Raw genomic sequence first — 72089 nt, forward strand, 5'->3', positions numbered from 1 at the left:
TTCACAGTGTTACATAGGTGAAAAAAGTTTTATGTGCAAATTAAAGGACACATCCTGATATGATATAACTCGCAGATTCCTTGCTGGAGGGCAAGCCGAGTCATTATACTGTAACATAATTTGTTTCTGAGGTGTTTGGGACCAAGTTCAATAAGTTCAGTTTTGCATGAGTTTAATAACAGAAAAATGTGGGTAATCCAGGTCTTTATGTCGGTTATGCATACCTGAATTTAATATAATTTATTGGTTTAGTCTGGCTTCATTGATTAACATAGTTCCGCATCATCTGCATAACAATGGAAGTTTATTGAGTGTTTCCTAATAACATTGCCTAAAGGAAGCATATATATCGTGAATAGAACCCTGCAAAGCTCTGTGACTAACTTTTGCGTGCATGGAGGATTCACAGTTTATGTGTACAAACTGAAAACGATCTGATAAATAGGACTTAAACCAGCTTAGTGCAGTTCCTTTAATGCCAATTAAATGTTCCAGTCTCTTTAATAGGATGTGATGGTCGGTGGTATCAAATGCAGCACTAAGATTTAAGAGGACAAGTGCAGAGACAAGTCCTTTGTCCGACACAATTAGGAGGTCATTTGTAACTTTCACCAATGCTGTCTCTGTGCTCTGATGCACCCTAAATCCTGGCTGATTGTTCTGTGAAAAGTAACACATCTGATTGGCCACTATTTTCTCAAGGATCTTAGATAGAAAGGGAAGGATAGATATAGGCCTATAGTTGGCTAAACCTCCTGGATCATTAATTGGCTTTTTAAGAGCAGGTTTAATTACAGCTACTTCAAAGGACTGTGGAACACAGCCTGTTAATAAAGACAGATTGATCAATCTTGTAAAGAGGTGCTAACTAAGGGTAAAACTTCCTTTAGCAGCCTTGTTATCATGGGGCCTAAGAGACAGCTTGAGGATTTAAATGAGGAAATCGTTGAAGTTAGTTCATGAAGGTCGATGGGAGAAAAACTGTCTAAATATATATCTGGTTTTACAGCTCTGTCTAAGGTTCCTGTGTTTGAAGATAAAACAGTGCCAGTTGAGAGCAGAATTTTGTCTCATAGAATTTTATCATTAAAGAAGCTCATTGAAGTCATTACTACTGTGAGCTATAGGAATACATGGAGCAATAGAGCTATCACTCTTTTTTCAGCCTGGCCAAAGTGCTGATAAGAAACTGAGGGCGATTTTTATTTTCGTCTATTAACGATGAGTAATACGCTGCTCTGGCAGTACAGAGGGGCTCCTTGTATGTTTTAAGACCATCTTTCGAGCCTGAGCAAGATTCTTCCAGTTTGGTGGAATTTGATTTTGTAAACAAACCCCTAACTCTTTCTATAAGATGACTCTTTACATAGCGTATGGTCATTTGCACACACATAGATGTAATGGCCAGTTTTTTTCCCCTACCGCACTGGAGCATGGACGGGCCCAAGCTCACTTTTCAAGAGGGGATGCTTTGAGTTCCAGAGGGGTGCACATGAAAGAGCAGCAGAATATAAAGGAGTGCCCAAGGATACACTGCAGCGCTCAATGTGAGGACAATTTAGCCCTGATGGAAAACCTGGATCAAAGGCCTGGCCTCCATAATTGCACATTCCCCAACAAACACTGTGCCATTTGAAGAGTGGGCCAGACCTCCGGACTCCTGAGACCTGTTCCTGTGCACAGACACAGGCAGCCCCATTCCTTTCACCTTGCTATGTTCTCTATCTCAATGTCTCGCTAAAAGATTAGAGAAATGCTTTCATTCCAAAAGTGCTCACGATTTCTCTTTGAATGTCAAGATATGGGCTGAAGCTGAGGCAAACAGCCCTCAAAGTTTCTCCCCCTTTTGTTCAAGGTCACAAAGTCATGGTTATCACCATGGTGAGTCAAACTTCGAAGACTCGTACTCACGGACTCGTCAGATGCACTTTATTTGTAGAATAATCTCTTTTCTCTTTCGTAAGGTGAACTTCAGGTTGGAATGTGCCAACATCAAAAAGTTGACAAGCATTTACATTACATAAGAAGCTCACAAATGAATTACTGCAGCGTCTCCTGAGACTCCGAAATAAGCTCCTCCTTTCTGGACTAATTCTAATGATATTAGGATGATCTGTTTAAACTCTGAGAGAATCCGTTGTGCGGAGGATACAGCTCTCCGTGCCCTCACCTGTAGGAGATGGTGGGACAGGAAATTATTTTAAAACCAAAGGTTTCTTTCTCCCTTGAGCCCTGCCTGCAGGTTTATTTTCCTCTGCATGCAGGTTCAGCCATGAAAATGCAGTTTCAGAACTTGTAAATCTAGCTTGGATAGCTTCACGGTGCTGCAGGTGGGAGACCTCTGGATATTGTGGAATGTCTTGGCTCTGCTGCGAGGTAAATTATCAGTAAAAAGCTATGCGTTAAGAGTTGTAAATAGCACAAGTCAACTTGGGCAATCTTCAAGAAAAGTTGTTTTATGCTTCCAAAGCAGCAGGAAAGCAACGTGGCTGAGCAGACACTGACAGTCCTGTCCATGAGAGCCTGTGAGTGCTTACTCCAAGACTTCTGATGGTTTTATGTTGCGTCTAGACTTTAATAAGTGGTTGTGTTTTCCTGAAAGCACACCCCAAATCTCCCCTGAAAGTCCTATGGCGATGCCTTAGTAATAAAATACTGTATGTATGTGTTGTTGAGCTGGACTCAAATAAACATGCTCCTAATACAGCTGAATGTGGGAAACCTACAGAAAGTGCCTTGTCATCAGAAATATCACTCAGTTTGTGTGAGTTTTTCTGTGGTCCTACATCTTTGCACATACTTTGACAAGGTTTTTATGGAGCAGACATCACATATGGTAATACTGCAATGCAGACAACATAAAAAACATGACATCTTTCTTCAAAAATGTGTGTTTTTAACTTTTGAAGTCACTTTGGTTACATGGGGCTGCATAAACAAATCTGTAATTAATATTGAGCCACTGAAATTTGACCATAGTAGCTCTGATCTATTGTTTAGCTTTTTAGCTTTAAAGTGAAACCATGTAAAATTTGAAAGAAGAAACAAAACATTCTTCCTCTTACAAATGAAAAGTTTAATTCATAAGTAATAAAACGCACCTTTGATCAATTTAATGAACTCATGGGTGCATCTACAGCCTTACATGGCCTTGTATGACTGTTAGCTAATGGTGGCAACTGTTAGCAAACTTTAGACAGATATTGCAGTGTAACTCTTCTCCACTTGTGCTACCGTTACTGTAGGTTTTAGCATTTAGCATTATCACATGATTGCCACTTGTTACTGTAGTGGCTGCTGTTCAGGAAAAGTTACATTCTTGCTTTAAGGACCATTTCAATGCGGCTTTGGAAGAAGAATGACAGATTTTTGTTGACTAGGGCAATGGTTTTAGTATCTCTTTTTCTCTCCAAGGCACCACAGATATCAGAGAGACTGAAAACCTTTCACCTTTGAGATCAGACAAATCAACTTCTCAGTTATGGGCTGTATGTCTGTGAGTTGTATGAATTCCATATAAGCATTTAAATCAGAATCTAAATCTGATTAGGGTTGTGTGTTATACTTTAAAATTAGCTGGAACTCTGCAATCATAAACAATGTATGGTCCATGTGGAAATTAAGAAAGTTAAGAACTGTCAGTCACCTGTTTCTGTGAAATATAAGCCTACAGAACTTCAACAGTAGTTTATGAATCACTGGGACCATTAAGATCTAGACACACTGATACACATGCATGTACCATCTGTGGCTCACCTGTGACCCAGTCCTATTATACCTGCTAACCAGATGAACCATCAGATAGCCCCTCTCTCGGGACTCTGTAAATGTATAGGCCTAAGTCCTTCATTCAGTGCGTACCTATAATTAACCTGGGAGGATTTTCTTCAGTTGTCAGTGAAAAGCATTTGAGTGGATAAGATTCAATTTCTCTTTTTTTGACAATTAAGTTCAAAGCAATCATGTCGAGTAGATAGAAAGGTCAAAAAAAATAACTGAATTTAAGAGCTGGTTTGAATGTTTTTCAAAAGAACCACAATGGGGTTATGATGAAGCATGATGATCATTTCCTTGCCGCTGTGAGCTTTGAGGAGAAATAGGGGGAAGAAAACACAGACGACTGAGCACGCCTAAGTTTTATTCCTTCTTGGCTTCAGTAAAACCTGTTGAGGTGCTAATAACAAGATGCAGACTGTCCACAGACTCGGTTTTGACAAGTCCGCAGTCTCCATTTCACTCAGAGGGTAGATGACTGTAGAGATGAAAGCAGGGAGGGGAAATGGAGAGGCCTTTGGTGTTAATCAGGTGCTGATTGGCAGCTTGGGAGCCTTTAAGAGATCTGAAAATCTGTAGAGAAAAGGGTCATTATCCCTGAAAAACAGTGTATTTCCTCCTCGTTGTGGTTAGGGTTGGCACTAAGATCAGGTCAAAGATGTAGTTTCATCCTTATCCTCTGTTGTTCAGCAACACCTGGGGGAGAAGGTGCATCTGTCATTTACTGTTTTGTTTCTTTAAAGTCAGACTGAAATTAAAATTCGCTTTTACAAACAAAAAGTAATATCTAGTGGGAATCAGCGATAATGTGCACTGAGGGGATGCTAGTTAGCCTAGATTGCTGGCTTCCACTTTGCCATGATATGCACGACGCCAATGCTTGCCATAAACCAGCTAGCGATTGCAACATGTTGTGTTACTCACACATCAACGAGGAGAATAGCCAGTTCCGGTTCAAGCTGAGTTCCCACACAGTGACTGGGAAAGAAATTCAGGTTTCGACTTATCCGCTGGGACCAGCCGCACAAGTGACACTGAAGGAGACAGTAAAGACACTGATGGAGTCAGTACTTGCAAAAACTTAATGGATGTTTTGACTGTCCACCAGCTCAGGAGGAAGGTAGTTCCCATGGCTAGTCTGCCTGTGCTCTGGTCTTATCTCTTGTGTGTGTTTAATGTTGTAGAGGGACAGACGTTTTAAATGGTAATGATTTTAAAAGGCTGATAGCCAATGCTATGTGTGCTTGTTGGAAAAACATCTTGTATCAGCAATCATAGGGTAGATATTATAGCATTGTCCAGTCAGTATAACACCATGAAAGTAGACAGTGTGTCTCCTAGCAACACCAACCTCCAGATGTAAAGCATAAATCTTAGAAGTTGTTTCCACAAATATGTCTTATAGTTTTATACTGTTTTGAAAAATGCAAAAAATATAGTTGTACTATCATTATTGTTTATATTGTCTTATTTAAAAAGTGATGACAATTAAGGGGTTAAGTTTTTCTTTTCTTTACTAACCCAAACCTGAAGATTGAAACCTAAACCCTACCCTACCCTAAACCATCCAGCTAAACACTGTGACTGAACCCAAATAAAGCCCCACTCCAATAAATATGTTCTCAAGATCCTTTAGGAAATGGGACACAAGTTGGTTCATTTGAGGGGTGGCAGGGGTTAAACACTTTCCTCAGCATTTCAATCTGTCACTCCACACTGCTGCATGCTGGGACTGAGGCCTGGACCTGAATGTGGGAGTCCAGCTGAGCCTTTCCAAGGACACTAGACCGTAGACACCCCAGAGAGGCTGCCGCTGCTGCCTTAGGAAACTCACCAACCAGCTGTGTGCCACACACACCCAATCCATCACCTCAGTCTACACTACACTAAAATCTTTAATAACAATGTGATTTCTTAATCCAAACACCTCTCAAACCGAAAACCCCACAAACTGTAACGAACACATTTTCTCAATAATTGCTGCTCCACGTCCGTCTAAACTAATGTCATTCACGAACGACTGCCAGCAGCGAATTCTCCTCTGTATCTTGATGGTGCCTCACAGTGACTGAAGTCTCCTTCATGTAGCTTAAGTCTGCCTGTTTAACTTGAGGCCCTCGCAGGATATGGCATGAATTACACGCACACACCGCACAGCTTAGATTGTAATCTTTTGATAATATACAGCCAATTTCCACCCAGTAACATACAGCCGATTGGTGCAGAGTTAGTGGAGTAGTTCACGCCTCCTTCAGTGTCCACCTACTTCATGAAAAATACAGTTTGTGACAAGTCCCAGTGGTACAGTATAAACAATCAAAGAAGCTTTTATCGAGATGCTCTGCATAGTTTGCTCCTCGCCCCTTCTTTGTGTCACACATTAATCACACTTCTTTGTATACACAATTGCGCATTTGTAAATTACAGCTTGATTAGTTTTCTCATTGAGATGTTGCAAGATAGCAATGAAGATGGGAGGGAGCTGTCACATATTTGCTGCTGACTTTCAACACTAAATGAGGGGTGTTCTAGGTCTTTGGCGGGTTGTTTAACCACGTATATGATTGGATTGCTCATTAATTCTCATGCTGACACATCCCAGCATTAATCATTTTTTAAGTGTGCTTTTAAACTGCCACCCTCAACATCTGTCTAATGATTTAATGTTGACATATTACACAGTGACTTGTTTTTCTGCCACTGATATATTCTGATGCTTTGATGCAATGAAGCGTTGTAATTCATTTTAACCAAATTAGTGCTCCATGTCGTATTAGATTTGATATGGTGGAGCTCGGGCACATTCTGTGTGGAGTGCCTCTGGAAAGTCAGTGCACTAAAATATGTTTGCAGTCACACTAATGGGGAGGTTGGTTTTTGTGTTTTAATTTACTAAAATGTGTAAAGTTATATGCAAAATCTTTGTAGCAAAGTACTTTTTATTTATATGAAACACAATGATAAACTGCTTAGTAAGACGTAAGAATGTCCAATTTTTAACTGTCCATCAGCAAGATCCTTATCATTATTATCATTAGTTCTCCTCCTCTTCTTTCCCACCCCAACGTCCCACTTATCTTGATAAGCTGTCAACCTTGAATTAGCATGAGGCATGAGGCCTCACGTTAAAGAAACGCCGGTCTTTGCTGTTTTTTGTTGTTTTTTCTTTTTTGCTTCACACTGCTTTCTGCATGTGTTACTGTGCTATGATTTCCCAACATTGCGGCCACTAGCCTCAACAGCCACAACCCATCTGTCTGCTGGTCACCACACCTATAGGAAATCCAGCCACAGGACATGGTTTATACCTCAAAATGTGAAAGCATTCTTCACATCCGTGTGTTGGGTAAGCAAATATTTCGCTGGCCAAAAAAAAATCCATCAACTTCCGTTAAACATTCAGAGGCTCTTGCAACAAAATTGACAAAATGAGCACCACTAGCTTTGCTGTGACTTTGGAATGAAGATCTTACATTCTGCAAATCTTTGTTTTTGCAAATGCATTTCTCTGTAGTATGCAGATTTCTTATCCTCGCAACCTGAATGGCATTTCCAGTTAAGTTTTCTTACACAAAATTTAAAAAGCTCATAAAACAGGTGGAAACTTGCTCATTCAAAAGCCATGTTGTGGCTGACAGGGGAATTAGAAATGTACACACAGAGGCACGAGGCATTAATGTCAAGTCTCCTTAAAATTTTGTTCATAACCATCTAATTTGCATTGGCGTTTTATACTGGCAACACTGCAATCACACGTTTTATTGTCATGCTGAATTCTCAGTGGTATATGAATGTTGCCTCCTCCTGCATGAGAACAAAACATTGCCAGTGAACATAAATCAGATGACAAAAACATGTTTTCTCGTATATATTTGGCAAGGGTTGAAGATGTATTGTAAATCTTGTTTATTTGTTCATGTATAACTACTTAACAAGTGAATGTTCCAGCTTTAACACTGGTGTATGAATGGTTTTACACAGTGGACGGACACAGGCCAGCTGTGGTTCTGATCCAGCCGTTCACTTGTGTGGGTCCAGACAGATCAGTGTGAGGGAGGGTTTGCTGCTGTGAGGCTGCTCCACCTAATCCCAGGCTGCATTACTCAACCAGTCCAGTCAAACAGCACACAGACGTGGGGACTTCCCCTTCCCTCCAAAGACGTAGAGGAATACTGTATTGCCTCATGCACCACTGAGGTAATACCATTACTTCAACCACATGCTCCAAGATCTAACCTGAATATCGTGTTAAGTGTGCAAACCACATTGTGTGCAAGTAAATGCAAAGACCAATTTGTCCTATGAAATTTCAAAGCAATAACATTCCCATAATTCTTTATCGTTGCATCTAAATACATCTCAACAGCATTTTCTCTGGTTGTAACATTAGTCTGCTGAGAGTTCTCCAGCAGAAAGCTTTACCTTGATTCCTGCCAAGAGTATTGAACAATGCTTTTAGTCATTTTCATGTTTTCCCCACTAATAGATACCAATCAAACCTTCTTGAGGGGAAATCCATCACATGGGTGAGCAGCAGCCCCACATGGTATTGTCTCTTGCACGCAACTCTAAAATTACTGCTTTCTACTGTTACTGGCACTTTTTCAACACCTTCAGGGCGTCAAGGGGTGTCATTTTTATACAGCGCAGAACACTGTAGGTTATATGATCATATCTTTGGAACATGGCTCATAAAATCCAGCACCTCTAATCATATGCAGTTCCCAGGGAGATAACTGTGTGTAATTGAGGTGCTTTTGCTCTGTTTTTACCTTAAATAATATGAAGAAAGATGTTTGAACAGAATGTGATATATAATCCTTTTCATTAAGAAGAATGGCACTTAGCTAAACCTTTGAATGTAATAAAGACACATGCAGGTTAATTCTTCTTTAGTAGCAGAATGAGGAGAAGAGGCTGTGTAAAAAGTACAAACTGGATCTGCACTGACATATTTCCCTCGATAGATAAATATAAACTTGAAGCAAAGCATTGGGTCTATCTCTGAAAACAAACAGGGCCATATATTTCACTTGGAATAACAGAGATCAGCTGTATCAACACTGATCCTCCTACTGCAGCCAGCCACCTCAAGTGAGAAACTATCGACTCTGCAAACCGTCCTCTGAGTGCATTTGAGCAGACATGAGGCAAAGCCATTGTCATTCAGCTGAGTGGGATATTCAACTAATCAGGGTTTGAGGACTACAATCTGGTTTAATGAACGATCTCAATCCAATACAACCGTCAACTCTTGAAAAATGCAGAAGAAGAATATAAATACCAAATCTACATAGAGACACAGCTGGAGAGCACTTTATGGCTGCTATGATTTGATGGCAGTATTATGTTAGCACAGCCTGCCTAACTTTTCACTCGCAAATAATCTGACTGTTGTTTGCACTGGCACAGCTGTTTGCATTGCCTTTGTTCAGCTGTCGGTGCACTCCCTCCCTTTTCCCAGTTTGATAACATAATACTCTTGAGCATGTTTCAAAAGGGTAATAAAATGAGAGGTAGCCGCTATCTGCTTTTTGACTGAGCAACAGCAGATTAACACACATCCCATGAACCTGGAACATTTTGTCATCCAGTGTTTTCTCTCTCTCTTACTTCCTGAGGACGTGAAGTTGAAAGTGTCATTCTCTTTTTTCTCTTTAACCATCAAAGAGATCCAGATTTGTTGAACCTTTGATATTGAACATTAGTCATTTAATAACAGGGCATATACTGCAACCATGTCAAAGAGCTACAATTCAAAAAAGTAAAATTCAGATTGGTGATGCCTTTGAGAAAAATTGTGTTGATTACATTTGTTTGCACAAACATCATGCTGCCCAGATGTTTCTTTATTTCACATAACAAGGAAGCATTTATATTGAAAACATCTGCAAACTGTTCACTTCCAACACTGAATTTTCAACCAAGTGACTGACTACCAACAGTCAACCTTTGCCTTAAGATAGGCAACGTTCTCAGTCCATTACTAACTTTAACTAAGTTGGGTTTTTTTTAAAGGAGATATTTGTAAGTTTTGCGATTGCTATAAAGCCAACGTTAGCATCAACAGCTGTTTATTTACTGGTCTAGAAGAAATGTTCAAGTTCAGCATCAAACTTCATTCCTTTACTCACCAAGAGCTGTCTCCATTGGTGGAAAGCAACACCGATGTTAACTCTTGTCTCTAGCGGGTCTTTTTCTTCTACAGAAGCTAACCAGCTAGCCACAGCCTGTCTCGTCACTTTCCGATAGCGACTCACTGCAGCCTCCAATCTGCCCTGAAGACAAAGTGCTGCTCAGAGGGCATATTATAACCTCTTGTATTATAAAGACAACGATGGCTGAAGCTCTTGTCAAGCCACCATCACCACCACTCCCGGCAGCAGAGAAAACGTACAATTAGCCCCTTTAAACTCAAAGCTCACCAAAGCTTAAATGTAATGATGGCAGATCATAAAACAGTCATATAAATAATCTCTGTAAAGATCAAATGCAATCTAGAGGTCTCAACACTGTTAGATTGTGTCTTTTTTCTACCTTACATGACCAAAAAGTGGACCAAAAAATGATAGTAAAAGTGTCTTTTTTCTGTAGGGAACACAACAATTTTTTGAGACTGCTCAACATAAAGAATATTCAACTTTTCACTGCGAGTCAGCAAGATCCTTATCACTATTACCATTATGCCTCCCCCCTCCCCCTTCCACCTATGTTGATAAGGTGTATACTTTGAATGAACATGCAGCATGAGTCAGAGGTAAAGACATGCAACACTGCTTTTTTTTTTTCTCGGTACTGCTTTTTCTTGGTACTGCTTTTATTATGGTGTTATGATTTCCAAACATTGCGGCCACTTGCCTCAACAGCCACAACCAGCTGACTACTGGTCGCCACACCTATGGGAAACACACCCACAAGGACATGGTTTATGGCTCAAAATATTGAAAACATTATTCACATCAGTGTGTTGGGTAAACAAATATTTCACTGGCCAAAAAAATGCATCAACTGTGGCTGTCATGAAGTAACTGAAACTGACAAATTATCATCCTGCTTTTAAGGGACCTGTTTTGTTGGACTGAAACTTTCACGCTAAGCTTGCAAATTGTGTTACATTCTTTTCCTAACTAAGGTTTTAATGACTTGGTTTAGGCACTTGGTTACGGTTAGGGAAAGATCATGGTCTTGGTTAAATAGAAAAAACATCAACACTGATTTGACGCATGACTAACCTTTTTAGCTTAAACTAAACTTAACAGCACGTGGCAACACAAGGCACCAACCCCGGCCACCTGTGTCATAGTGTTTTGCACCACCTCACTATGGATTCTATGGGTATAAGAACACCACACTCCCTGGATTGGAGAGGAGACAAGGAATGAATGGAGATGATGGAGCTGATTCACAAAAACAGCATTTTATTTCATAGAAGGTCAAAGAATTGTGACCCAGCAGATTCACCTTTGGCCTCGCAAAATCACTGTCATTGTCAAGACTGTCTGGTCTTCTCCTCGATGTCAATGAGGCAACTGCAGCTAATGTTGATTGATGATAGTGGACTCTATATTAGAGCCTGTCAAGTTTCCAGTTTTCTAGTTTCTATGTACACACATCTAGACTAAACACGCAGGGTAAGAAAAGGTGCACATACAGTATACTCAAACTTTGGAGGCTGCAACCCTCATGCAAGCATGACGGCGTGCTTAGTCACAGCCCTGCAGGCTATAGTCTGGGGGGACTCTGTGTTTTGTTTCAATCATCAAAGCTATTAGGTTTAGGGTCTGCTCTCTCTGCCTATCACTCAGCAACACTCATGGCCACTTGGACCCTGAAATTTTACTCCAGGCTGCTGAGGGGAGCGGGCGGTGGGGCTGAAGAAACGTCTTCCTGGCCTTGCTCTGCTCTGCCGGGGGTCACTTTGCCATTCTTCTGTTACACAAAAGACTTCTTCAAGTGCCTGTCTGACAATGGCCTTTAGATCATTGGAGCGTAATGATTGCTGGTTAACGTGAATGCACTCTGTATTAATTGAGCCAGAATTAATATGAAGTTTTTGTGTGTGTGTGTTTTTTTTTTTTTTTATAAGTTGGCAAGGAAACTCGCTAGTAGCGTCCAGTTACCATGACTAAATGCTCATGTTGTCCTTAATTCATTTATTTTTTGCATGGCAGACAGGATTGTGAAGGCTTAGTGTCAGGACTGGACAGACTGGTCCCAGAGCAGGACTCATTCTAAGCCTGCTAATGAGCACAACCTCTCACTTTCAACCCTAAGAGCTAACATCATGTCACTCGCAAGCTCCTCGTAATGAACGTGTACAAGCCACATGTCCACAATAGCGGTGAAGCATGATTTCACGAGACAAGCCTTTAAGTTAGCACAAAGGAGTGTCAGATGTGCTGACACAAAAGATCTCCTTTTTTTTCCCTCCTTGATTTACATAAAGCATAATGCACCGAGGGAGATTTGCACACCACATTAAAATGTATTCAGGGATTCTGATTGGGTCACAATGAAAAACATTATCAAATAAAAATAATTAAAACAAGATTTGGAGTCTATGGTTTCCAGACTGTTTTTGTTTAGCCGTCATCATAAACAGAGTTAGCTGTGTCTGTCAGTGAATCAAGAAAACACTGGGCCCCTTCTGCTGTGCTGACCTTGATTCACAGATCCAGCGAGACTTGCCAGCGGTCCGCTCTCTTTCAGCACAAGTCGACTCAGCCAGTGACAGACAGGCACCCTCATGTCAAAACACTGTCTGCCTCTGCCAGCCTGGCTATAGCCCCAGACATCATGCAGTAAGCCACAGCTACACTGTCACACTCGACATTGTTCACGTATATGTGTATGAAAACATATGCAATATATTAAAAGAGCAATATGTCTCATCAGTGTAGGGCATTACAGCAGCCAAGCCTTTTCAGCAGTCATATATTTACACTGTTAAATGGTTTGTGAAGCTCCTCCATGCACTGTCCTCTATGTGATCTACAGCCCCCATCTTTTAGCTTCTCTTTCCAAAACTACTTTCACTTAAAAGTTTAATGTGCGTAACCTGAAACTTTGAGTCATCCCATTAGTAGGTCCAGACTTGTCAGATTTTGAATGTGCTGATTGTTATCTCTGCTTATCAATAGTTTAATATAATTTTTTTTGCTGCCAATGGGAACACTTTGCTTTGTTGTTTTGGATCATTTAATGTGGAGTAACAGCAAGAGGACTGAACCAGGCAGAGATGCCAGTTTGTTGCAAACCGACACCTCTTCAAAGGGCCGCGGGTCTGCCAACCATGCAGAGGTATCCTCTTTCTGACCTGAGTTCAAAAGGCAAGACTTGTTCTCACACTTAAAGCTGATTGGATGTTTAGTCTGACAGTGCTATAAATAAAGAAATAGCAACATGTTTCAGGCTTTTAAACACATTCAAGTGTCTATATTTGGCCTAATTCAAGAGAGCAGGATATTGGCAAACTTTGCAGCTCTTCACCTTTTTTTTTTTTTTTTTTTTTTTTTTTTTTTTTGTACCTGTGTAGGCAGCCTAGCCTGTTTCTTTTCAGGGTGTCTATTTTATTCCCACCCACAACCACTGGAATGCCCTGAGGTATAAGAAGAAGGAAATTATGAGCCTGAACATTCCCATTTCTCACTTTTCATGATTTCTTGGAGGCAGTGCTGTTGTGCACAGAATTTCCCTGCCTTCACGTGATGTAGGAAACAAAATCATGACGCCAACATGTTCAGCTGCAGACAGCATGGAGGATTTCAAAATACTTCAAGAGTGAGAGTTAAACCCAAAGAAGAACTGGTAACAAGATAGGAGCGGGTGGATAATTTTTTTATTCTTCATTGTGCAGATTGTTTTTTTCCCAGTATCTTCTGTTTACCAAGTTATATTAACATCTAACTAGCTCTTTGAGCACATGCCTTTTGAACTCAACTTGTGTGTAACTGAATGACTAAAACCTTTGACTCTATTCAGGTTTAGCTCAGATAAACAAAAACAGGAAGACAACAGCAAGAAAACTGTAGAAGTGTACTCCTCCACACAGTCTAACGAGATAATTTGTTTATTTGTTACTTTTCTACATTTCCACACCAACAACACAAGCAGCCTTCACTTTTCAATCCAATGAGCCAAACTGATAATTAGAAAAAGTATTACACGTTACAGTATGTTGTCTGTATGACACCCACGCATACATTGCCTACATGCTATTTATCATCGTGCTGTGTGGAAAATATTTCTCCTACTGACAGCTTTATGACTACTTCACACAGCATATTGAGAGTCACGGCCAAGAAAAAAAAAAAGAGATGGCAATAAAACACTCCTGCTGCCTATTAAACCATAGTGAAATTTAACCATACTGAGGTTTACTATTGATCATGTGTCACTGCTCCTTTTGTACGGACTGAACAGAAGCGTAACATTTTCTTTGTCTTTACAAACTGTCTGAAAAACATGTAATTTGTCTACAATGCAGGATGAAGTTAAAGTCTATCAGCTCAAGCCAAAAAAATTAACAGTCACATGTTAGTATTGCAGCTTTCTAAAACTTGGCCGAGGCTGCATATTATTCAGCTGCAAGTTTGTTTAATAGCTCACCCTTGTGTGTGTGTGTGTGTGTGTGTGTGTGTGTGCAGACACAAAATAGAATGAAAAAAAAAAAATGTCTTACACATGGTGATTTATATCATGTGTTAGATCTTTTAAACTAGCAACACAGTCACAATGGGAATGAAAGTAGACTCATTAGTTCAACATTAACAGGTAGTTGACATGCTCCAGTGAAGTGGACCCGTCCAATATTCAGCTTTGCCGTGTGTCTTGTAAGTGAGCTGTTCCCACATATTTCCACTCTTTGTGCCTGTTCCCCTTCTCCTGCAGCGCAGTCACACACATGTCTATAAACAAACTGAATACTGTCCTTCCCTTGTTAGTTGACACTGTATAATCTAATTGTCAGTATATTGACTCACTAAATGTTGGCATTGGGTCTAAGCCCAGCACTAAATATGACAAGAAAAAAGGTTTATTGTCGTATAAAATTAACAAAGCACACTTGGACTATGTTTTAATTTATTACCGTGAGGAAAAGTGTAAAGTAAACATTCTGACAGGCCTCTTCTATTGAATTTAAAACTCATATTGTTCATCTTTTTTTTTTAAAAACTTCCTACCACCAAATACTAGTTTTTACTGTCATATCATGGAATTACATCCAGTTTCCTGAAATAACACTGTGGCCTACAATCTGCAAACTTACAAAAACCACATCAATTCAAACTGCCTCATTTAAGAGTGAGAAGATTGAACATGAAAACATATATCAGCGAGCAAATGCCTGTTCTATCTCAAGACTCATTCCTGGTGTGTGATCACACATTCTGTGTGTGTGTGTGTGTGTGTGTGTGTGTGGGAGAGCTGGTGGATTTTGTTTACTTTAGAGGAAAGTGAAATGCAGGGTCGCCTATATTAAAACTGACAGGCCCATTTGGAAGCAATCATCAAATGTGTCATGGAAAAACCGCTACGTCATGGTGCAAGGGACGTCAAGACTTTGCCAGCATCAATATTTTCCTTCAAGGCTGGCAATGGACATGGTTTTGACTGGGCTTATGGACTTGTTCTAGCTCCTCTCAACAAGTCTACAGGTCATTCTTCTGAGAGTTTGCAATAAGAGGAGTGATCATCTCTCTTTCTTTCCTCTGACACTCGCCTGCATGATCCGGTGTATGTATCCATGATACAGTGTAATGTGATCAACAAACAGGGACAAAAGAGAGGAAGAGTTTTATCAGTGTCACCTCCTCCACATAGGAAGTTCAGGTAATTAGCCACACTCACCTCAAGTGAGGGCCAATATCCTCTTTGAGGAGAGCACTGTTCTAACTCACTGATCCTGAGGCCCTCCTAACTTTGGGAGACCACCTCGGATGCTGTGATGGGCAAAGGATCTAATCTCCCTGCCTGAATAGTTTGTATCCTCCCACCTGAGAGATTGTCTCGTTGATCAATGATTTAAGCTGTAAACATTCCTCACCATTCCACTTTAGTCTCAGAGTACCTTTTCCACTGCGAGGACAAATCTAATCAAACACAGATCTGACTCTCCTGCGCTATGACATATTGTACACTTACACACAAATCACTTAATCACATGATCACAAGGGTCAGCTCAGCAGTATGAGACCTGGTATTGTTAGCTAGGTGGAAATGCTACGCTGATGAGTAGTAGGCTACTAGCCTAAGCAGGGATAATCTGATTTGTTTCACTGACTGCAACCCTCAGGCCTCCCCTCCCCTCGGAGGATCAAACACCTCCCTGGCCATTAAGGATGTGCGAGGACACACACAGACTGATGATCCATTCACAGCTTCTTAACCTGACACATGTGCGCTTTCTCAGAGTGCTGATCCAGTCGGTTCTTATGATGCTGTTGACGTGAAAAGTAACCGTGTACAAATCCCTGTAGCTCCTCGGTGTCACTGACATACACAGCACCACTTTGGGAAGAAAAAAAAGAAAGAAAGAAAGACAACTAGAATAAACATGACATCAATGAGTCACCCACAGCATCACCACAGCAATTAAGCACAGTTTGAACCAATGAAAATCAAAACCCATGCTCTCAACCTAACCCTCTATAATCCAATTTTTACTTAACCTCCACATAGCAGCTGGACTCCCTGTGCACTAACCACATTGAGGTACTTTCCACATCCACACTCAGACATCAAAATACCATCACCTCACAGTACAGGCTTTCGAATAAATGTTGAAAATAACAAAGCGGCCACCTTTAACAGCGGAAAATAATATTTATCCGAGTGACGATTGTTGATACCATCTGTAACACGTTCTGTAAAAGCAGGTCCCATAAACACACCGTGTAAACACTGTGATACTCTTAAATGGACTGTACACTGAAATCCTCCCTTTCTGCTCTGTAGTGGCTTGAACACTCATCTCCTCCTCACATGTGCTTTTTCATCCCACACGTCGTTCACTCACACACAGATAGACAAGCTTTACTTTGTAAATTCATTAACTCATCATATTTTTTTTTATGCTCACACATCTCTGGCTTTCCGGCTGTGTAGCGGTCGATCGCCGTGGCGCCACCAGAGCACCAGATAGATGAGTTGAACAGTACAGGGCCGAGTGCATTCACTGTAAAGCTTTACATGCTTTCATTCGCTTTGTGATTGAGAGATGCAAATGTGGTGAGGATGGAGCTTTCACTGGAAATGTCACAAAATCACAAAATATACTGTGTATTTGCTTCACTTCAGTAGAAGTACTAATTCTACATTGTAAAAAAATATGCTATTAAAAGTAAAGATGTTGTATTTAAAGTCCTGCTAAGTAAAAGTACATAAGTATTATCAGCTAAAGTGTTAAAAGTGAAACTACTCAGTAAATTTGCCCATGATGCATTGCAATAAATTACATTATTAATACCAATATATCAATGTGTAAGCAGCATTTTACTGTTGTAGTTGGTGGAGCTAGTTTTAAGTACTGTATACACAGAGTAGTTTAGTCCAGTGGTTCACAACTTGGGGGTTGGGCCCCTCCAAAGGGTCAAGATGAATCTGACATGAGATGATTAATGGGAGATGAAAGTAGAGAAAACAAGTGGAAAGTAACTGTAAGTAATCTGTTTTTATTTTTTGGACTTATCTCTAACCTTAGTTTTTTAAATGATATTTAGACTTTTACCCTTTAGGCCTCAAATAATAATTTAAATGAAACCATGTAGAGAGAAGTTTAGAGGGAAAATGTCTCCTAACTAACTTGAGAACTACTTGTTTACTTTTTAACAACACGTTGTATTTTATACATTATTTTAGCAATTTTTTGAATTTTTTAATGTTAGCATTAACAGCTGTTCACTTACCAGTTTTGCCAAGAGCTACAGCCATTGTTGCGTTTACAGGAGGTTATAACACGTCCTCAGAGCAGTGCTACTTCTTCGGGGCAGACTCGACACTATGATTGAAAAGTGATGAGACAGGCAGACCAGGCTGGAGCTAGCTGGTTAGCATGCTAACTTCAGTAGAAGAAAAGAAGTGATAGAAATAGAAGCAAAACAAGAGCAGTGGTAGAGGCAGCTCTTGGCAAGTAAAGGAATGAAGTTTGATAGAGAACTTGCAACAATTCTTCTAGACTGGTAAGAAAACAGTTGTTAACGCTAATGTTGGCTATGTTGTAACAGCAAAAACTTACTAATAGCTCCTTTAAGGTGAGCGCAGATAAACTTCAGCACATGCATGTGAAAACAGCCTTCTAGTGTCAAACTCTGCACACATTGTTGTGCACAGTGAAGGTCAAACATCCAGATGAAACAACAATAAGCAAACCACATTTCTGATTGGAGGCAGACTTTAAACTAGCTCCACATTGTCTTCACTATCAACAACCTCAACCGGAAGCAGAAACAAGTAGGAGAATACTCAAGTGGCTCCAGCTGACGGACCACAGCTCCTGTGGTTGCCCTGATGTGTGGGTACATTTTTGAAAAGGTGTGGCGGCTGGTACATACGTCACTTCCACCACGCCCTGACGCAGAAGAGTAAATCCATCTTTACTCTGTCACACGGTGCTTTCTAGTCTCTCACTGTTGACTGTCCACAATAGAAGTCCTTGTTGAAACAACACAACCACGTCACTTTTGGCCATACAAGAATGCAGTGGGAAATTTGTTCTGTTCTCTGTCTTTGGGAACCAGACAGTAATGACATTAAAACAAATGGGATAAGATTTTAAATAGATGGCTGGTAGTTCTAAATCTTTTTAGGGGAGAGTGTTCCACAGAGTTTAGTAAATGTAGGGGGGAAGGGAATGCTCTCACTAAGCACCTAATCCACCACATTCTTGTTAGGGGTCCGAGTCTGAATTCAGGCAGGCTTCAATGCCATGCACTGCGATAGCAGGGGTTGCAAAAGGCTGAGGTAATTGGATTGGAATACGGCATTGGGTGTCAGACAACAAAAGATATCCATCTCTCTCATGGCCGTTCAGCTCTTTTGTTGGCGGCTGGAATTTATTTGGTCATTCACTCCACTCTTCCAAGCCCAGCGAGGACAGAAGAACAGGAGCAGGCCACCAGGACTGGCTCAGTCTGGTGGTCTCGTATGCAGGCCAGTGGAGTCACAGTGCCTGTGCAGCCTGTGTGTGAGAATGTGTGAACCATGGATCCCCCAAAGCCCAGGGGTCATTTGTGTGATCATTACCATAATCACATTAAGGCTGCAGGAGATTAGCACCATGGCCTCAGAGGAGAAACCCTGTCTGTGCTCCATGACAACTATAGGTCATGCTTATAGGGAACAGGGAACACGCTGCTTAGATACCTATTAGCTGTACGATAGACAGGGAGAGTGGAATCAAGGGGAAGAGCTGCATAAAGCATGGAGGCATCCGTCCTTAGCCTATCCTAGATAACATGTTATCTGCAAATGCAAAATAAGGTTTTTCCAAAGATATAGACAGAGGATATCTGTTGTAAAACACATTTTAATTTGTGTGCATGTTATGGACATCATGTGTAAATGTATGAATATGAACAAGATGAGTAAAACACATTTTGGTGTTGAAACAACTTGCCATATCTGATATTTTCCCTCAGAAAAACATGACATCAAAATGATTTGTTCTCTCGATTAGAATAATCCATTTGGATCATATATCTATCTCATGGTTTCTTTTCATTGAACTTCAGTACCACAACTGCTCTCCCCCACCTCAGTCATCTTCTCAACACAAGCATCACCTCTGGGCAGGTCATGGGGGCAAAACAGACGGGATCCTTTCACATCCCCCCACCCCAAAGCATCCACAATCTCTAGACTCAATTTTAGCTTTTGCCATCAAGGCAACAAAAAAAAAATGCTCCCTTGGGTTAAAAAATTCTCCAATTAACCCTAATTACCCAGAGAGAGCATTTCAGTGAGGCCTGTAACCTGAGATCCCTATCAGTTCAGCGGCTGAGGCGGGCGGGGAGGAAGCGGTACCTTTCATCTTGAAGTTCAACCACAGGAAACGTGACGTCTGAATTTTGACAGCAGTGATTTAAGATGGTGGAAATAACACTCAGTAGCTTCCCTCTTTGAATATGAATACACTTTACCCTAATACTACACCTACTACTACATCTACTAAACAATCTGAACTATCCCTGCAGAAGTTACCATCCACATCTTGGTGTCACTGAGGCGTCTGAGCTAAAGATAAGATAAGCTTTGCTGCTTCAGTGAAAAAAAACGTACTGCACCTTAGTTGCTTATATGGCTTCTAACAAAAATAGTAAGAAAATACCAGAGCTTGCTGCTTATCCGATTCAAATGCATACAAGTGAGACATGTGACACCCCCATAAACGGCATTAAAGTGTGATGGTGAAACATTACATAGTTACTGATTGATACATTCCTCTTTCTACAGTGCAGCAGTTCCCGACTGTGTTTCCTTGATTGTGACCCATTGAATGACCTGTGTAATTGGTCCACACAAATCACTAACCACTGGGGCTGAGGGCGGTTCTCATCCTCTCCTATGAATGTGTGTGTGCAGTCACTGATCCACTTCACAGATTACCTTCTTGCAGAGATACACCTGGTCGCAATTGCCCTTCGACACCATAAGGATACTGGGGGAAATAATATCTTTCAGCAGTCTGTCAGTGTATTTTCTGTGGCCACATCAATAAAATAATCTGGTCTGCAGGGCTTTCACTCACACCAACATCAGACCTGGTACATCCATTATGTTTAACCATAAACTAGAGGTTGATTGTTGGAAACGGCAGTAGATTGCAAGTCATTTAAAATGCGTGACATTCCTCAAGCAGGCATAAAACCTGCAGGTCTGCCACTCTGGGGCACTGTTGTGTGCACTCCTGACACCATCATGTTGTTGGCTTTCACATTCAGAGTGTATTTAGATTGCAGATATTAAAAGAAAATAGATTAAAATAAAATAATAAACGTTTTTAAATCAGAAAAAATATGCAGACAATGTGTAGATATACTGAACATTCTTGACTCTGGAATTTAATGCTCTTTCTCCAAGGCTTGCACTACATGAAGAAAGATGTCTAACATACCATGCATTTAACTAAATGCCCTTGGCTCAGCTACTGGCCTTGATGCAAGCTCATTTTGTAATCTAGATGATTTAGAGCGTTACCCAATGGCACAAATGTAGAGGAGAGTAAAACCCGTTACACTTGGTCTATCAACCTTTTAAGCTGCCATAAATCTTTATGAGGTAAAATAATAGTATAAATTGTGGTGAGTATAGTATGCAACTAATGCAGGATGCAGGATGATGGGATCTCTTAAAGGAGGGGAGAGGTATAAATTGATGCTTGTCTGAAAATATAATTCATTTATGTTTGGGTTTGTGGTTGTGATGACTTATGATTATCAATATGACTGCAGGCCATAGTTTAGTTCCACTGTTATTTTCCAACACATCACTGCCAAAGAGTCTTTAGAAAGCAATCTTGAGAGTATGATGATTATCCTCATATCGTGAGAGGGGCGGGCTCACTGCGCTCTGCTCATGAATATGGAGGCACATGGCTCCGGAGACACTCCCCTCTCTGTTGAACTTGTGTAGCCAGCTCCTGCTCGGACCAACAGTCAGTCAGTCAGTCAGTCAGTCAGTCAGTCAGAGGTGGGCTCCGCTGCCGCATGGCTACTGTGTAAACTTTCTTCAGCAACAAGTGGAAACTGTCGGATAAGGAAGAAGAGCAGACGCTCGGAGAGGTTGCGGGACATACGAGGAAGAGGTCTCCTATGAATCGGGAACCTGTGCTCCGCTGATCAAAGTGTTGTTTCCCACTCGTGCATGTTTAAACCAGAGGAGAGCTCTGGTGCCGTGTGTCGGCCAGACGACTAGTACAAACGAGTGGCAACAGCAGTCCGGAGGCATGATTTTGAGACGGGGCTCAGTCGTTGCTGCCTTTTTACTCTGCTTTCTCGTGAAGGTACGTGGACTACACGGGGGGGAAGCGGCGGGAAGGGTCGCTCTCTTCAGCTGTCTGGATGTACTTTGATTACATGTGTGCCGCGTTGTATGTGCACGGCTATGCTAACGTTACATGTAACCCTGCCTCATGCAAAGTTGTGTCCACAGTTAGCCTGCTGCAAGTGCAAATAATGTAGAGTGACCAGCGGCAAAACAGCCCCTGTAATATTAAACATTATTTAAAAAAAAAATATATATATATAATAATATATATATATATATATATAATATAATGAGGTCAAAGTTGTTCATTGCATTCACTGTTCTTTCTCCAACAGGTGTCAGAGGGATCTGGACAATTCGAGCTGCAAATCTTATCGATGCACAATGTGAACGGAGGGTTGCTGAACGGCATGTGTTGTGACGGCTCACGGAACACGGCGGATAGAAAATGCACACAGGACGAGTGCGATACGTTTTTTAAAGTTTGCCTGAAGGAATACCAGTCGAGAGTTTCTGCTGCAGGGCCCTGCAGCTTCGGAATGGGATCTACGCCTGTCCTCGGAGGGAATACCTTTTCTTTCAAGAGCTCTGTCAGGAATGACAAATCCAGGATAGTTTTGCCCTTCAGTTTTGCCTGGCCGGTGAGTTGGAGAGTTAAAAAAACTTTCTGTTATTCCCGACGCGCTTCTCCAAATGGAAAAAAAAAATGAGAGAAAATGTCTGTTTGCAGGGCAATTCTGTGCAATTACTGTCCGTCAGTCATTCTCGCCCCCCAAAACGCGGATAGAAAGCACAACAAAGAAAGAATGCGTTTCTCTTTTGGTTGTTAGCTCTCTGTGAATTATCCTTTTGAGGGAGGACCCCCTGGTCTCCTCATTATCTGCGCCAATTAACCAGCTGCAGGTATTTTTCTCCATCAGACTCAGAGCTGTCTGTTCTGTCTAAATAATGTGCTGAAACTACTCTGCATACATATTTAATCATTGTAAAACCTCAGTTCTCAGAAATAGGCTTGTGTAACCATGCAATGGAAAAAAAAAAAAAAGTGGGTAAATTATGAGCTACATTTAATTTAAACCACCAGAAACCCATCAGTTTCAATAAAATCAAATATTTCGAGAGATACATTTTTAGTTCGTTCCCCTTTAAAAACTCCATTATCTTGTTTAAATTGGTTGGATACTGCTTTATACAAAGCCTTCTTGAAATGTTCCTCCATAAATATTTTCCCCTTGCCTGGCACGATTCAACAGATAAAAAGTTGGATGAGCTGCAGTCTCACAGACTTTCTCCTCCTCTGCCTCCCTGGCAGCTGCTCATGTTGCACAGTACAGTAACTCCAAAGTGAAACCCTACTTTCTGGTTTCCTCAAGTGTCAGCTCTTCTTCATAGAGTAAATAAATTGGCCGGACAGGCCTGTGGGAGTGTTGTAGCTCTGCAAGAGATATGATTTGTCGTGCTGGAGCACATTTCGATGGAGTGAAAAAAGTAGGACTGTGCACAGACTGACTGGCCCCACAGCTTGGCCCGCAAACTCCTCCACTGTGCCTGATGGGTGAAAGGCACAGTCTACTGGTATGTGTGTGTCCAATTACATCAAGGCTATTTTTACCTCAATCTTGATGGAAGTTCTTTTGCAGCGATGGCTTCAAACAGTCAGAATAAGTGAAAGAACTGGAAGATCATGATTTCCTTTCACATCATACATTTCTCTCTCTCTCTCTTTCTCTCTCTTTCTCTCTCTCTCTCTCTCTCTCTCTCTCTCTCTCTCTCTCTCTCTCTCTGTGTGTGTGTTACTTTTGTTACCTGTGGGGCAGAGCAGATCATTTGGATTTGTGTTTTCCCTATGATCTGATAGCCAGTAAAACAATGTTCTCAGCAGGGTAGCATGCAATTTGATATGGTCTGTATTTTTTATTTACCCTCCACTTAGACACTGGCGCCTCACACCTTTTTTAAAAGACAAAGGTTTCTGTTTATGTTCACACTATGGCAACACAAAGTTGGCATGAACGCTCGCAGCCAGATTAGTTTCATCTTACTGGGTTGAAAATCATTCCTACTTGAAAACAGCACTTGTTGACATTGAAATGAAAACTGGTGCCATTTCAAGTTTGAGGTCTGTTCTAGCTTCACTCAGATGTCTTTTCTTACACGCTGATAATTTGGATACTTCCCTCTAAAAATGGCCTTTAAACCAGTGAAGAATGTTATTGTCAACAGCAGATGCATTGAAACTAGCCAATGAAATAAAATGTAGTAAATGTAAAAGTTTTGCAGCATTACATTTTTTCTGTTCAACTTCTGTTTAGTTAGTGGATCAGCTAAGATATCTCAGGTTTAGATGAACTCATTTTAATACAAGTGCAGGGCCCAGGCTGGGATTTGGTAAAGGACAGAGCGGCTCGTTAAATTCTCTCATCCTTCACTCCAAGTGCTTTACTTCAGTGCACATTAACAATCGTCAGGTTAGGTATGATATCACTCTTTGTCCTTTTCATAAGTTGATTGGCTGTTGTGGACAGATGGCAGTGTGGTGCAACTGGGTTGTTGGGTACTCTGAGTTCATGAAGCCCCCCCCCCCCTCCATCCTCTCTTGTGAGCTGCATGAAGTTGGCCTCTTGTCCAGGCCAAGGGCTTTGTTTAAGTCACGCTCGGTTGGACCCCAGGCATTTCATCGCTTTAACCTTGCCACCCACAGTAACTGCTGCACTTAATGAGGCTACACACATGTGCTTAGATCAGGTAGGACAAGAGCCCGGCGTCCAGCCGAATGCCGTCGGCTGGGCATCTTTAACGTGAGCACATCTGCGTTTTAGAGCGCTGTATGGATTCAACCGATGTCTGCTTCGTGCTTTTATTCCACAGAGAAGTGAGGGCCCAGCTACCCAGGCTCACACAGTGTATCAAGCAGGGACAATAGTGTGCCCTCAGTGACTACAGTGAGGATTACAGAGCATAATAGAGGCAGTGCAGCTGTAATGCCAGTGCAGGGCAAGCAACAGGAAGCAGTTGTAGTAGACTCAGCACTGATGAAGTTGGCTCTCGGGCAAGCTGTGACCTAGCCTCTGTGGCCACCTCAGCATATTTACCCATGTCACACCGATACAAGAAAAGAGAAGACTTTTTTTTTTAATTGGATCGGGTTGATCCTTTATAAGCACTGATCTGCTCCCTTGACAACTATCCTCTTTCTTGGGCAATTCATCTCAAGCTTTAGTTGATCTGGCAGCCTAACTATCCCTATATCTGATTTAATTATGCCTCTGTTTTATAGCATTATTTTCCTCCATCTTTCCCTTAACACAATGCTGGCATGTCCTCTCTGACCCGGGATGTGTTGGAATGATTGATTTGTTGACAAGTCGGAGCTGTCTGAGAACTTGGATCAGGTGAGTCGCAGAACAATAGTCAGCTCAGCCTTGAGCGTAAGCGCTGCCGGCAGCTGCGGGAGTAATGACATGTTTGTTTTATATAGTCTGCTCTGATGTGGCAGTTAAGTGCAAATTACTTCAGTGAAAGGGAAAAGAAATGTGTTCTTTCTCTCTCTCTCTCTCTCTCTCTCTCTCTGTCTTCTGCTTTAACAAGGACTTTCTCAGTGTACTTGTTGTGTCAGTGTGACGTTACATAATGTTCTCATGCTTTGCTGCTTATCAGAGTTGTTTCAAGCTCTATGGAAACGTGACATGCATCGAAAATACATTTAATTGGGATCACCTGTGCCTTGTTTTTGTTTCCCTTAATGGCCAGTGACCCTTGCAAAGCACAGATGACTGGCTGCTTGTTTAGTTAAATGCTTGATATGACTTTCATTCCTGGTCCCGGGTTCATGTTTTGATCTTGTTTGCCTTGTGAGAGATCCAAAATCTGTTTGCTTTGTCTTTTGTTTTAGTTGGCAAAAGGTGAGATTCTTTCCTCGGGCTGAGGTTCTGTTGTATCACAGGCTGATGTACCTTTTACAGGATATTTAATAAGCTGTTGATTGTACAACAGTCTTTCTTCAGCTCGTGTTTAGATGGAAATCTCTTGGCAAACACTGCATTGCTTCCTTCCAGTCCATCATTGCATTAAGTGGGTTTGAAGGTGATTGTGTGAGTCGTCTTTTCATGACTGAGCCTTGGGTTTTATGGCAAACAGGGTGTGCTACTTAGCTGTCCCAATCATTGGATAGATCTCAGTTTGATACTATTGAAGTGATTGACTCAGGAAAACTGATACAGAAGGTCAACATCTCTTTGACTAGACTGTTTACATTTCCTCTGTGCTGAGTGGAGGCCTACACCGGTCTAATCTGTTGTGCCTTGCCTTTATTTAGACCTTTGGCTTTTGCCTGTTATTCTTCGAGACATACCTCTCCTTTTATTTTGTAAGATTTCCTTGTAATGATACATCAGAGGGCTCCATTTTCATTTGAGGGCAGGCTGAGAAGCCTGTGTGTGATTGTGTGTGTGTGTGTGTGTGTGTGTGTATTGGGAAAATTCCCCTACTGAGAAGATTCAGTAGTGTTTTTTGGCAAGTCATTGTGATTCGAACTGGAATGATCTTTATCGCTTATGTTGCTTGTCTGTTGGACAGTGTCTACTTGGCCAAGAAAGATAAGAAGACATATGGCCACACTTATTGCACTTGGACGTGTGTGTGTGTGTGTGTGTGTGTGTGTGTGTGTGTGTGCGTGCGCGTGGGAGAGTGTGAGAGAATGTGCTCTGTAGTTCAAAGAGAAGTTGTGAGTCAGCTGGGAGCCTGGGAAAAGTGAACCTGGCAGTGGCAGACGTTTCCAAGTTGATAACTGCAGAGGAGTTATGGAGTGTTAGTGAATGAGGAGTCGGGCAGTATCTCACTCTCTGGGAGCAGTTATTTGGTCTGGAACTAAACATCCCAATAATGGCGAGGCTACTTGTTAGATCAAGCCATTATGACATTTTACTTGATGTCCTATGATACAGGAACATTGAGTGTGCCAGTCTTTTTTATGTTCTTTGGTGTGGTCCTTTAATCATGAGAATATGGGACAAATGCATGATTAGTCAGTGGCAATGATGATCACAGTGCTGCAATAGCTTCCATGTTGAGGCAAGTCCAAATCATGCAAGAAATGGGTGTGTTGTTGTGTTTTTGTAGATCTACTTTTATAGGAATCGGCCAATAACTCATTAAACTTTATCCCTCTTGACAACAATCCACCACAAAGTGATTTAGTGATTGTTTTTTCCCCACCAGTCCTGGACACAGTGTGAAGTCTTGCTGTGTAGCAGGTGGACCGGACTTGTTGTCTTATTGTAGCCGCCTGTTAAATGATAATGTTCTGTTCAAAAATGTTCAGATTGTTCAAGAGGTCACTGAAGGGTGATTTAAGTTTTAAGAGTAGAGTACAAATTCTAGCAGTCATAAGTTGTTTTTTTTTGTGTTTTTTTTTTATTTTTTATTTTTTTACTTAGTTTCTCATATTAGTCACAACCATTTCAATGAAATGTTGCATTGATGACTAATTTAAGACATTTAAAGAGAAAGATAATACACTCAGTTCATGTGACCAGAGTGATGTTGCATTTGAGTTCCTATTTTTTTGGATTAGCTCGTGGCTGAAACCGCTCTGTGACATATATGTGGGGGTTGTTTTGGGTGGCCCTCTCAAATAGATTTGCCCCAAACGAAAATGTTTCAAAAGTCTAAGTGGACATGCAGTTGGGAGTGCAGATACTAGGGCGATGCATTCAAGTGCAGTTGTACAAGCTGGAAAAACACCACAGCATTAACATGATACTGCTTAATGGACTCTTGATCCTAGTATTAATATAACTAGCTGTAGGTTGGGTTGTAGTTATAGATGATTAGGTATCACATTACCACTGACTTAAGTTCCATGTCAAGTGATTGCAGCCATTTCTGAGTCAGAATCTACTGTCCTGCCTGTGTTGGTGATGAGCACTGCATTTCAAATAATAGCTTCCCTGATTGCAGTGAAATCCTGGCACAGGATGAGACAAATAGTTCCTGGGAAGATGGCTGACAAAACAAGGTAAAGCCATGAAAAAAAAGCTTCAGGAGTGAGTCATACCCTCCTCATTCTTTCTGTAGAAAGTGAACAGGGGTTTTCCTTTTGAGCAGATTTGTTTACCATGAAGCCATCGCAGTGAAGAGTGGCACAGGAGCAATGCAGAATTTCTGAAATGCCTCCAAGCAGTGCTGCTAGGTGTTTCTAGTGGATGCTCCAACACTGTAAGTGGATTACACTTTCTCACAATCGCATACTTTCCCTCTGAGTCCGTCGTTCGCGCTCGCAGACACATTGTTCGCTCCCTCATGACTGTGGCACAGGCCACTGTGAATGTGTAAGCTGATATTGGTGTGAGCGCTACCGACCCTGAATCAGACAAAGCGTTTTCGGGAGTGCTGAAATCAAGACAGGCCCTCCAGAGTGTAGCACTCATTCAGTCTCTCGCTGTCTCTCCTTTCCCGCAAATTTTATTCTGTCTCACCATCCGTCACATACACTCCTGTTCTTTTTCTTCTGCCCGTCTTCAGTTTGCCTAAAAGGCACTTGAGCCGCCTGGACTGTTCACAGCATTCATAGCACTCAGTTAGAGGTTTATAAATTAGCGTGAAATTGAAAATCCCATATACATTGCAAAACAAAAACCAACTATGTGCTTTCTCAGAACATTGGAAATCATCCACGGACTTCACTCGCCACATTTTCTAAACATGTGGAAAAACTGTATTGGGAGGGAAAGCTGTTTCTAAAGAGCGCAAGGTTACCATGGCTGAGATGAAGACACATTTTTGGCATTGTGGGGTGAAAGTATCCTTTTCTATGTGCTATTTTCTATTTTGACTTATTCCAGTCATTACTCGACAGTCTGTCCTGTGCAGGCCCGCTCTGCTGGCCTCGTTTTTTTCTGTGCATCAGACGCCCTCCTGCTGGGTGAGTGTCCAGCTAGACCACACCACTGCCCATGTCTGTCATCCTAATCGCTGCGATGCAGAGACCTCTGCCCCACCGCAAGCTTATCCCATCTTAATCAGATCAACGGGACCATTGTTATAGGTTAACAGTTAGCAGCTCCTATGCTAGGCCTCATTGTAAGCTAACTCAATGAGAGGGAGATGAAACCTCATTGGCAACGCTGGTGAAGTCACTGGAAAGGGGGGAAAGTCTTGGCTTTGTATTCTCTTTTTTTTCTTCTTCTTTTTCTGAGGCTTAAAGTATTGAAAACCAGGAAAATAAGCTCTTCCCATTACTCGTTAAACATCAAGTCTGACTGTTGATAAGGTGATTTATGTTTATGTGATATTTGTTAAAGGGGAAACATGTGCGAGAACCCCCTACAAGTTAGTTTGCATTGTTCCTAACAAACAATGGACTGTCAACTGTTGTGCAGTTCTCTGCACAGTCAATAAGTTTTACAGAATATTTATCACCTAATCATTGACTGTTAATGTTTGTAGTTTTGTTTTATGATGCAGTGATTGCTTGATGATCCTGCTCTTGGCTAACACTTCTGTCTTGTCTTCCTCAGAGATCCTACACGTTGATAGTGGAAGCCTTGGACTTCAACAATGAAACCAGTGGTGAGTATTGAGTGTGGCATCTTCACCTCTCTTTTCTCCTTCCCCCTTCTTCAAGGCAACGTCTGGGAGGAGTAGTGTTGAGGGTCAGAAAAGGAAGTTTATTCTTCCTGTTGACAGGTGCCTGTAAGGCGGGAGAGCAGGACAGGGAAGTGAAGGGGAGGAAGAAGCAGCAGAAGTGGGGACAGGGAAGACGGGTGGCGGGGCAGACAGAGAGAAGGAAGTCTGGCGAGGTGGAGGACTATGAAAATGTTTTCATTTGGCCGATGACTGATGGCAGGTGCTGCCAGCCGGGGTCAGGGTCACACCGTCTCACTGTCACTGAAGCGTGAAACACAGAGTTCATCCGGCCGCCCCGCCCGACCCTGCAACCAGCCTGCAGTCACAATGCGGGGTGCTGCGGCCTCTGAGCCATGCTGTCCCGTAGGTTAAAGCCACCTCTGGTACAGGTGGGCTGCAGTCTGAGCTCACAGTATGTGCAGTGGAAGACATTTTAGGTTACTGTTTTGAAGACTGGCCATGAATGTGGGGAGAACATGGTGGCAACGTGCTGAATCTAAATTCTGGTTGCCAGGTTTGGTTTCTACCCTTAACTATGCCGGGGTTCCTGCTGGTCGGCGCTCCGATTGGCGACAGCATGATGATTCCAGCTGAGGGAGGGCCTTATCCCATGCTTGTTTATGCAGGTCTGTTCGAGGTCAGCAAGGTTTCGGCCTTTTCTGCTGTATTTGCCGCTCCCCAGAGAGCTATTAGGGCATTGGTGTGAAAAGCCCCCTGAATGTACACAGTCAATGCTGGTTAAGCCCCTCTGAGCTCCACCAGGCTAGCTCACAGCTTTGCTACCTTTTATATGTTGTGACCATCCTGACTGACATTTGATTTACTTTGACTCCTCATCAAAGTAAAAAGCCTGGTTTTAGTTTTTTATGCTTTAGTTGTAAATTCGCAAGCCCCAACATTTTTGAAGTTCTGCTGCAGAATACTTTTTTATCAGTGTATGTCCAGTGTTCGAGAAAAGTAGTCCCTTTTGTGCAGCTTAAAAGTTTGGATTTTCTCTGTATAAAATTAATTTAATGCTTGACGATGACCTCTCTAATCTCTATAAAGCTCGTCTGATTTATGTTTAACCCCGAGCTCGGCAGCAGGTAGTAAGGATGTGCTACTCCTGACACTGCAGGCCAGCAGTTGGTAGAGAAATGTTACACAGTTCAGATCTGGATTCCAGACCACTGCGAAAAGTTACCAGGCACTGTGATTTCAGTGCACCCCCAACCCCTCTTTACACACCACAGCACAGTAAATAAATGACAGCGGGTCCATCCCGTACTGCATTGCATTGCATCATACTACACAGAGGAGCGATTCACCCAACGGTCAACCACCTCTGCTCGTGTCAGCACAGTAAATAATGGCTGTGACACATTTTTCATTCTCTCCCAGGTGGAAGATTTAGATATCAAGTAGCGAGTGCTACATGTGCGGGTGAATGAGTGGTGTTAAAGCGCAGGGCTTGCATGTATGTGAACAGTGTAGTGTCTGGAGATTGGGCTGAGCATGTTTGCTCAGTTCGAGTGTGTTTGCTCTGTGTGTGAAGCTCATTACAGGCCTCGGCTCCCAGGTCAGTCCTTGCCCATTTGACAGAGGCGTGACCTCTTCATGTTTGACATGAAAATAAGTCTGTTTCTGGGTCCAAGTCTGTGTGTTTGTAAGTGTAAGTGTTGCACAATCACGGCATCAGCTGGGCCTTTGCTCCCCTTCTGAAGTGTAGATAGATTCTTGTGAGTGTGTGACAAAGAGTTGACTTGCTGTTAGTACAAGAATGTATGTGAGAAAGGCAGCCCGAAAAATAAAGTGCTGATGGCACACTGGCAGGCTTCCCAGCAGTGACTGTGGCATCGGTGTCCACACAGTGTAATTTATGGTGGCTGCGGTTCTGTCCTCGCCTGAGCAGATGCGAAAGGCAGCATCTGAGACCAGTAATGTCCTCGAGCTGTAAACCTGAGAATCAGAAACCATCCAGGGAGAGTTGGAGAGGGAGCGTGAGAAAAAAAGCAGTTCAGAGTGCTCATTACAGGCAGTCTTATCCTTTTTTCTGCATTTCCTCCTTGTACTTTTCTTCCTCTCTTGCACACAAAGTTGATTTTAATTATATACAATGTGCTATCTCAGAGATCTTCTGCAATTTGTGTAAGCATTTTTGGGTTCCCACTGTATGATCATGGAGAACATCGCAACTCCCAAATGTGCAATGTAGGATGCTGCATTCCACTCTCCTCTCCCCAGCTCAAACTTTTGATGATGAAGTTAGCTGAGGAAAAAAATTCTAATTTCTTACAAGAATTTTTACAGAGAGGGTTGATCTTGTTCTTTGATCTCTGATGTTTCAGGTGCAGATGGGAAGTTGATAGAGAAAGCCTCTCATTCTGGCATGATCAACCCCAGCCCACACTGGCAGAAGCTGACTCACAACGGCCCCGTGGCCCAGTTTGAGTACCAGATCCGTGTCAGCTGTGACGAGCACTACTATGGCTTCGGCTGCAACAAGTTTTGCCGGCCCAGGGATGAGTTCTTTGGCCATTACACATGCGACTACAATGGAAACAAGACCTGTCTGGAAGGCTGGTCCGGACCTGACTGCAACACAGGTAAGCCCTGCTGAGACCACAGATCAGTTTGAGACAGTCTGAGTTTTTATGAGTACGAGTGAGTCTTCTAGCCAGACTGTAATCTGTGATTCATGCTGATACACTGTCTGTCGTGTGTTTTGCATTGAATGGAAGACTTTGTCTCTGAACTCTCATGTTTTCCTCTTTCCTTTTCCATTCAAATAAATCTCATTGCCTGTGTGACCTGGAAGAAACTATCATCAACAGGGCCTCAGCTTGGGCAATTGCTTCTTAAATATTTTACTGTGTTTTATGGCGGGGCCAGCTTCTTTGTTTGTCACCAGCTGTATTTATTCTCACAGGCTTAAATGTCATAGAGGGTAGTAATTATATCATTTACTGCTATAATTAAAATGTGCTAGAAAACTGAGCTAAGTTTGAATCTAGTTACCAGGCAGTAAAATTCTTCTTCTTCCTCTTCTAGCTATATGTCGACAAGGCTGCAGCACTGAACATGGTTCATGTAAGGAGCCAGGTGGATGCAAGTAAGTGAGGCTGCTCTGTATGATTTATTAGTCTGGTATCAATGGTTTTATTGTATTTTTATCCCGTGAAATGTCAAACATGCTTTATTCAAGTGCCTTTACTTACTATGGAGGCCAGTGCCAGAAGCCTGTGGTGTGGATCATTCAGATATGTAGTGTTTGTGTCCAAGCACCGTTTCTGTCATGGCACAGATCTTTCCCTGTACGTGCTTGGCTTTCTGGCCAAGAGACTTATCAGCACGCAGGCTTCAGCAGAGATGCAGTCTGAGCTGCTTGTAAATCTCTTGTGGGGCTTTTGACTGGAGCTGCCAGTCTGGAGAAAGGAGAGGCTCATACTGCCAAGGCTCCATGTTTGAAATGTAGCCTATGCGTTTCCCTCCAATGAGGCGAGCGTTATCAGTCAAATCGTGTGTAACATACGGATGAGCCTTAAAGTGTATTGTTTGTGCAGCTAATGGCTTCCTAATGCTGTTTATGCACACAGCCAGAGGAAAAGCCAGGCGTAGATGGATATCAGAGTTGGGGCATTGTGTGCAGTCACGGTTGTATCTCATCCTCATCCTGGAGCAGGTCCTGCACTGCCCGACTCTTCCCACAGCTCAGGCTTTGGTTGCTTTCTTAGTTGTCTGATTTGGCCATAAATCAAGCACAAGGACGATCAGGTTTGTTCATTTTGTGCACCAGCTTTGTTTTTTTTCCCAAGCTTTTGACATCATCAGGTTTCTTGTAAGTGCTTGTGTGGCCACTGGCAGAACAAGAGGTTGAATTGCTTTAGTCTCTGCACAGGTGTGGCTATATTTAAAGCTCTGGGTTTAACTGTTTATATGTTGTGTGCCAACAAACTCTCCAAGCAAGCTCTGCTACTGTTGTAGTCAGTGAGTACTTTCCCATCATTGGGCTGTTGTAGTGTTTTAAACAACAGCAGTACATGGCAACGTTGGCTGCATGCTAGGCCAGCCTAGCCGAGCCTCTGCTGACTTTATGGCAGCAGAACCACAGCTAATGATGCACCGTGGGATTTCCTTTTTTAGCTGCAGTTTTTAATGTTGGCCACAGCTTTCATTTTTACTAATAGAGTAATAACAGTGCACCTGTGGACCAGGATTGCCACAGTAGAGAACTGCATTGAAAAGCATTAACTGCACAGCCACAACATACAGATTTTTAAAAGAGGCCTGTTTTCATATTGAGGGTTAAAATCTTTATGTGCATCAGCAGTGCTGCACAATGTAATGTCACATTCCCCAGTAATTTGGCTGTGTAATAACTGTAAATGATTTGGGATCCTGCTGGGGAATCTTGCTCTGCTTCTCATGGAAGGGATTAGCACACTTTTAAGAATAGCCTCTTTAATCACAGACTGAGGTTTACTTAACCACCGCGTTTATTTTTACAGTCCATCCGTTTCTTGGGGCTAATCAGCCTGCTGCTCCCCCAGAGGGACACTATGTTTCCTGTCGCTCGGCTCCACAGCAGCAACTGTATCGCCACTTCACCACCTTTTAAAGAGCAGACTTATCAGTCAGGCTGGATTGCCGTCCTAATTATGGAGCCCAGGAAGAAAAGGGCAGCATTATCAGTGTAATTATGGACCTGGACATTTCGGTGGTCAGCAGGCTATGTTCCCCTCCTCGGCCTTGGGGCACAGGCCTGACTCTTGCCTCATGGGAACCAGGATGATCAGCAGTGTAATAGCTGAGAGGAGGGCTGAACACTCCTCTCTGCAAGGATGTTGCCAGTGCCAAGCCACAGGCAGAGTGTTGTTAAAGGGAGCGTCTGGCCGCATGCTAATGTTAGCCGTGCTAAAGGTCCCATTGGAACTGTAATTTAGTGTTTTGTTTTTTTCTGTTTGGTAAAATGCTAAATACTCCTCTGTTTCCCTGTCCCCGAGTATTGTTTAAAAGCTGTTGCATAAACACCCTGCTACTTAAGATTCATTTGTGGTCTTTTAAGATGCAGCCCAGTTGAGTGCAAGAATACTGCCTCTTTGTTTGTTTCATTTGTGCAGCACCATGCTGTATACACCGATGTGTACTTCATTAAGTTCAGATTATCGCTGTACTGCTTGTGAAGGAATTTGGAATAAACAGAAGATTAAGATATTAGCATTTTCAGATACCACGGGGATTATCAGACTTCAGTCTTTTTTTGTTGTGAATTATCCTGAATGTTGTGCACGTGTCACTGTGGAGTGTGTTTGTGTATTTGGGCTCAATTTTAATTAAAGACCCACTTCTGTGGCTGATGGCATGGCTCTCTCTGTGTCTTCCAGGTGTCTCTATGGCTGGCAGGGCCAGTACTGTGACAAGTGCATCCCCCACCCAGGCTGTGTACATGGCACCTGTGTAGAGCCCTGGCAGTGCCTGTGCGACACCAACTGGGGCGGCCACCTTTGTGATAAAGGTTCATTCCTTTCTCTTATTTCAGTTGCTGTCGGTGTAGGAGTGGCCCGTGTTGTGTCAAAACAAACTAAAGCTTTGTGAAACACTCCTTTCCCAGATCTGAACTACTGTGGCACTCACCAGCCATGCCTGAATGGAGGGACGTGTATCAACACAGGACCTGACAAATACCAGTGTACCTGCGCTGAAGGTTACTCTGGTGCCAACTGTGAGAGAGGTGAGTGGCAGTGATGCTCAGTAAGATAACTCCTAGCTCTCTTTTTCCATGCTAAGTTATTGCTATTGTTATTGCTCTTTAAAAAGGCACTTGATTTTACAGATGAAGTTCAGTTTACTCATCATGAGCAGCATGACTTGTTTAATATCTCGGATTGATCTTAAAGCTTTAAGTCTTTAATGAACTGGGATTTGGAGTTGAACTTTCCAACTCCAAATCCCAGCTGTGGAGGGTTTAGTACAAGATGCTATCGAGTTGCATTGTGGGAAGTGTAGGATCCAATGAGCTTGACTCATAAAACGGAATAAAAGTCAGGATATTTTGGTCACTGCTGCTTCACTTTTGACCATTCTTTGTATTAACTGCCCACCGCAAGTCCCCACATTTGTTGAAGTGCAACACTAAATTGTCTGTCTACCCCGTTAAGGCTACTTGAATTTTTAGGTCAGCGACCGGAGGAATTCAAGTGGCTAAGGCTGAATCTTAGTTTGAATAATTTTTGTCAAACAAAATGAAGCAAAGCAGCTCTAAGATTCCCAAACTCATGCTTGCAGTGAGGTTGAGGGCTCACTGAGGCAGCAGACAAAAGGTCAGAGGTGCCTCCAGTTTGTAATCAGAGGAGGTGGTAACTTGGCAATAATCGGTTTCCACTCCAGCATGAGTGGCCCCCAAGTCAGGTAATCCACCAATTTGATCTCCAGGGGCCGGTCATCCCTTCACTCCTCAGGCACTCCAGACATATGGGTGTGGTGCTAAGGTTCAGCTGCTGCGAACACTTGCCATGGAGATGATGGTTTTTTCCTCATTAAATCTGAGCCTCGCATGGTGCTGACAGCTTAACTGCAGAGATGTCAGGAAACCATGCCCTTCGTAACAGGAGGTCTGCAGACCAGGGGATACGCCGGGCTATTGTAACACAGAGGCCCCAGGGTGCAGCGCTGCATCCTCTCCGCTCCCCTCCTCCCCATGGCATACAAAGAGCTGTCCACCGATCACCTCCAACCGCCCACTTATTCCCAGTCAATCATTCATTTTTGATTCATTTGGGACCCACTCATCCTTGACTCATCCATAAAGGAGAAACTCCAATGCTGAGGCCCCCCCCCGCCCACTCCCCCTTTTCCCTCTCCCTCCCGCCACTCTCTCATCTTGTGCCGCCTCTCAGAAGAAGAATGGCGGGGAGTCAGAGGGAAGTCACGGTGCGTTGGTCAGGTCAACTTAGCATGAAAGATGATTTCCTGGTGGTGTGGTCTGCCGGGCGGGTAATGCGAGTGAGGCGGGGGGGGGGGATTTGGGGGGGCTTTTTGGGCAGATGAGAAGGAAGGGGAGGGGGGTGGGTGATGGGTGATGGGTGAGGGAAGGAGTTGAGGAGTTGACCCCTTGGTGTGTTCTGCTGACAGTGGTCCCGGGGAGAGGAGTGAGAGCTTCTTCCAGGGATGAGTCGGAAGCTGAAATGCATTCTTACATCTGATTTTGTTTTCCTGTGAAGAGTAAGGCAAATGTCAGGCAGTTTGTTCAACACAAGATATGTTTTGTAGTTAAGATTTAATCACGAAATAAGTGACAGCATTATCCAAGAGCGGTTTTTCCTTCTTAAAATGACTCTCGAGGTTGTGTGTGCATGATCTGTTTGTAAAACTGTCTTTCTCCTTCTAGCGGAACATGCCTGTCTGTCAAATCCATGCTCTAATGGAGGGAGCTGCTCAGAAACAAGTCAAGGCTACGAATGTCAGTGTGCGCTCGGGTGGAGCGGCCCGTCCTGCACTATCAGTAAGAATCGACTCAACCTGCACCCATTAAATGTCAGCACTCATAGAAAATATATTGAATAACCACGGGTGAATTCTCTCGCACAGATGTTGACGACTGCTCTCCAAACCCCTGTAACCACGGAGGCACCTGCCAGGATCAGGTCAACGGTTACCGGTGTCACTGTCCCTCGCAGTGGACGGGGAAGACATGTTTGATAGGTGAGCCACCCGACCATTTCCCACCACGTCCCGTCCATCAACCGCACATGCAAATGCCACTAACCCCCTTCTCTCCCTCTCTAGATGCCAATGAGTGTGATAGCAAGCCCTGTGTCAATGCCAACTCGTGCCGCAACCTGATTGGTGGATACTTCTGCGAGTGCGTCCTTGGTTGGACGGGGCAGAACTGCGACATCAGTGAGTTGAAGGCCATCAGCAGCAGCAGCTGTGGAGCGGGGACACCTGTCCAGCTCCAGCCTCCTTTATTTCGTTGCCTTCTTTGTGTCCTTTCAGTGCAGCCTGAATTAAAGCCTGTAACATGAAGACGTAAAGCAAACAAGTTGGACGAATCTGCTGTATCATTATTAGCCCTGTGTGTGGCCAAGTCTGTGGTGATTAGAGGCGGTTCAAAACAATCCCAGCACTAGTTTCACTTGGCAGCAGACAGGATTGCTCAATACTCTGTGTTGCACTGATTCTGCAGCCACGTTATCCAACTCTTGCAGGGCGCTCTCTAGCTCCGACAATGTTTTTAAAGGCCCCTAGCATGGGAAACATAAAGCACAGACTTGTTTTCAAAGACAGACTATTTAGTCAAGCTGTTCAGAATTAATCCTCAGATTTGTTTTCCCGTGCAGATATAAACGACTGCAAGGACCAGTGCCAGAATGGGGGAACTTGCAAGGTACGTGTCGGGTCAAAAACCGACCAGCTTTATCTGGTATCACTGCTTGTTTGTTTGCTTAATTGTGTTCTTTTTCTTTTGTTGTTGTTGAAGTCTGAGACATTTACAGCGGTTGTATAAATAGCTGCAGTAAACTGTTCCCTGCAAACTGACAGAGGAGTTGTTGTGGAATTCCTCTCTGAAATCAAATCTGAGGGGAGTGGGTTCAGAGGGGTTTCTAAGGGAGGGACACACAAGTTCTTTGACCACACCAGATTAAATTACCATAAACATTATTGTGTTGAGCCCGTGCCAGGAAAATGTGTTGAAATAAATGCAAAGCTGTGATAACTTGTCGCCACCCCCCCACCCCCCCTCTCGGCCTCACTCTTCGTTCTGTTCCCTGGTTTGACAGTTATTGTTTGGACCCCACCCTGTCAAAACCGTTAATTAAATTTGTGGCTGCATGAGGTTAACCCTGGTTCCTCTCTCTCTCTCTCTCTTTCTCTCCCTCCCTCCCTCCCTCCCTCCCAGGACTTGGTAAACGGCTACCGTTGCATGTGCCCCCCTGGCTTCTCCGGCGAGCACTGTGAAAGAGATATCGATGAGTGCGCGAGCTCGCCATGTCTGAACGGCGGCCGCTGTCAGGACGAAGTGAACGGCTTCCAGTGCCTGTGTCTTGCCGGCTTCTCAGGAAATCTCTGCCAGGTGAGACACGATCTCCCCCCACCCCACCCCACCATCCCACACATAATTAAGGACACATTCATGCATCCTCCCTGCTATCATTTAGCATCTTCAGCCTTTACCCCCACCCCACCACCGCCAGCTCCCTGTCTGCCAGCATTGCTGTATCTTTGGGTTCGTTGTAAAGTTTCCCTGCCCCACCCTCTTAAATCGCTGTTGTTCCACAGTCCTCCTTCTTAAAAGGGAGTGCTTTGTTGAAGCTGCTCCTGGCTACAGCGGGATACATTCCTCAGTGCTGAAGCCCAGACTCAGAGGACGGCTCCTATGTCTCTGCCTTGTTTTTCCCCTTCCTCCAAGCACTGTGCGTGTGTTATTTCCTGGCACAGCCTGTAGGGAGGATGCTGTGGGTTCTGCTCTGTTTAGTGTAGCTGAAACTATGTCAGCTATCAGGTTCACGCTCTCTATTCAATACCTTTCTGCCCTAGCTGGATATCGATTACTGCTCGCCCAACCCGTGTCAGAATGGCGCACCCTGCTTCAACCTGGCCACTGACTACTACTGCGCTTGCCCGGAGGACTACGAGGGCAAAAACTGCTCTCACCTCAAAGACCACTGTCGCACCACCACGTGTAAAGGTACGTCTCCTGCAGGCAATAACCACAAGCTTTTCACTCTTTTTCCAGAACATTTTCTGAAAGGTGATCTGTGCTGCGTGCTGTAGTGAAATGCTGAATAAGCCCAGGTCTTCACCGTTTCCCTGAGCATTTTGCCCACACTTTTCCCATGAGGGCAATACCTATATTTTAGTTTTGTGCGCTGAAGGTTCTTGGCCAAGGTGAACAGTTTTTTTTTTTTTTTTTTTTTTTTTTTTGAGTGTAGCTCTCTTGATGAATGCCCCCCTCCATCTCCTCAGCAAAGCTTTTCCAGTGATTCTCCCCTCCTCTGAGTTCGCTGAAAATCTGGCAAAAGGCTGATAGCACTGTGTGTGTTCTTGGTAATGACTTGGTGGGCTACCTCTTCTTTTTCCCCCTCAATGAGTGCGCACATTTTTCTGTGTGTGTGTGTGTGTGTGTGTGTGTGTGTGTGTGTGTGTAACTGAGTGAGTGGACCAACCACGGAGTCAGATATACCAGACGGTGAGATTCTCTCTGCTCTTGGCAAGAATTAAGTGATTACAGGGGAGAAAATTCACCCCGCGCTGTTAACCTGATCAGACAGGGGGAAAGGAAGGGATTTCAGTGCAGAGTGAAAAAGATCGCTCTGAATTGCTTATGAAAGCATAACAGCATATCACTGTTTATCCTATCATTCAATGTTTTTTCACATTCTTACACCGATACTGTTTTCCTCAGGGAATGGGAAGTTTTCACCACCTTGCTGGCATTATTATCTGTAAAGGCCTTTTACTCATCCTCTCTCTTGCTCACTGTTTGTCTATTATGCTCCTTAATTAGTATTGACAAGTAGATTGTTGCATAACTCTTAATTTGAATACAAGCAATGAGCTACATTCCCATTCCTACTTATCATCTGGAAGACATAGACCGCAGTTTATGATTTAGAACAAGTGTTTGTACAAACAGGCTTCACCAGTTGTTTGTAACTGCCTCTCATTTCCACAGTGATTGACAGCTGCACAGTTGCAGTGGCATCCAACAGCACGCCGGGAGGAGAGCGCTACATTTCGTCGAATGTGTGTGGACCTCACGGCCGGTGCCGGAGCCAGGCCGGAGGCCAGTTCAGCTGCGAATGCCAGGAGGGTTTCAGAGGCACCTACTGTCATGAGAGTAAGTATTTCACACACAGTACGGAACACAAGGCACAACTGATCACGATATATCAAGAAACATTCTCAATCTTACATCTTTCTCATCTTCCTCCCTCCTTTTTTTTATAAAAAATAAAAAATAAAAAATTTCAGACATCAACGACTGTGAGAGTAACCCATGCCACAATGGAGGCACCTGCATCGACAAAGTCAGTGTGTACCAGTGCATTTGCGGCGACGGCTGGGAGGGCGACCACTGCGAGATCAGTGAGTAGGACTGCTGCTTCACGGCTCTGTTCAATCCATGCTCCAACATAAGAAGTCATAAAAGTGTTTGATATGTGACTTGTAAATCACCCAACCATGTCTCCACCAGACATTGATGACTGCAGCACCAACCCCTGTCATAATGGAGGGACGTGTCGAGACCTGGTGACTGATTTCTTCTGCGAGTGCAAGAATGGCTGGAAGGGAAAGACGTGCCACTCCCGTAAGAGATTAATTTTTTCAGGTTTTTTTTTCACATGTGTAGTCTGTCTGTGCAGGCTGATGGTATGTGCTGTATATAATTACCCAATCCTCTATACAGTGTGTGTTTATTAAGACTCACGTGAGTGCACATTTGAGACAACCCTAAGATTTCAAATTGTCCCTCCAGGTGAAAGTCAGTGTGATGAAGCCACATGCAACAATGGAGGCACCTGCCACGATGAAGGCGACACATTCCAGTGCACATGTTCTCCAGGGTGGGAGGGTACAACGTGTAACATAGGTGAGTCACACACTGTCACTGTTTTGGTTCGATCTTTCATATATACACACAGAAAATAACTTTGTGGGAGAGCCCTCGTCTTGTCTCAGATATTAATCAGATCTGTCAGATCCATGAGGTCCATAAACAGTTTTTATCCCTTCAGTCTGTCAGCGCTCCCTCCTCACCCATTTCTCCCTCTCCTGTGAGCGCTGACAGATATCCACTTAAAATTACTGATTGCACTGACAATGCACTTGCAAGTCGTGGAATGCAGATCCTCCTCGGAGGAAGCGGAAACCCAAAAGCCAAACCGACAGCCGTCTCCTGTGGCTGTTTTTAAGGTTTCTTATTGCGCTGATAATTCTCTGCAATGCTGCAGAAAAGTCACTGACAAAAGCTATACTTTTCTGTTTCTCTCTGTCTCTCTCTCTCTCAGCCAAAAACTCCAGCTGTCTGCCCAACCCGTGTGAGAACGGCGGTACCTGTGTGGTGGCCGGGGAGTCGTTCACCTGTGTGTGCAAGGAAGGCTGGGAGGGTCCCACGTGCACCCAGAGTAAGTGCTCTTTAAGGGAGAGTGATGGAAAGGATAACAGTGGACAGTTATTGCTATTAAATGATGATAAACGTCTTGCTACCTAGTGCAGAGGTGAAGTCCTGCATCTGATTAAATCTGACTCTCATCCTTTCTTGAATCTGTACCTTTTTTTTTTTTTTTTTTTTTTTAATTTATTTTTTTTCTTTCCTTTCTCCCTGCCGGCCATGAGAGGAGAAGGAGGAGGGAGAAAGGGGCTCAGGAAAGTGGAGACAGATGTTTCTCCCCCCCACTCCTCCTCCTACTCCTCCTCCTTCGCCTCTTCATCCAACACACACCCCTCTCTCCCCTCTCGTCGTCACATTCCTGTCCAAACAGTGACATGTCGGCTTGTTCTACAGCCCTCCTCCATTTCCCTGGCTTCACTGGGATCCCTGCCCTGTACACATGTACTCCAAAACATAAATTCCCCCGACTTTTGTGAGGGAGAAACAGCCGAGGCCGGGAATGTGGGTGTGGAGGTGTTGTAGGTGGGGGCGGCAGGGGTGATGGTGGTTGTGGGGGGAGCTGGAACTCTTTTTTTTTTTTTTTTTTTTTTTTTTAAAAAGAGTGCGAGTTGACTCGGTTGTTTGCTCTGTGTTGTTAATAAGGCAGAGTAATCAGTCCAGGCCTGACCAGCCCAACACGCCTCTGCACACGCAAGCTCAGACGTGCTCTGTGCTGTCATCTGCACTAAACACTCATACATGAGAGAAAACACACACACTGACTACTCTCTGTCTCTGTTTTTTTTTTTCTCTTTCAGATACCAATGACTGCAGTCCCCACCCATGGTAAGTGGAAGCTTAACATTTCCTGTAGATTTAGTTAGATACATGTAAACAGGCTTCTCGTCCTGCGTCGTGGTTTCTCACCTGCAGGCTTTCTCTCTCAGCGGCTCTCTGCTGAGAACCAGGCACACGCCCTTCCATGTCATTCCTGGGATGCAATCAGCTAACCCTCTTTTGTGAACTCCCAGGCTTCACTCCTATTTAACCACACACCACTGGAGCTCACTCCCAACCCCATACACACTTGTCCAATAAAAAGAACAAGTCTGATTGCCTTAATTGCCTTTGAGAATGGTCATTATATGTTGACTGGTGAGAAAATTCCAGCCTGAAATGCCTCGATATAAAAAAAAAAAAAAAAAAAAAAAAAAAAAAAGCATGGATAGACGTCAGTCTGTAAGCCTGGGGGTATCCTGAGATATGAACTGAAGTCTCGCTCTCTCTTTTTTCTTTTTCTTTTTTTTCCTGCAGCTACAACAGCGGAACATGCGTGGATGGGGATAACTGGTACCGCTGCGAGTGCGCCCCAGGCTTCGCAGGTCCAGACTGTCGGATCAGTGAGTATTAACCCTGCCTCCCGCTCCTCCCTGATCCCTGTTTGAGCCGTCAGTTAGAGCAGGCCTGGGCCGCGGGACCGTCCCAGTCGCTCTAAATGGAAGGTCTAGTCGGCCAATTATCTGTGCACTGGGCTGCGGGCCAGGCCGAGCCATTTCGGTGTCACCTCACTGGGCCCTGCTGCTGTCCCCGGGGGAAACCGGCTTAGCAGGCCAACAGCTAATCAGCCATGCTCTCTGACACTGATTACACAGATTGTTTTCCCTCTTAAAGGCTTTCAGATGGCCACATTCTTTCCCATTGCAAACCCTTTGTTCTGCTAAGTCCAGCCTTTAGCTCCTGCATACCTGCTAATGATGCTGCTTTTAATAAAGCTGCATGGGGCAAAATGTCCAGGGCTGATTTAAAGCATGTTTGCTTGTTTTTTATTAACTGGTGCGTATGTGTACGCACTGTTCAAATGACACATGACCTCAGTGAATTTAGCCCAGGAATTAGATTTGTGTGCTGACTGCTTAACCCAATATTTGTGTGCTGTCTGGCTGTGCTCTTTATTTCATAAAGGAGCCATTTCTTACCTCTCGCTCTCCCCCTGACAGATATTAATGAGTGCCAGTCCTCTCCATGTGCCTTTGGCTCTACTTGTGTGGATGAGATCAACGGATATCGCTGCTTGTGTCCATCAGACAGGACGGGGCCCCACTGTCAAGAAGGTACAAGTCCTCAAGAGGCCATAAAAGACACCCTGATAACAAACACACCATTTCTGGTATATTTCTAACACTGTGGTTGTATTTAACAGTGACAAGAAGACCTTGCTCTGTCAACGGACAATTCAGGCTTGATGGAGTCAAATGGGACGAAGACTGCAACACTTGCCACTGTTCCAATGGGAAAGTTGTGTGCACAAAGGTTTGTCTAAACGAACTAACTAAATGTAGTACTGCAAAAGTGAAGTGTTTATGATGGCTCTGTACAGCTGTGAAGCACATGATGTCATTGTTTACTAATGGGAGTAGGGCTGTGGAGAATAACTGTAACAAACAGCGACAGACTCAATGGCTGCGTGGGTGGTTGCGTATTAGACTCCTAAATCCAGATCTCAGGTAGGGCCAGGTAGGGCCACAACACACGTCACAGGGTGGAGTCAAATTCTGTACTGACATGATAACATTTGTTTTGAAAAGAAACACAATGACACTGTGTGAAAATAGGTGTCAGAGGCCAGCTCAGAAGTCGCATTGAAGATGAGATAGAGTAGAGGACTGAAGTAGTGCTGTCATTATCATGCTTGTTTAACCCACCAGATGAACAATGGGGCCTCACTGATACAGCTCCCCCAGGAAGAAAAGGCTTCATGGGGTGAAAATGATCTAGTCCTGTAAGGTGTAGGCTGCCATGCTAAACATAGTCTGATATGGGAACAAACATATGTGGGTTTTGCCATACTTTTTTTGAACTGTAGCTCATGTGTTTCATGCAGATTATAGAAGCATGTCCCTTGACGTGCAATGGAGAAAAATGAATCTTTACAAAGCTTCTAATATCCTTGACTGGGAAAAACTGGTGTCACTGATTCCATTCCAGTCTACAGTCCTGGCTAGGGTAGTGAAACTCTGGTGCTCCGTGCTACAGACACATGTCAGTTGGTACCATAGAAGTGAACTATCAAATGCCAAAATCTGGTTTTAAACGTCTGGACAAATGAGTGTGTGTGTGAGAGTGTCGAAGATTTTAATGTGTTTGGCTGCAAATTTTCATGAGTTGACAGATAATAATCAACAACACACAACAGCTACTAACTCATTTGGGGAGGGAGCTTTCTTTTGTTTTTATTTATATATATATATATATATATATATATATATTTATATTAACTTTTATTTTTCAAAATCTTTTTTCTCACACATTCCATTTAGATTTTTGTATGTAGAGTAAATCGTTGTGTGGCTTCTTTATTTGTCAGAACATGACAAGTGTCCACAGCCATGCCAGTGGGACTGAGGGAATGTAATTAGACACTGGTGCTTTGAAGTAAATGCTAACGTCAGCAGTGACTTTGCTAACATGCTAGCGTTATTTAGTTTAGCATTTTAGTTTTAAAGGTATTTCATCATCAACCAAAGAATGGGGGCAAACAGAATCCCAATCCCAACAGTGGTCAAGGCATCACTAACAATCACCACTGTGAATTATCCTCTGGGAACCATGAATGTCTGCACAAAATTCTATGGAAATCAATTCCTTAGCTGTTCAGATATTTTAGTCTGGACCAAAGTGGCATCTCTAGAGCTGCGCTGTTAGAAGGCTTAAGAGAATCATCAGCCCCTAGTCCTGTTTGTTTTTGTTTTTCATTTAAAGAATGGTCTGTGACATTATCTCAACACTGTTATGTGTTTCTCTCCAGATGTGGTGTGGCCCTACGTCATGCAAACTGGGTGCCAAAGGTCGAGGCGGGTGTCCTTCAGGTCAGAGCTGCATCCCCATCAAGGAGAGCCACTGCTTTGTGAAGCCCTGCCCCGACTTTGGAGAGTGCTGGCGCTCCAACCCTCCCCCGACTCCCACCAAATGCCACCCTAGCTCCAGTTACCAGGACAACAGCTGCGCCAACATCACCTTCACCTTCAACAAGGAGATCATGCCTCGAGTGAGTTACCTAGGCACCAGGAAGGGGGAAGTTTGAATTAAAGGGGTCCTGGGGTCATTTTTCATACCTCTCCTCCACCACCACCCTGAAATGAATGGGAGCATCAAACTGTGAATGATCAGGTCCTCAGAATGGATGAAAAAATGGTGGATATTTCTGTCTGCATCCAAGTTTTGGTCTTCCTAAAAATCATGCATTCACAACTTCGCAGCTCATGCCAACCCCCTCTTAACCCCACCGCACTGCGAGATTAATTTGAAGATCATATGGATTTGAGCTAAACAGGACCACTGGCGACTCTGTCACCGCACAGGATCACCACTCGCCAGTTGCTTAACAAGCATGACAGCAGATAGTGACAAGCATATGAGCCTGTGGTCTTTAATCTAAATGAGGTGGATCCCAAACCAGATAGCATGTTAAACCTTCTGCCAAAATCCAGTCCTAGCTCTTCCTTTTTCTCCTTGATTGCTCTCCATTTTTCCATGTGCGCTAACATTTGCTTCATTTCTTCTTCCTGTCCAGGGCCTGACTGTGGAGGAAGTGTGCAAGCAGCTGAGGCACTTGTACGTAGTGAAGAATTTCTCCTTGGAGCATTCTGTGTCCATAGCCTGTGACCCCTCATTCTCAGCCAGCAACGAGATCCACGTCTGCATCGTAAGTGCCTCCTCCCTCTCTCAGTCTGCCATGTGTTTGTCTGCCGCTATTAATGCACACTCCAAAAAAATTCCTTGTTGATTTATAGCCTGCAGCGTGCATTCTTAGCAGCACTAAGACGTGCTCTAATATATGATATGTGGTGATTTAGGTTTGGATGTTTTGTGTCATCAGTTTGACAGCATGTAAACACAATCAGTGGCAGACGAGATGCAACTTGAACCAAATCTGATTTGACATTTCGAACCTCTCTTTCTTCCTGGCACTTCCAGTCCACTGACGACCGTCGCTTGGACCGGAGCCCCATTAAAGAGATCACAGACAGGATAATCGACCTTGTTAGCAAACGCAACGGGAACAACACCATCATCTCCGCCATTGCAGAAGTGCGCGTTCCAAGCCCCAGCAAAACTGGTATGAACCACCTCCAAACTCTGGTTGCTGCTTTTGAAGTTTTCCAGACTTGCACACACTTGCATGAGTAGAAATAGGTGGGAGGATTTGCTTTTTTTCCGCTTTTGAAAGGATCGGATGAGATAGAGCCAAGGCCTGAATATGACAGAAAAGCACCAAAGAAAAATATGCATGTATGAAAAATAATTCCTAACCCTCCCACACAAATCGGGCCGTCCAGGTCTGCCATCTCATGGCAGTTGCAATGGAGCTTAAAAAGAACCGAGCCAGGAATTCAATGGAAAAGAGCAGAGCTGCTTGGCTACGTGGCTTCAGATTGGCTCGTAGTGAGACTGGCTGGACTCTTAGTATGACTCCCGCATGTGTCCACCATTCATCAACACGGTGACAGCAGACTGCCGCCACGGCCAAATAGAAGCAGCCTCCTCCCTTGTTCAGGGCTCAGAGGTCAGGTTGCACTGGCAAAAGCATGCTAATGACTTAGCAAGCTTGACGTAGTGATATAATAAAACCTATTGTGAATTGTATAACTGGGGCCTAATTCTTTTCCATTTGAGGCATCTCTTTAACCTGTGACTGTCTTCTTCCATCAGACTACCTTGTGCCCCTCCTCAGCTCCGTCTTTATTGTCATCTGGGTCCTCGTGCTGGTCTCCATTTTGCTGTGGTGCATGCGCCGCCGGCGGAAACAGAGCAACCACAACGGGACGTCGCCCGCTGGCTCAGAGGACAACACGACCAACAACGTGCGGGAGCAGCTCAACCAGATCAAGAACCCTATAGAGAAGCACGTGGGTCTCACGGTGGCCATCAAAGACTACGAAAACAAGAACTCCATCATTGCCAAAATAAGGACAAATCATCCCGAGGGGGATGAGGACGACAAGGAGAGGCACTTGCAGAAGGGCCGCTTTGCCAAACAGCCAGCATACACACTGGTGGAGAGGGACGAGAAGACGCCCATCTCCAACCCCAACTCCACATCCAAACATCCTAATTGGACTAATAAACAGGACAACAGAGACTTGGAGACAGCAAACAGCATAAACAGGATGGACTACATTGTATAGCAGACAGCTGTGTTGCTGTGCAACCAAGCCTTACACCTTCACACCCCGGTGGTGGGTGAAACAGGGGAGCTTTGGCATGTGTAGTTAGTAAACTGTCATGTCAGTCGAGACCCCACAGTATTTTCAGATATTCCCCGTGTTAATTTAAGTTTTGACAAGCTGGCTTACACTGGCAGTGACAGTTGCTTTGGTTGGCTGGAAACACAAGGCACTGGTATACATTTCACTGTAGAACTAGCTGCAAAAGTGTCTTCCTATGCATTTCATTTCCCTTTTTCTTTTTTTTCTTTTTTTTTTTAATTAGTGGACACATGGAAGGGGCTCCTGGTGTAATTGTTGTACAATGACTAAAACTACCCGACGTGTTCAACACTAGAGCTAATTATTTTTAGTATGTGTTTGAATTCTTTCTAGTTCCGTTTGGAGAAAGTGCCTTTTCAGCTTTAGACTTCAGCAACTGTCAAATGAGAAAAAAAGATCAACTTTATTATTTATTTTTATTTTTTGGGTGGGGTGGGGGAGGGGGAGGGAAGGGTTCAATGTCAGCAGTTGCTGCCGATATGAAGAATTTATGTGTCGATTTAGAACATGTAGATATGTACATTTTTTTTATTAATCATTGTGTATATTTGATTTATTAACTTAATAATCAAGAGCCTTAAGATATCATTCCTTTTTATTTATGTCTAGTTTGAAGGTTTTGATAGCTGTGGAAGCCTACCATTTCTTTCAGTGACTTAATTCTTTTTTTTTTCCAACACATTTTATAAAAGCCAAATTTCAAAGAAGACAAAAGATAGGCACTTGGGGCCTGAAAGAAATCCTTTTTTTTTTTTTTTTTTTTTTTTTTTTTTTTTCCACACATTTGACATTTCATTACTTGTTGCCAGGACCTTGATTGAAGGCAAGTGAGGTTAGGACAACAAAAGATCACGGCTGCTGCGAGGGATGGACATGGTGGCAGACATATTGCTTGCCACTAATGGATAAACACGTAAGGGAACAAAAATCCTTCAGCAGCTTCAGTTTAACCCATTGACATTTCAAAGGCTGTCACAATCCACCAACTTGCAATGCAAGTCACATCAATACAGACACGCCAAAATTCCCATCTGCTTTAGTCAGCGTACTATCATAAGCTAGACCATGAGTACTTGAAACAGTAGGGGGGCAATGGGAACACTGTAGAATCAGACAATATACACTGCCTTGCTCTGCAAGAGTCTGCTCTGTTTCTGTGCACATTTGTTTCTTTAAAAAAAAAAAAAAAATGAGGCTCTTAAAGACAAACATGTTTTATCTCATTTGTTAACCCTTTGAGATCATGGCAACATTTTGTCCTATTTTTGACTTTGTGTTATGAACTTGAGAATTATGTGTTGATCTGGCAATATATTTTTGAAAGTCATATTTATTAAATATTTTGTATGAAAAGAGAATTAAAGTTGTCTTTGTTCTGGAGAGCGAGTGCAGAGTCTGTCTGTGACACATCAAGCCAAACATGTCTGAGCATTTGAAAGGTTTCTCATGCAGCTGGCGTGGGAACTGCTGCTGGAGAGGCATCATAGACTTGAGCAAGGTCTCTGTCCAAATGTGTTTACAGCTAATTACATTGTAGCAAGCCATCCTCGTATTAAGTCAATCCAGGAGACAAAAATACTGTTTCTCCTCATGATCCACAGACAATGTTTCCCTTGTTTGGTCTGGTTTAAGTAGCAGGCTTAACTAAAACCTTTCAAGTTGTGGAGTTGAACTGATTTTAAGATGTACTCTTCTGCAGAATCTGTTAAAAAGGATTAGAGTCAATGCAGGAGGTTATCAACACCTCTTGAGACTGACCTTGAACATATTAGGACTTAAAACATTGGGGTCAGTTTCAAGAATCCACCATATTGTCCCTGCCTTGATAAGAACAGAACTGGCTTCAGCGGGGACTCATCTCAGGTTACTATGACAGAGAAGCGCTGATTTATTAGAACCATCACTTGTTGGACAGACTTTTACTGTCATCAGCCAGTCTGGACTGTATGAGTAAAACAATGCTCGGGGATCTACATGTTACTTCATGCTGGCTGCTTCCAGAAAGTCTTCAGCCTGTTTTCATATTTCCACAAATATTCATAGAGATTCTTTTTTCCTGGGGAAAAAAAACATTTATTTATATGGTAAAATGTCTTCTCAGTAAAATAAAAATAAACTAGGAGTCATGTATTCAGGCAACATTATGTTATCATACATCATCCTACAAGTGACTGTTGGCCCCTAGTTGCCCCATGCTCTCTCCAGGCCTGGGCCAGCTGAGAGACGTGAACAGCCCCGTCAAGTGTTGGGGCGACGACAGCAGCTCCACTTTAACCTGTGATACTGTAGACGTCCCGGATAAAACCACTAATACTTCAATGCTGCTCATATACCCACACATATTTGGTTCAAGTTCAATATAAAAGCTGCATAATAGCCTCAAATTTAAATATACATTTCAGGTACTTAGCAACTAAGCATTGAGCAAATTGCATATGAATGAAATCTAACTACGAGAAGACATATTTGAGAACAGAGTGATGAAATAAATCTGGAAACAGCAATCAATCACACCAGAGCTTCAGCGGGGAAACTGGACAGTTTTCAGACACATAGGAGCCAGTATTTCAGACTGAAAGCCATGACGTACTGCATGGCTCCTGCCTGTCTGAAATCCCCAATCTTTAACACAAAACCAAATCTAAACTCCAATTAAAGGTTTTTGACTTTCATTTGCGAGCCTCTCTTGACCACCACTACTTATGGGTGGAGGCAAAGTCTGTTTCAAGTATTTGACAAAGCGTAACTCAAACGCTTGTGTATCAATTGCCATAATGTGTGTTCATTTGATCTGTGTGTGTGTGTGTGTTCATTTGATCTGTGTGTGTGTGTGCGTGCGTGCGTGCGTGCGTGCGTGTGTGTGCGTGCATGTGCGTGTGCGTGTGTGTGTGTACAACACATGTGAAAACACCAGATATTGTAGTAAAATGTGACATGTACAAATGCAAGTCATCTGAGGAGACTGCATGGGGTAAACGTGTAGCCTGACACAATATCATCTCTATCTCTGTGGCGTCAGGCATCTTTACTGTAGCTTGTCTCTCCCCCTCAGGACCTCTTCAGCCGTCGTAATCTAGAGGTTCTGGGCACATTTTCTCTCCCCTCCTCTCCGAGTGTGGATCTGGAACTAATAGAGGAGCCTGAGGATGCAGGGTTGACAGATAGGCCCCTCAGACTTGCGGCCAGCCTGTTTTGGTTTGTCTGTGCCGTGTTATTGCTTGTGAGGGGGAGCCTCTGGGCCCGTTTCCCTGGAGTAAGCAGCTCTACTTCCAGTGTGGTTTTCTTACACTTGGAGACTGGGAAAGCCTTGGACTCAGCCTTGGCTTCGACTGGAGGAAGGGGCGGCGGAGGAAGAAGGTCATGCTTGGATGTTTGTGTGGAGCACTCGGTGGAGTGAGTTTGCATTGTGGCTGGAGGTCTTCCAAGGCACGTCCCGTTGGCCCTCTGTGGGTGAGGGTCTTCCCCTGCGTTGCTCAGCTTGCACCTCTTGCTGGTCTCCTGACTGATTTCTTGTTGCCAGAAAACTGCTGAGGCCCCATTTGGGTTGATGTTGTCTGGAGGACTATTCTCAGTCTGCTGCTCCTGCGTCAGGCCATGCTTTCGAGTAGTCCCAATCTGAGTCATGGCTTCAGCTAAGGCACTGGGACAAGGCACCTCGTAGTCTGCCTCTGGGGCGGCCTTCTGTCCAGAACTGGACTCTGTTGGGGTTGATTCAGCTTTAAGTTCCCCTCTTTGGTCTTTGGGACAGGCTCTCTGGTCAATTTGCTGCTCCCCCATACTGGAACCACGGAGCTCTTGCTGGACACTAGCTTGTTTGGCTCTGAAAAAGTTAAAAGGAGAAGCGGATATGAACAGATACTTGAGTGTCCTCTCTGACTGGTGGGGCTGGAAAGTTCTGCATTAGATCATACTTACATCTTTTGAAGCACAGTCTTCTTTGTTTTTGTGGGGCTGTTTAAAGCCTCTTGGGTTTCTCCCACTCTGGAAAAATATTCTGATCTGCTTAGTTCACTCAGCTCAGTCTGGAGAGGACAAACAGAATCGGTGTAAACAAAAAATATTATTCCTGGCATCCGATGCAAAGGTTTGGATCCACAGCAGACTGCTGTCATCATCTAGCATTACTGAACATTAAAAAAACAATCCCCACACTGCTGTAAAAATCATACTATAATCTATACATTTAAAAGTGAAAATTTGATAGTGATATACATTTATTCTCTTCTGACTCTCCTGAATTCCATATAGTGATTGCCCCCCCTATTTGAACTATGAGATAGTACAAGAAGAATGCTTCTTATAATGCATTCAGAGACACTTAGTAACTCCCCAGATGGTGCACAGAATTAGTCCCCCACTTAATACTATCCAGAGCAACCACCTCAAAGGCTTCAGAAAATAATCACCGACTTGTCATAGTGTGATGTGTGTTTCATAGTCACTGCTGTCTGACGCTTGGAGTGATGCTTTCAGCCTGAGGCAGAATTACTAAACGGTGAAACCACGTTGACAAGTTAAAACAGCGATTAAAGAAGGCTCATTATTAAGATGATGGAGCAAAGCAGAGGAAAAATGCAGTGAAGGCATGGGAATGGAAACATGCAAAAATAGAGTAAGAAGCATCTCAGAGGACCACGGACAAGATATAAACAAGTTAGTGGAAGTAGCCTCAGGGTTCGTAGACTGCAGCAGCACTTTGAGTTGCAGGTTCACTGGTTTACACACAAACAGACTGGAAAAATCTGGACAGGAAGAATCCCTCGCTTCACTCTCAACAACCACCATTCTGACAATGTCATCGAGCATCATCATCGAGGTGTAAAAGCTTTACTCCATATGCCACTATACACTTAAGCTTCTGTGAAAAAAGCAAGTCAGCTAAAATGGTTGAAATTTCAACACAGCCACATATTAACGGGAGCCTCTGAGGCAGAACGAGGAACGGGCGAAAGATTGGATCTCACCAACGTGTGCCCTCAACAGGCCACTAACGAAGGTTAATCACAGGTCTTTTCCTTGGCAGACCTAGAACAGACTCTGGGTTTATGAGAGAACAAGAGACGCTGGTGGTCAATTGAGCAGAACCTAAAGGTTGAGAGTCTGCCAATTTATTCTGCCAATTTATTGTAAATTAACTGCATCAAAAAGTTGCTGGGGCAGTTTCAGGGTAGTTCTGGTTCAGAGACTGAGCCGAAGTCAAAGTACACTTTAAACAGCACGAGCAGCATACAGGTGAAGAGCGTCATGACTGAAGACTCTACAGTGATGCTAGCAGCTCTATGCTCAAGCTGTACTGAAACATAGTGGTGAGCATCAGCATGCTAACATGCTCACAATGACAACACTAACATGCTGATGTTTAGCAGGCATGGTGTTTACTAATGTAACTATCATTAGCATGTTAGCACACTAATTGGCACTGAACACAAAGTTACAGCTGAGGCTTGTGTAAATGTCACTAGTTTTGCAGGGATTTGGCCATGGACCAATGTGTTGGACAAACTGAAATTTTGACCTGATCACTAGATGAAAAGTCAAGGCATTATTAGTTCACCCTGAGGAGGACATGAACGTGTGTACTAAGTTTCATGGCAATCTATCCCATAGTTATTGAGACAGTTCACTCAAATATCAACGTCATGGTGCAGCTGGAGGAAGTGAGGCCAGCACCACTTTGTTTGTAGGATTCATACTCTGAGGACTTGAGTGTCTGTACAAAAGTTTGTTCCAATCCATAATGTAAATGTTGTGATATTTCACTGATAAGTGAAAACTTTGACCTGCTGGTGGTGCAAGATGAAAAGTCAGGGGTTCACTAAAGTCATTAGGATTCATCCTCTGGCCACCATGAATGTGTATACCAAATTCTGTGCCAATCCACCCAGTAGTTGTTAAGATATTTCAATCTGAATCAAAGTGAACTGAATGACACTGCCGTCCATAGAGCCATGCCGCTAGCATGGCTAAAAACTCTATAGACTGCTGCAGTGGGAAAATACAACCAGACAGAAGTTAAATCTTGGAAAATTCGAGGCTGTGGCCACTATGTTTATTTAATATCAGCCATTTTTCAGATCATTACTATTCTATAAACTGGTTGGTAAAATGATCAATGTGTACTCTAAGTCAGGAAAAGCCAATGTGGTAAGTTCTGGCATCCACCAGTTGCTGTGAACACAGAGGAAAAAAATCATTAATATCCTCTCCCACATGTCATGATACCAGTGACAACGTATGACCCGACACACAAGGCGGAAGGAGTAATTGTCCCAAGCTGCAAGGGCAAGCTGGGGTATTGTGGCTTTGCGCTGGGTGTTGAGACGTAGAAACAGCACTCTGGTCTGTGGTGTGGTGGACGGATAAAGAGGCCAGACTAAGGGAGGGGAGTGAATAGGGAGGCTGGGCAGCAGGGAAGGAGGCGGAGACGACAAGAAACAAGGGACAAGATACTACAGAATGAATAAGAGAAAGCGTTTAGGGGGGAGCACAACAAAAGAGGAGGTACCCCCCAGTGTCATATTGCCTGACCTCAACGGTCTCTCCAGCATGCCCACAAACACAAGAATCCTCACACAGGAAGTCCTCCACAGGCCACCCTTTGTGTAGAGATGGAGTCACGCTCCAGTGTGGGCAGAGGTTCAGTCTTTACTCTGTTATACCCAGAGCTACAGCTGGCCGTGGATTTGGAATTGGGACAGTGACACACATACAAACTTGCATTTGCCTACGCAGTCACACACCCACCCCAAAGACAACAATTCTGTGAAAGATGTGGGTGCCATTCATTTGCATTGTAATGCCTTGAGATGTATTTTTCATCTGCTTAATATGAATAAATGCTGTTTGAAAATGAACTTGAAAGAAAAATCAACAAGAAGCCGATGGGAGGTTCTCTGGGAAAGTTTAGTTCCTTTCTGTCCCTGTCGGCACAACTTCAAAAGAGTGAAAAAGAGAGTGAAGGAACAGAGGGATGGAAAGTTGTAAGCATGGAGAAAGGAAGAGGCTGGACATGCATAGCTAGTAGAAAAAGAAATATAGATAGAACGCGATGGTGCATAAATTATTATCATCGGGGTTCCGGGGGTCCAGAGGTCGGACATTCTGTGTATAGCGACCAGAGAAGAAAGTTGAGGGACTGATGATAGAGAGGGGGAGAAAGAGAGGCGGTGTATGAACATTAGTATTATCACAAGCTATGTGAATAAAACAGTAAGTATTATGTGGGAACGAGGTGGCCTAATCTTGTGCAGAATGATGCAAACTGCAACTGGCTGGAGAAAGTCCCATGGAAAAGGAGGGAGGGATGGTGGTAAAAATAAGAACGTCTACCCACCACCGCTACCACCTCTCCCTCAGCTACGAGGATTTAACCCCCCCACCGCCAGTCAGTCTGCTCGCCCCCACACAAAGCTGCAAAACACTTCTCATGATGCAACATGTAGAGTAGACTAACAGTGCCCTCCCCAGCTCCGGAGCCTCCAAAACAACATGGTTCCACCACAGGAGCTGCAACAGGACAGCACATCTGGATGTCAGATTATAGAGATAAGCCTGGCATAAGGGCAGAAAGAACAGAGAGAATGAATCATCTGGTTTAAGAGGATACCAGTACAGAATCTCATAGCTTGCCCCAACTCTGAATGACTCCTGGAAACAACTTCAAAAAGATAACCAACTACAGGCTCCATAAAATACAGGGAATGAAGACAGATAGGAAGATTATGTAGGTTATCTTTTAATGCAGCTGTACTTGAAAGTAATGCACTGATACAGCCAAACGGTCTCTGAGTGGTCTAAAATACTCCACTTTTCCCGGATGACAGACTCTCTTTAAGACATTGTTTACTGTATTTTACTATCCTAAGCTATATTGGCATATAGTGGAGTTTTTCCATATAAAATCTATAGAACAATAACAACTCTGGTGAGTGAAAACATTCTGTTTTTTTTAAAGAATCAAGAAAAAAAAAACTTTTTGCAGTTTAATGACCATGCATTTTTCAGTTTATCCAATGGGTTTTGCAAGGATTTTCAAAAGCCCAAAAGGTCAGAGACCTTTCTCAACCCATCATGGAGACTGCAAACTTTTAATTGAAAATGTCAATAGGGAAAGCTCCGATCAACCATCAACTCATATTTGCCGCCACAGTGGAAGTCGGATTGTTTGTTCTTGGATTACTCCTAATACTTATGACTTTGTATCTCACCTAACACACAAAACCAGTGAGATGTCATCCCATAAAGCCGGTTATTCATTCATCTGTCACAAAAATAATGATTTATACCACTTGAAATGCTTGAATCCCTCAAACTACTCAAGTTATAACAAATGGAATAATTCTTTCCACTCAAAAGCCTTTGAACAGCTTTATGATGGCATAACTAAGTATACAAAACCCTCTAACAGGCACCAAGAAAAAGCAACTCTATTTAACTGTCAGGACTGAAATACCTCCTGCAGAGATGTTCGTGAAACGAGTCCACAAATTCCACCCCTCACCCTCCAACCACCCTACTCCCACAGAGGAAACATGCCCTGTTTGTCTAAGCTCACCACATCTTCCCTGCAACAAAGTCAACAAACATGCATGGGCACATACTTGTCTAAAATAGACAAGAGTTCTTATCCATGACCAATGACAAAAGTCTTTGGATCCACCCATGTGTAAGGATTAAGACAAGCTGTTGACTGTTTTGACTAAGTTCGTGCAAATGAGTGAAAGCAGCTTAAAACAGGTTGTAGTGAAGGGACATGATCATGTAGTGTAAGAGATTATAGCCATGTATTTGGCCTAGGTGCAGGGGAGATCAGCAGACACACTGGATGCTTGGGAAAGCGCTGCTGCTAGCTGTTGCGAGCTGTGAAGAACAGAGGCGTGCTGAGGTCATGAGTAAACACACAGGCTTGTCCAGATCTCAGAAGGGGGGGGGGGGACTGGAAACACATCTGCTCTGCCTTTGATCCAAACTTCTGCAGCCCAGCACGCCACTCACCTCAGCTGCCCACTCTGTGCCTGACTAGAAAACAACGGCCACAATCCTAAACACTAGCTCTTCCTTCCCATGCTGCCCTCCTCACTGTTGGTGCTGACTCGCAGTAGGAGCAACTTTTTATGAAGGACACGAATCTTCAAATGTCAAGAAAAAAAGATAACATTGCCTAAGAGATGCCTTTTGTTTGCTTCCCACTGTCTCATGCAAACATAGTAGTTTAAATGGCCTTACCTCTGCAGACCAGCAGTCAGTTCTAGGTTTCTAGGTCGTAAAAGACCAAGTACATCAGGCAGATATATATATATATATCTATACTATATATATATATATAATATAATATTATAACAGTTATAATGCTGAAAATGGCACTGATGAAAGCTGTGAGAAATAAAACCAAAACAATGTGCTGAAAGACACTTCATCAGACAAATACTTTGTAGAGTTGAGGGGTACTGCAGAGTTGGGTGAGCAACCCCCCACACATTACAGGTGACATGCAGCAAGGGCCGTCTGATGTGGGACTCGAACCGGGGTCAACTGCAGTGAGGACTGTAGCCTCTGCACATGGGGCGCCTGCTTAGACCGCTACGCCACTCGACGCCCCCAGGTGTTCATTTGATTGAAACAAAAAAAAATTAATTGTAACGACAAATCCGATTGCTCTGTGTTAGCATTCAGAGTTTCATTTTAATTTGATGGTTCTCTGGTTGTCTCTGCCACTGAACATGGTTTCTTGCCAGGAGCTGGTGCGGGTGGTGGTGATTGTCGCCTTACAAGAGTTTCAGTCATTGTTGCGTTTACAAGAGAAGAGGTTATAAAACGCCCTTTAAGCAGCACTATGTCTTTAGGACAGCCTGGAGGCTACAGTGAGTCGCTATAGGAAAGTTATGAGATAGGCCGGGGGTAGCTGGTTAGCATGCTAACTTTCTAAGAGTTTTGCTAAGAGTTAACATTTGTGTTGAAGTTTGACGTTGAACCTCCAATGTTTCATCTAAACAGCTATTGCTGGCTATGTTGCAATTGCTTGCAATTGCAAAACTTACAAATAGATCCTTTAATGCTGTTTCACATAAGATGTGGTAAATCTGCACAAAACATTTACCGTACAAACTGTAGTCTCAACACCAATATGTAACTTTGTGTATTGACTTTAATCATTGAAACTCAATAATAACTGTCATCCTAGTTCCTTCTACACTCTGTACTGGAAATGACTAAATCTCACCATCTCCTCTTATAACTAAACCACAGCTGAAAATATGACTAATAAGGGAACACAGTATACAAGAAACATACAGCACACTCAAGTGTGGGAGTGAGACACTGGCTTTCACAGGACATAAGGCCAACCATGATGTCACCTTAGTTCCCTCACAACATAACCCCTTGACCTTATAAGAAGTGCTAATTTGATGAGTCTACATTTCCACTGCGGTTAAGAATTTTTGTTCAACAAGTCACACAAACTGAATCCTAACAACAAAACCGAAACCTCCCTAAATACAGGGAAACGTGGCATTTTGCTGGGACTAGCAGGCTCGTGCTGTCAAGACTTGTGGGATAAAAGACCCCTTCTTTAACATATGACCAACTTTGACAAAGAACTCCAAAAACCCCATTATTTTTAGACAGCAACATTATTATGACTTACATCAGCTGTGACTCACCATAAACTTTTTTCATTTAGATTTCTGACTTTCTTGGCAACATTAAAATGGCAAAAACTCCCTAACTGACAAATTAAAACAGAGCAAGGGATGTAAACAAATAATTGTTTTTGTCATGTGAAAAACTTCAGCCTTGCCGTCTGGTATCTTTCCCTTACAAACCGCGCTCGAGGCTGGGCTAGTGAGAGCTCCACCGCAAGACTCCCACCCTCCAATTCCCAGTGCTTGTACTGTATGAGCCCAAAGAACCACATCCTGAGGAGAGGAACGCAATCGACAGCAATGCCTCCTTGAACTGGAAAATTGGTTACACAATCTGAACTTTTCACTGACGACTGTGTTGCTCCACTAAAAATATTACAATCGCTGCTTTCATTGGAAGCCAAACTGTGGAGAGTGCAGAGACATTTCAAAGGGAAACAATAGCTAAAACCCCATAGAAAAACAGCGGGTCACTGATCATGGGATGTGATGGGAGAGTTGTCTGTCCTTGATGTGAGTGCCAAGGTGAGAGGCTCCACCACTATTTCCCAGAATACTCTTGGGAGTTTGGGATCAAGTGAGCACTGACCAAAGGATAGTTGTCTGTAATATGGAAGGAGAAAAAAGAACTACAGTAGTAGGTCTTATGCCATGGGCAAGAGTACAGCATGATATACACAGCAAGGACTCTTAGAGGGAAATACCCACTGACTCCAACTTTATCCAATAAATCAAGGCTTATGACATCTGACAGCAAACAAACATATTAAAAACCCAAACAATGAACTTAAAACAGAATGATGAAGAGTGTTGTAGTTTTCTTGAACGATGAAATGCTGTATAATGGAGATTATGATATATTAATGATATATTACATTAACCGTATATTGTGTTTACATGTAGAGCCAGGTGGTTAAAGATTAGACAAAACCATGATTTTAATATAAGCCACAATGAGCTTATATAAATGTAGGAAAAAATCTGCTTTTTGCTGTTTCCTGCCACATCTTTTCAAAACTGCTCTTGAGTGTGTGAAACTTCTAGAAGTATCTGGACTTTCTCCAGAGCTAAAGTGTACAAAATAACTTTTGGCAAAATTTTCTGTCTAATCAATAACTGAGGTTTACAACAACCCCATGTTTGAGTTTGACAAAAAAAAAAAACTACTAAAACTATAGCCATAGGGTGACTCTGCAGCTTTGGACCCCACCTCAGTCGACCCAGCCCCCTGTCATCCTCTCTTTCCCTCTCACTCACTAGGCGCCCACCCCCTCACATAAAGAGGATCAGCATATATACAGTGAGAGCACAACTTGGCAACACATCCCTATAATAACACACAGACCCATGCAGGACTTTTTGCCAGGCGACTGGAAGAGGAAATAGAGGAGTATAAACAGCACTCACTGCGGCCAGGCTCGGGTTTCCATGGTGTGCTGAGGCATCCTCTGGACAGCTCACACACACAACATATCGCTCAGGAAACACGTGCAAATCTGAAGGCAGGCAAAGAAACAGCACAGGCCATGCTAGTTAATAACGTGGACTCACCTCTAATTATGAATCAAAATCAGACAGAGGGATTTGTGGTGGAAGATTGACTGTACATCTACAAACACAAAGTATTTACTATCCCTCAGACCAAGAAAGAAAATGGCCATTTACAGATAACTGCTGACCTTTATGAGCCGTGTAAACACCATGAAATATTCCAAAATTTTATATTAACAATGGCTCCTGGGAAGAATGACTGTTTCATCAGGTTCAAAAGCAAGGATCATTTACTACAATAAAAGGACTAAATTATTGTAATAAATCTAATAATCCGTAAACTCTCCAGATGAACTGAGCTCAACACATCATCTCAACTGGACAACCACACTGGCCAATATCTGACCTATGGCCTGTTACATAGACTCCTATATGTAAAGAAAACAAATGCAAAATTTAATTTCACTTCATGAAAAATACTGATACAGTAGAAACTACTGATGAAGAAGTAACTTCCTGCATGACCAAACGAACAGGAACATTGTCAAAATACGAAAACACTTCATCTTGCATCCTTGAACCACTTCAAAGGTTTTGCAGCAGTGTTGACTTTAGTCTGTAAAAGCTCATATTCCTCCACAGTGGCCATTTTTTAAATACACTGGTTTTGGTTGAGTTGTGTGGATTAGTGGTTTATAAACACAGCCAATGCATGCACACAACTCACCACACACTTGTATTAATGTATGTATACCTTGCGAGTAGCGTGTAACGAAGAAGACTACAGATGTCTGTGTCACTGGGTGGGTGTGGATGGTGACTGATTGTTCAACAACTACTTGACAGATGGAATTTACTGTGGAAATTCTTGGCCTCTGAAGATGAATTCTCAGGCCACTATCAGACCACACTTTTCACTCTTACACTTAAAAATACATAGAAAACCTCACAGAAGGCTGCAATATAATATACTTAGCAAATTCATGCTTTACACGAGTTTACACAAATTAGATCTCATAATCTAATGGGCAGATGTAACCACCAAATTGTATTAACCGTTTTGATCTTGATAAAACAGTGGCCCTTTTTGTAGTTGGCCTCAGAACAAACTTTACAGTTTTCTGCCCCATTGGTTATGGAGTGAGAACAGGAAAACTACAGGAGTTTTGTTTATTTCTTTCAACATTTTTTTGTTTTGAGGTGAAATGAAAATAAGATAAATCAGATAATAAACCAGTATTCCGACCATAATAAAAAAGTTTTTAAAAGTCCCATTGTGTTTTAGCCTTGTAGTCTTAAAACATCTGAAATATATAACTGGCCAATTAGAATAAAGATCCGTTTTATTGCTTTTTAAATTTTTACATGACCTGACCACTACGTACTGTTAACTCAGTGGACCACATTACACAACCTTTGACCCCAGGAGACTGGGTCTAATTTGATGTGTAACGGACCTGCTGAGAGAAGCCATCATCTCAGTCTGCAGCAGGTCAGCGCTGCTTTAACATCCAGGCCCCCAGGGAGCAGATATTAACTTTACTGACAGGAAGGGAGCCATGTTGGTCCCATGAAAAGGTGGCCAAGGGTCACAGGCACTAGATGGGCCATGGAGATAGATTCTCACTGCCCTCCATAGACAGCCCTCCAATCTCTCTCTCTCCCACTCTCAGTAGCCTCTCAAGGGAACCACTTAATGGCTGCCTGTTCTCAACAACACCCCGAGCAGGTAGGGACAGGACATAAAAACAAGTGAGGGGGAGAAAAATCAACATGCAGACCACAGATGACTGGCTCTTTCTGTGGGAAATTTGGCTGAGTATGAGCCATAGAGATGTCTATTTCTGATTCATTTCACTGGGAATTGTTTCACTGAAAACATGTAGGTTACGTACCTCCATAGAGCTGCTTGACAATACATCTGAGGTTGTAGTGCCGTTTCAGAAAATTGGCAACCAGGTTGAACTTTTTCCCTAAAATAAACCCAACAAAACAGAAATACAGATGGCAGTGAGAAAGAGCAGAAAGAGCTGTACATGTGACACCATTTCAAAGGCTTAATCAGTGCCACCACAGACACTGTGGCCACTGTCATTCCCTGATACACTGATTACAATTTATTCAATTTACCATCATGACACAAAAGAGCCGCTGTTGGCATTCAAATCATTTTCTGGTCATGCAAATGTTATTCCTACAATGAGATAAAGTGGTTAATCAAAGGGCACAGTATGCAAATATTTTGATCCAGTATGAAGCCCTTCATGTGAGTTCCAGCACTGGCACTCCACCACATACTGCAGAAGCAGGACAGACATACTGACAGCTGAATGTTCATGGTAAGGGCCCAGCATACTACAAAAGCAGCTAATTGGTTTATAGAGTGAGAAACTGTTCATTCTGTTTTAATTTAACTGACCTCCCAGTTTGACGCAAGCAGAGAAACTATGGCCCGAGCCTCTGCTCTGTTTGTCATGGAATGTTTGTCATGGTATGTCAGATGTGCTGGGCAGAAGAAGTGGCCTGTTGCCTAATCTGGTAGGAATTTGTTGACTAAAAGCAAGGGTCTGGCTAACACGCTATCGAGTTGTTCTTTGTAAACAAGACAACAGTGCTGGGAAGCTGACAGAGCCTGCTCACCCATTGGTACCTTTTTTGTACCTTTTTCCTCTTCTTGATACAGTGACTGTAAAACTATACATGACTTAACCACCTCTCTATTATTTCTTATTCTTATTTGGTGTTCTCATATTGCTGTTGTCGTGTGAACACCTCATTAACTGCTAACTATGGGGATTTTTTGTATTTAACTTCAATTAAAGGATTACATGTCTTCCATAGTTTGAGAACATCCTGACCTCTTGCACTCAAGGCTCTTTCAGAACTTCCTGGATAATGTCAGATGTAAACTGTCATCAAGTCAAAGACAAGTCTGTCTTGGTTTTTGAAAAGCTGACATTTTGGAAGAGGGGAGGTTTTCACCCATTGGCAACAACACTGACAAGACACTTGTCAAAAAAACTTTGCAGAAGTCTCCTCCAAAAGTTGATCTATAACTGGGACGAGTATGTGGTGTGTTCAGGTGAACGCAGACCACACAGAGCAGAACAAGTGTGAAGGTCCTTGTGTGAATTTTTTTCCCCTTTCTCTGTTCGCTGATGTCATCTCAACTTCAACTCGAAGCATCTAATTATTGTCTTCAAAAAGGAGCCGTCTTGTGATTCCTTGGATAATGACATGCAATTACAGAGACAGTTTGCCACAAAACTGTCACAGGTATACAGTTAAGTTCACTGACCAGTGATTAATGGCACCACCGCTGCTTTTGTTTTCTCTGTTCTTGTGGCTGAATTCGCTACCAGGGTCAATATTTCAGTGAACAAAATAGCTGCAAACATAAATGAATGAAGGAACAAATGAATTAATGAAACAATCAGTCACTCAAATCAGTCTGTCAAGTAAGGATCCTAAACTCCATTAAAATGAAAGGGTTTTGAAATATGGATACCTGTTTGCTTCTATGCCACTATCAATTACAATCAATGTTTTTGTGAAGCTTATAGGATAAGTATTTTTACCCAAGTGAGATGCTGTAACACTTGTTTAGCACCTACGGGAATGTGCCTGATCCTCAAAAGCTATTAAGTTCAATTTTAGCCTCTGGCGAAATTGACATGTTCAACAGTTTTGTCAAGATTTGTGAACATACATTAAAATCTTCCAGCAAGACACATCAGGAACGGTAACAGTGCTTGTCAGTGACTGTTAGTCTTCTTCTTCAGGCCCCATTATTTTCAATTGTAGGGGCTAATTATTATGCCTGGGATATAAAATCAAAGCATTTAACCAGTTGTGACGGCAGAAAATCAGTCTGGCTCCAAGAGCTGTAGCCTGGGATCAAGATCCCCTGTCTTGCAACAGAGGGGCCACGTGACAGTGTTTGGTGGATGATAAATGGGAAACAAGAATAATTATGTTATGAATAAAAGTGTTTTGTCAAACGAGGCGCCAGGTAACCCTTTAACTCTGTAAGTACAGCGCAGTCTGCACAGATAATAACAATGACACATTTTTTGTTGTACCCCATCAAAATGGATTTGCAAGAAAACAATGATTATGATGATAAAGTTCTAACTCTCAGCTTAAATTTGAGGGTGTTTACATCCATGTTTGATTCGTGTTTTTAGTATTTTGGGAACAAATCCGTTGCAGTCAGTGTAACCTGAAGGGTATTAGACACTGAGATCAGCTTACTACCTTCCATAGTGAAGCTCTTCAAGCCTCTAATGCACCCATCTTCAGTTTTTGGTTGTTTGGTGGGCTTTGGGGGCTTAAGTCTTGTCTTCAGCGAGTGAGACACATGTTGGAATGAGGTCAGGTGATTGACATGGCCACTCATAAACATTCCACTGTTAAGCTCTAGAAACCTCTCCTTAGGTTGTTTGGCTGTAAGTTTAAGATCAATGTCCTGCTGCAGGATGACCAACAACAGCAGATTTAAAATCATTAACTTTTGTTCACAGCGTGCAAAAAACAATCAAATGAAATGCAATTTCTCAAGACACATTTGAGCAGCCAATTACAAAATTAGTTTGACCCTGTAAAAATTGGGGGGCAGTAAGTGTTAAGTGGCTACAATTACTATACAGATGTTCTAAGCTGGATGTAAACACCTTGAATTTAAAGCTGTATGTTGGTACTTTAAGCTCATGTTCATTATTTCAGTGCAGATCCAATGTATTGGATTACAGAGACAAAACAACTAAAACGTTGTCATTTTAATGCACTGGACGGGATGGACCAGGAGACACATGTTAATGTTAATGAGCACATTTATTACTGCAGCACCTCACTGGTCTGTCTTCAGAGCTGGGGTCTTTGGAGGTTTGTCCCATTAATACTTGATGTACATGAAGTATGTTATAATAATGGAAAAGCCAACAAGCTTCAAATAGATTGCTTCATTAATCCCAAAGGGAAATTGCACAAACACACTTTATTGGTATGTAGAGCATGGTTGTAGTTAACAATAGCAGCATTCCTTTATTGGAAAAACATTTCGATATTTTGTCATTCTTTAAATAGCGAAGCAGTGGTCATCTATCGTCCATTCTGGATGTCTACCCAGAGAGGAATGCAGATCCGTATCTCTGTTTTGTATTCCCTGCCCATTCTGGTGCAGGAATCCAGCATCTTTCATTGCACACTCATGGCTTTCTATGTTTTTAGAAGCTTTGATTTAGTCTGTTGGACTCTTTAGCCTCATATCTAGCTCTACAACTATTCTCATTGCTTTCCCTGGTGGGTTGAGCTTGCCAATTCCCAGGACAACTTTGACAGGGATGTCTGGATACAGAGTTGGGAACCAGTGCAACACCATGGCCTGAGACATCAGCTGTTGCTCCAACTTTATAACGTCCTGCACAGCGCAGAGTTGCTCTTGGCCCTCTGCCCAGGTTCTCTCGTGCTAAGCTTACATTCATGTTTCTCTCTAACAAACAGTTTGCCGGTGCCTCCTCTGGGAATGAGTGGCCCCTTTCTGTGGCAACTGTGGCCCACAGTGGTGCAATACACAAATCTGCAGAGAAGAGACTTTCAAGAGTTTCATTTGTACTACCTTCAAGAGAGGATGTTCCTGCTTAATTGCTTTGAAACCCAATGCACAACAATATTATGACAGGTCAAATCAAACAGTAAACAAGCTAGCTCACCATGTTTTCAGAAATGTGGTAGATAATATTGTAACTGCTTATATAGAGTGACTTCTACGATCTTGTAAAATACCGCAGTACAACTATAGAAAAAAGACACTCCAGAGGGCTGGTGCCAAGGCTGGAATACTGTACTTTTGAGAGACACACACACGCACGCACACACACACACACACACACATCCCTGCAGCTTTCACCACTTCCTGGGAAAACAATGAGAGGAAAGAAAAGTCAACAAACCAAAAGGCATCCAGAGCGACTAGGACTGTAAAATGGAAAAGACAGGGGTGAGAAGCATTCAGACCAGGGTCAAAGGTAAGTCCCCATGGAAAAGACTTCATTAACTTCAGTCATATCCTGAGGAGATCATTAAAAAAGCTATAGAAAACAGAACCTCTCGCAACCTGCATTCCTGACGGCCTGTGCTGTTGTGAATCAGGAATCCATAAGCATTTCTGCTCTGACTTACGCAGGTCCCGGCCATGGAGAGGTCTGACCACAGAGGGTCCATGACCTTAAACGAGGTGTTCTCTCCGTGCTTTTATACGCACTTAAGTTATCTTGTTACCCTAAGCTTAAGCTAACTAAGCAGTAACCTGATTTCATTGAAGTCATGTCAAAGAGAAATCAGATTTCTATAATAGGGGTAAGGTATGAAAAGAAACCAGTTGAACACAGTGCAGGGAAAGATGATAACTTGCAGCCATGTCTCCTTGTATACAATATAGTTAAATCCAAAGTCTGACTAAAATCAAAACTGCAGTAAATAAGTCTAAATAAGACAGTTTCCACAGATGAACAGAGGATTCTTTTTCAAATTTAGGCTTGTGCACAATAAGGAAAAAATGAGAGGCCTTTCACTCAGTTAGTCCAAATGTTTCCACCAAAAATGAAAAAAAAAAAAAAAAACTCAGCAGTAGTATTATATATCATTATTACACTAAAATTATGCCAACACTGGTTCAAAAACATGGCGAGAAAACAAGAAGAGAAATCTGATTACCCACCAGCTGCATGTAAACGCAGACTTTACTGTAACCGGGTTATTGCAGTGCATGTAAAGGCATTCTCCAATTTCCTGCAGTAACCTGACTTCTCTCATTAACCGTGCTTCTAGTGTGCATGTAAATGTGGTGACTGTATGTCAGGAGAACTGCAATTCCCACGCAAACCCCTTTATGAACAGGAGTCGAATCAGCAGGACAGTCAGACATCAGTGCCTGAGACTTCTGCTCTTTTGACATCTCTGCTTTGATGTGGACCCCCTCCCTCTGTCCTCAAGTGTGGGTGGAGAGTTGGGGCTTAGAGCGAGAGAGAGGGGTGGAGTGGTGAAGGATGAGAGAGCATGAGGAAGTTACCCATATGTAAGTGGGGGCTTTCCTGGAAGGACATCACTCTCTGTGTGTAACTGTAACTACGGCCGTAGCAGAGCACTGTGCCTTATCATCCTGCACAACGTCCACCTGAAACAATATTTGCACATGAGTGTTCAATTTAACATTTGGGTGACCCCTTCATCGCAGTTACAAAATACGCCGCAGCATGGTAGCTCAGGCCAACCCATAATGCAGCATGTGACTAAAGTGGTGGGGAGCATTTTGGAGCGCAGAACAATTATCAAGGGAAAAAAATCTATTTCTCAGAAACATAATCTGATGAGAGAAAATGCAGTCACAATACAAAATGTCACATTCAATCATCATTATATCTTAATTAGCCCAAAAGGCCACAAATCTCTCAAAGTGCTGCCTCTGTTTATATTAAAGAACAATCAGAATGAGGAAGATGCAAACTGCTTATTCTGCATTGAGCTCCTTGGGATTAATGTAATGCAGAGCAGTTTGTGGACTTGAGCTATGCACTGTGCTGGCCCTTTAAAACTCAGATGTCTCATTGGAAGCAGGCTGTCTCTGCTTGCTGGGTCCTCTGTAAATCTGCTAGCCTGTGTTTATAAATCCAAACACATGAACCATGGCACACATGGCGATTCTATCTAGGTTTTGCTACCTGTGTCTAATAATAATGGGCGGATAAGACGATGAGGAAAAGAGGAAAAAAAAGTTTGGAATTTTATTGTTATTTTTAAAAGATGTAACACACTGTCCTTGTGCAAACAAAAGGCCTGGAAAACATTAATGACTACAATTAAACTGTGCTGCTTTTGTTGCCTTCCTAGGCCTTTCCTGACAACACAAGGCAAATTTGGCAGTCTGCACTAGGACGACACCTGCCCACAGGAAAACCATACAGCTCACAAGAGCATGTGACAAACGCCCATTTCTTTTGAAGTGAAGGAAAGGGCAGAGAAAAACAACAATATCCTCGGAAATGTTTCAGTAATTCCTGAAACAAGGCACTCTGGTCATGCTGAACACTTAGCATGAGTTCAAGAGAGTGTGTGCCGTCTCCCAGACCAGATTGTGGTAAAGGGGAACAGTCACATGAATGTGATCCGTGCTCAGGCTCAGGCTGAGGCCCTAATTATATGGGAACAGAGTGTGGTGTGACAGCTATGGCGGGGATTGCGGTTGTGTCCTAAGAGACTGCAGCTGACCCTGCGGAGAGGGAGAAGGAGAGAAAGTGAGAAAACATGAAGAGACGACATGAGGAGAGCAGAGACGAGCAGACATGGAGGGCACAGGAGAGGAGAGGAGAGGAGAGGAGAGGAGAGAGGAAAGAGGAGAGAGAAGAGGAGAGGAGAGAGGAGAGAGGAAAGAGGAGAGAGGAGAGGAGAGGAGAGGAGAGGAGGGGAGAGGAAAGGACAGAAGAGGAGAGGGTGCATAAATGCGCAAAAATGTAAAGGACAAAAAAGAGAAGGGGGGTTAACAGTGGAGTCAGACTGTCCTATGTGTTGCTGCTGAGTAAGGACGGGGGCTTACAGCAAGGATTTAAAGAGCCACAGCAACACCACAAAGCACCAGGGGGAAGGGGGTTGCCCAGCAGGGGCAAGGGGAGGGAGGGCGAGCAGGGAGAGGGGCAGGCTGGCTGGAGCGGCTACTCTGATCAGGATCCATTTCCAGCCTGGGCCTTGGAATTCCTTTGTTCCTGTCACAGGTCTCCATTTCCCACTCGCCTTAATCCCAGCCTGCCTCACGCCCAGTAACACAGAGCAGGGCAGGTAACTCTGCCACAGGCATGCCTCTCTATTTACAGACCAGTCCCCACATAACAGCTACTCTCATAAATAGGAATAGCTATGGTAGCACTGAGAAGGAACAAGGTGGGTTAATACAGGTTGTCACAACAAAATTACTTGTGTGTCATCAGAAAGTTGCGGTGAACTATCACAGCAGGAGGCTGAAAAGTTGCCATAACTGATTCTCCCTAAAATTTAATGTAATGGTTTATATGTTTGTGTGTTTTGTACACAGAAAGTCTCATTCGCATTTTGACTGAACAGTTTTCCCAAATTTGATAAACTGTTTCAGCCTGGGGCTGCAGGCCCTCAAAGTGCCAGAGAAGCCAAACAAAGCTAAATCTATGACAGGGCAAAGCAAAAATTAACCATCTCCCTTTTAGTCTCTACACATCCTCCGCATTCTTCATTGGGAAGGAGATGGTCATTCGTAAACACATTCTCCAACAGTAAAGCAATCCAGCAACACTTGTGCTTTTCCCGCAATGGCCATGGCCAGGCTGCCTTAAGCCCCCTTCATGGGGCTGCCAAGAGGAGTCAGTGGTACACTGTGCAGCACTCGCAAAGCCCTCTCCCACGGCTATTAGTGACCATTCATCTGGGGAGCCTGGGAAAATGCCTCTCCAGCCTGCCGTGGCCATGGGGAAACAGGCTGGCAGGTGTTCCCTCCCTCTAAGCCCTGGCACCTGTGCAGGGAGAGGAAGAAGGAACCAACTCTGCCATGGGCTAAAATGGACTCTAGGTACCACTTCACCAGGGCTCCTCTAACTCTTGACTGGTAGGAGGACTCTCAAAACCCAGGTTCAACAATACCCAAGCTCAGCATAAGATGGAGAGATCAATGTGGCTGTATCAATACCAACAGTAGACGTAAGACATCTGGTAATGTGCTTTGGCAGTTTGAAATGGCATGTTAACTAAATCCATGTAAAATGGACCTTCTCAGTTTACACTCTACACATACACACAAATATATAGCCCATTATGAACTGCCATATTAATTTCTCCTCGAGTTAAAGCAACACTAGAGCGGATTAAAATCAAGATAGTGCACAATCAGCACTGGAAATACACAAGAGCTAATCTAATGCAAAAAGTAAAAGTATACTGGTAATGTCTGACAACATACACAATAAACAACAATCTCTTGGGCAGTCTGTGCAGCATGTTGTGTTGTCCAAGAGGACCGTGTCTGACATGAACAGGTCTTCTGCAGAGCACTGGCATTTTCAAGAAGATAACTGTAACACTCTTTTTGTCGTAAAGCATAAAATGTATATTTGTCAAAGCACAGAGAACCTATTATCCGCTTATTTTCAATCTGTAATTACTCTGAGAAATGTGGGTGTGTTCAACACGGTCTACCAGGGAGAATGCAAGAGGCCTCTCCCAAGCTTCTAAAGTCTAGCATGTCCACTCTGCTTGTCCAGAGCCAAAATATTTGGTGGGAAAAGTTCCCTCTGTTCATCTCTCTAAAAACATAAATAAATCACATCACTATGAGCTAATCATGAAGTCTCAAGTAGCCTGGGTAAAAAAAAAAAAAAAATTAGGGGGGGGTTGGGGGCTGACAGTTGGAAATTGGCCTCTGTAGCTAAGATTTGAAGAAATTACTTGGATTTATGTTGGCAGAAGACATGGGATAAGGCCGTCTCTGACATGTTCACTGGGTGCTATACACACACATATACACCCAACACACCATAAGTACATAAATACAATAACCCATAGAGATAACTCAGATACAAACACTTGCACTGAAGGGCCTTGGAATGTTAAAAGCTGTTGATGGCTCATTTGAAGTGCCAACAGCTGAGGCTGTTACGCTGTTCTTACGGCTGTCTGTTGGCGGAAGCCCCTGTGATTTCACACTGGCACCAGCTCAAACACCGCCCCATACAAGACCCACAGTCCCCCTCCCATACCATCCCACACATAGCACCACACTCCATCCGCCTATTCTTGGCCTAGACAACCAGCAGTGCCCTGCCCGACACCTTTCTCTATATGCAACAATATACACGTGTTCCAGCACATGCACGTCTCACTCCAGGATATCCAGCTTTATTCTGCTCTCAAATAACATAAAGCTGCACACAGACACACAGATGCAAAAAGGTCTTCTGTCGAAGCAGATACATGCAGAAAGCCAGCTTCCACTCACTGCTATGGACAGTCTGAAAGTCCTGTGAGGATTAGCAGGTTAGCATTTGACCTGCTTGCAGAACAGACGACCCCAATACTTAATACCCACCCTGAGGTTTGCTGTGCTTCCCTCCCTAAGCCTATAGTCTGTCCTCCTCTTTTTATGGCTCCTGCCTGCCTGCTCTCTTCTCACAGTCACATTCTCCACCTTTACTGCTCTGCTGCCTCCCTCACATGGGACAATGAAAAGACCAAGAATGTCATTACACTCACTTAAGACCTTTAATAGGACTACAGCACATGAACTGTGTAGGCCTGTTTGAGGCACTATACCTTTTCATGTTCTGAGAGGGGGAAAATTCATCGATATGGTATGGAGTCATGTTCCACTGGTTACATTCCTTTTGGCAGAGTTGCAAGGAGCTTAATCATTTTTACATGCATATTTCACTGCTGAAACACTGATAGTCCCCTTGTTCATGCAGCAGTGGAGTGTATGTGTGTATGTGTGTGTGTAAGTGTGTATGTGGAGCCTCAGTCTGTGATCTCCATCATTAGAGATGTCTGTCTCTCCTCAGTCTGTCATGGGGAATATGCGTCAGGCTTTTCAGTAACCTTACACTGTCAGCCTGTTCACACCTAGCCCAGGGGGAGGATATATCTCTCCAACACACTATCGCTCCTTTTGATTCTCACTGGTTCAGATGTGCATGAGCCCCTGCTTTCATGTATGTGTACCCGTTTATATTGACTATTTGTTTATTAAGAAAATGACAAAAGTTGGGTAACGTGTATAAGTGCATCTGTGTATGAAGTAAAAATTGGAATACACTGTTTAAGAGGATGAGAGGACTTAAGTGGAGGGGAGTAGCGTGAGAGGCAGAGCTGCAGCCATAGGAGAAACTTTATGAGGCCGACTGCCCTGTAATCCCACTCTCACAGTCAGGCCTGCCCCGCTGAGTGGGCCCAGTTTAACTGCCCTTAAGTGCTACCTGTGACAAACCTTTCTGCCTTACAACACGCAGCTGGGGGTTCCTCTGAAACTAGGCTTACAGTGCTTCAAAGACATGTGTGTGGGTGGCTGGGGAATGTGCTCTTATTGGACAAATAAAATAAATAAATAAATAAAAAATTCAATCAACTTATTCCCACTGGCACCTAATCTATTGATATTTCTCTGTGTGTGTATTGGTTGCATGTGTGTATGTGTGTATGTGTCAGGGCAACTTTTTTTTAGTG

General features: G+C 43.1%; 1 protein-coding gene across 1 annotated transcript; it reads left to right on the forward strand.

The window, feature by feature from the left end:
• The first annotated feature begins 21542 nt into the window (after window positions 1-21542).
• On the forward strand, window positions 21543-48120 carry jag1 (jagged 1). Its single transcript, XM_022743825.1, has 26 exons — window positions 21543-21775; window positions 22095-22400; window positions 29277-29328; window positions 31713-31970; window positions 32416-32476; window positions 34749-34879; window positions 34976-35095; window positions 36752-36865; window positions 36952-37065; window positions 37150-37263; window positions 37704-37750; window positions 38264-38437; window positions 38902-39052; window positions 40040-40204; window positions 40339-40452; window positions 40562-40675; window positions 40844-40957; window positions 41376-41492; window positions 42277-42304; window positions 42773-42858; window positions 43456-43569; window positions 43659-43768; window positions 45264-45503; window positions 46029-46160; window positions 46433-46574; window positions 47168-48120. The coding sequence occupies exons 1-26, from the start codon at window positions 21719-21721 to the stop codon at window positions 47641-47643; spliced, it is 3651 nt and encodes a 1216-aa protein (XP_022599546.1). The 5' UTR covers window positions 21543-21718; the 3' UTR covers window positions 47644-48120.
• Window positions 48121-72089: the final 23969 nt, after the last annotated feature.

This window comes from Seriola dumerili, unplaced genomic scaffold (assembly GCF_002260705.1).
Source record: "Seriola dumerili isolate Sdu_G_001 unplaced genomic scaffold, Sdu_1.0 BDQW01000073.1, whole genome shotgun sequence".
NCBI classification, from domain to species: domain Eukaryota; kingdom Metazoa; phylum Chordata; class Actinopteri; order Carangiformes; family Carangidae; genus Seriola; species Seriola dumerili.

Excerpts from the sequence above, each read along its gene's own strand:
- jag1 (XM_022743825.1), top strand. The coding sequence starts at position 21,719 with ATGATTTTGAGACGGGGCTCAGTCGTTGCTGCCTTTTTACTCTGCTTT. Across the intron at positions 40,453-40,561 it reads GGGCGACCACTGCGAGATCA|ACATTGATGACTGCAGCACC; the intron begins GTGAGTAGGACT and ends TGTCTCCACCAG. Across the intron at positions 42,305-42,772 it reads GACTGCAGTCCCCACCCATG|CTACAACAGCGGAACATGCG; the intron begins GTAAGTGGAAGC and ends TTTTTCCTGCAG.